At 51.0% G+C, this 69,595-nt stretch overlaps 3 protein-coding genes and 1 long non-coding RNA gene across 5 annotated transcripts in view; 3 read left to right on the forward strand and 1 right to left on the reverse strand.

The window, feature by feature from the left end:
- Window positions 1-874: 874 nt before the first annotated feature.
- On the reverse strand, window positions 875-3,104 carry LOC135285786 (uncharacterized). Its single transcript, XR_010350485.1, has 3 exons — window positions 2,712-3,104; window positions 2,371-2,430; window positions 875-2,167 (listed from the first exon to the last, which is right to left on the reverse strand). It is a non-coding gene; the product is annotated as an uncharacterized LOC135285786 (long non-coding RNA).
- Window positions 3,105-4,214: 1,110 nt separating this feature from the next.
- CLSPN (claspin) lies at window positions 4,215-18,949 on the forward strand. 2 transcript variants are annotated; one of them, XM_064398347.1, is made up of 25 exons: window positions 4,215-4,356; window positions 5,111-5,240; window positions 5,809-6,266; window positions 7,486-7,650; window positions 8,246-8,335; window positions 8,554-8,626; window positions 8,882-8,990; window positions 9,529-10,082; window positions 10,522-10,713; window positions 11,130-11,326; window positions 11,689-11,891; window positions 12,066-12,130; window positions 12,531-12,736; window positions 13,316-13,476; window positions 13,563-13,789; window positions 13,971-14,085; window positions 14,759-14,840; window positions 15,138-15,235; window positions 15,792-15,956; window positions 16,042-16,163; window positions 16,397-16,524; window positions 16,825-16,933; window positions 17,017-17,099; window positions 17,287-17,448; window positions 17,647-18,949. In XM_064398347.1, exons 1-25 carry the CDS (start codon window positions 4,318-4,320, stop codon window positions 17,758-17,760), a joined length of 4,047 nt encoding a protein of 1,348 aa, XP_064254417.1. In that variant the 5' UTR covers window positions 4,215-4,317; the 3' UTR covers window positions 17,761-18,949. The 2 variants fall into 2 exon arrangements, with proteins under 2 accessions (XP_064254417.1, XP_064254418.1); XM_064398348.1 differs by having other exon boundaries at window positions 13,974-14,085.
- A 15,872-nt stretch (window positions 18,950-34,821) lies between these two features.
- Window positions 34,822-38,343, forward strand: C24H1orf216 (chromosome 24 C1orf216 homolog). Its single transcript, XM_064398438.1, has 2 exons — window positions 34,822-34,943; window positions 36,063-38,343. The coding sequence occupies exon 2, from the start codon at window positions 36,079-36,081 to the stop codon at window positions 36,895-36,897; it is 819 nt and encodes a 272-aa protein (XP_064254508.1). The 5' UTR covers window positions 34,822-34,943; window positions 36,063-36,078; the 3' UTR covers window positions 36,898-38,343.
- A 28,479-nt stretch (window positions 38,344-66,822) lies between these two features.
- PSMB2 (proteasome 20S subunit beta 2) overlaps window positions 66,823-69,595 on the forward strand; it is a 10,996-nt gene continuing 8,223 nt past the window's right edge. Inside the window, exons 1-2 of the mRNA XM_064398334.1 lie at window positions 66,823-66,976; window positions 69,295-69,417. Of these exons, the coding sequence (XP_064254404.1) occupies window positions 66,886-66,976; window positions 69,295-69,417 (214 nt within the window). The 5' untranslated portion in view covers window positions 66,823-66,885. The remainder of the gene's footprint in view (window positions 66,977-69,294; window positions 69,418-69,595) is intronic.

The raw sequence follows: 69,595 nt of genomic DNA on the forward strand, positions 1-69,595 counted from the left end.
CTCCTCAACAGAGAGATGCTCCAGACCCCCATCATCTTTGTGGCCTCTGCTGGACCCCCTCCAGTATCTCCTTGTCTTTCTTGTCCTGAGGGGCCCAGAACTGGACACAGCTCTCCAGGTGTCCCTCACTAGGGCTGGCTGTCAGGATTCCCTCCCTGACCTGCTGGCTCTTCCCAGGGTGCAGCTCATGCATGTGGCCCTTCCAGAGCTGCCCCAGAAGAGGTGAGAGCTGCTGCCCCTCGGGCCCCAGGAAGGAGGGAACTGTCTGTCTGTACCTCCCCTGTTCTGTCCCAAAACTCAACACCTCTCTGCAGGTTTAATAATTAACCCAGAGCTCCAGCACGCCCCGTGCTGATGGTGCCTGCTGCCCACAGTGGTGCTGCTCCAGCTTCACCAGTGCTCCACCGCTCCCCAAAACCAGGGAATTCTCCTTGCTCAGTGGATGACACCCTGAATAACTCCCAGTACCAGCTAAACAGCCTCAGTGGGTTTAAAACACCTGACAAAACAGGATTTGTACAGTGAGGCACAGCAGTGAGCCTCTCAGGGTTGTGACCACCAGCCCCCGTGGGCACAGGGTGGCTGAGGATCCGTGAGGGCTGCACATCCACCAGTGGCTGGCACAATCTTGGGCATCACCCAGGAGCTGCCTGGGAAGCACCAGGGGTGGGAACCCACTGACCAGGGCGCTCAGCTCCTGGGGAGAACCTTGCCATGGCCATGTCCCCTTATCCTCACAGACAATAAATCTGTCCTCTGTTAAAGAGACAACGCTTCCAGCCATCTGCCATTAAATAAAGGGCCTGGGGACTTTTTGCCTTTTTAAGCAGTTTATGCTGTTTTAGCGAGCTGCTCCCTTGTGCACCTCCTGGGTTCTGTTTAACCAACAGCTCCCTGCTGACTCACCAGAAAATCAGGAGTCAAAACATTTTATAAATAATAAATGCTGAGGCCATTTTATTTGCCTTTTTTAACCTGTGGGGCTGATATTTTCCAAGTTGAAACATCAAAATCTATTTTAAAATGAAATTAAATCTGAGATTCTCATATAGATCTGAGATTCTCTCATAATTCCCTGACAGCAGCTGATGAACATCTGAGGAAAAAACCAGTTTTACCAGACCAGTAACAAACTCCACAGCATCTGGCAACATTTCCATGCTATTACTCATCATATCTACGTGTAAAAAACACGTATGTAGGGCTACACAAATAGTACTTAAAAAAAAAATTAAAGATCAATCTCTGTCTCAAGAGATCTGCAACACAAAGGCTCAGTCCTGTAAGATGTTGAGTGTGATAACTGAAGCCTTTACTCACTGCATTATAAATTCTATTAACTTGATAAATATTACACACATGGTGAGACAACCCCACTGCCACAGCAATCAGAACCCTATTTCTATGTTAACCCAGCCTTTTCTTGAAAACAGCCACATTTCCAGGGTCAAGACTGGATTTGGGAATGACAGATCAGAGTTATGACGGGATTATCTCTGAGGATTTCCTTTTAAACACCTCATCTGCTACAAGCTGGGGGAAGGAGTATGTTGTTTAGTAAAAAACAGATTCCTAAACTAGCTTTCATAATATAAATGAAAGTCTTAATATGGGGCTAGATCCAGTGCTAAAAGTCTGTGTGACATTTAGAACCTCCTTAATGGCAAACATTTTACCTGTTCCATGGCTGCCTCTGTGTGCCAGGTATGAGTAACAACCCAGAAATTCCCTAATAAGGCCAATCTTTTTGTCACCTTTTTCTTGTCAGCTGACTCTGACTCTCATCCTGACGCAGCCGTGAGAGCGCAGCCCTGAGGAGGTGTGTTTGTGCAGAGCCAGCATCTGTCCCTCTGTTACTAAACAATAATTATTAAATTAATTACTGGAGCTCCTGCAGCAGCTAGAGAAAGCAGAACTGTGGTGTTTGCAGTGGGTTTCATGGACATTTGCTTGTCTCACTTCCTTTGTTCTCAGGCTTGTTGGCTCCACGTGAACTGTCATGGTAGATCAGTCTGTCCTGCTCCCTGTCCCTGACAAAACCATAACAATAAAATACCCCAAAAACTGACCAAACACCCCAAAACACTTTTTATTTTTTCCTTGCCTTCAGTGATAGCAGATTCCCCCTGGTGGCTTGGAAGGAAATGTATTACTGTAGCAGTATGTCCTACAAAGTAATTGTAATTATAAAAAAAATGGCAAATACCCCCAATTGTAGATCAGAACAGGGTCCCTCACACTCTCCCCAGCTCAGGGCTCTCCCTCCCTTGCAAAAGAACTACAGAATAAACGTAACAAAAATGGATAAAGTAGAATATTTTCATACTTGGATTGATTCTGTACTAGAATATCCCTGTATGGGCCATTCACCTTGCACTTGGACTTGATGATCCTTATGGATCCCTTCCAACTTCGAATATTCTGTGAAATCTGTGAAGTATGAAGTGATTTGCATCTGTTAAGTAGTTCTTCATTGACTTATGTATTTTCAGTAAATGTTTCTGTCTTTAGAAGCCTTTCTTTTCTTCCGTTAAGGAACATTAAGCAGCAAGGTTAAGTAAAGAAGTTGTTAAATAACTACATAATGAGACTTGATGACTTATGAGAGGTAAAACTTAAATCTTTTGTACATAGAGGGAATATTCAGAAATTCAAGGAGAAATTGAAATTAATTGAAAGAATTCACCCAAAAGCTTTGAGCACCCATTCACCTAACATGATGGTTGGCTCAGAGTATGTCTGTACAGCAGCCAATGGAAAATGCATGTATTTTATTCTGTAAAGAGGACGCTGCTGACAGTAATAGCTGTGTGTATCCAATATCCATGAGCTCGACTCGTGTGCTCTCACCCACACGGTCACCCGGAGACATGACACGCAGCATATCCTGAAGATGAAAATGAAACATAGGCTCTGTTTAACCCATGAAAGGAAACAATGTGAAATGTTTTGGCAGCAGAGCCCCATCCCCACAATGGCGATAATGGAGAGAGCTGTAAATCCCTGGGCCCTTCACGGCCCCTCATGACTCCTCTCGGTCCCTCACGTCCCGCTCAGCCCCACATGCCCCCTCGCATCCCTTCTCAGGCAGTCTTGGCCCCTCACGGTCCCTTTCGGCCCCTCAGTCCCTCACAGTCCCTCACATCACTCTCGCTCCCCCTTGGTCCCTCACATCCCCTCATGTCCCCTCACATCCCCTCGTGTCCCCTCACATCCCCTCGTGTCCCCTCAGTCCCTCACATCCCCTCGTGTCCCCTCACATCCCCTCGTGTCCCCTCATGTCCCCTCACATCCCCTAGGTCCCTCACATCCCCTTGTGTCCCCTCATGTCCCCTCACATCCCCTCATGTCCCCTCACATCCCCTCGTGTCCCCTCACATCCCCTCATGTCCCCTCACATCCCCTCGGTCCCCTCACATCCCCTCGTGTCCCCTCATGTCCCCTCACATCCCCTCTTGTCCCCTCACATCCCCTCATGTCCCCTCACATCCCCTCGTGTCCCCTCATGTCCCCTCACATCCCCTCGGTCCCCTCACATCCCCTCGTGTCCCCTCATGTCCCCTCACATCCCCTCTTGTCCCCTCACATCCCCTCACATCCCCTCGTGTCCCCTCACATCCCCTCGTGTCCCCCATGTCCCCTCACATCCCCTCGGTCCCTCGTGTCCCCTCACATCCCCTTGTGTCCCCTTGTGTCCCCTCACATCCCCTCTTGTCCCCTCACATCCCCTCACATCCCCTCGTGTCCCCTCACATCCCCTCGTGTCCCCTCATGTCCCCTCGGTCCCTCGTGTCCCCTCACATCCCCTCACATCCCCTCGTGTCCCCTCACATCCCCTCGTGTCCCCTCACATCCCCTCGTGTCCCCTCATGTCCCCTCACATCCCCTCGTGTCCCCTCATGTCCCCTCGTGTCCCCTCACATCCCCTCGTGTCCCCTCATGTCCCCTCGTGTCCCCTCGGTCCCTCGTGTCCCCTCACATCCCCTCGTGTCCCGTCATGTCCCCTCACATCCCCTCGTGTCCCCTCACATCCCCTCCTGTCCCCCCTGTCCCCTCACGGCCCCGCCTCAGCCCGCGCGCGGGCAGCGCCCCCCGCCGCCAGGCGGCGCCATAGTGCGCGCGAGTGACCTGAGAGCGGGAGCCGCGATTGGTCTATGCAAGGGGCGTGGCTACGAGGAACCCCGCCCAACAAGGCGGTCAGGGGCGGGGCTCAGGGCGCCCATCTGGACAGCTATTGGGTGGTGCCGGGGCGGGGCGGGGCCAGGGCAGCGCGCGAAGGCTCGAAGCGGTCCCGGGCGGCGGGAGCGCGGGCGGGTCATGGCGGCGGTGCCGGTGACAACGGAGGCTTCCGTTGAGGTGAGTCCTGCCGCTGCCCTGCGTTCGGCATGGCCAGCTGCATGCTGACGGCGGAGGCGGCTCGCGGCTGCCTTGGGCCTTACGGCTCCTCGGGCTGTGGCGAGGTGGGAGGCCCGGGAGGGACAGTGAGGGAGATGGCGGTTCCAGTAACCGTTCCGGTACGGCGCCCGTTCAGGTAGCAGTGCCGGTGGCGGAGCCAGTAGCCACCAAGCCCCGCTGCCCGCCGCCCTTGGTCGCGGGCGGTTCCGCGCCCTCACTGGGCTCGCCCCTCCTGGCAGACTACAGCTCCCAGCATGCCCCGTGCCCGCCCTGCCGGCCGCGGGGCACGCTGGGAAGGCCGCGCTCGGCCGGTGTCCGCGGGCGCGGTGCATGCCGGGAGGGCTGCTGGGCCCGCGGTGCCGGGTCAGAATGAAGTTAATAAATAATAAAATTAATAAAATAACGAGTAAAAATCGTCCGGTCTGAATAGGATCACATCAGCCAATGTCGATTCTGTGCTTTTGCTATGTAAACTCCCACATATACTACCCTATATGTGAATAGCATTTATGTTGATAAATATTGTAAATATCAAAAATAATAATAATAAATATTACTAAATATGTAAATATAATAATTAAGATATAAGGAGAGTGCGTGTGTATTTCATTGTGTGTGAGAGATTAGCCATGGTTTTGGAATGAATTTGGATTCAGGACTACATAAACAATGTGTTACCCCATTAAGAAAAGAAAAATGAGATTTTGCTTTGTAGCTTCCACTGGAGGATCTGAACCCAGACCTGCAGAAACCCCTGGACAGCGACTCTGACAGCGGCCAGGGCAGCTGTGAGACAGCATCCCCAGGCCCCCTTGGCAAGAGCACAGCATCCTTCGAGGACAGAGGTCTGTCACATCCCCAGGAATTTATTTTCTCCAACACTGCGTTTTTTGTTTCATAAATATCTTTTAGGAGATTGTCACTGTTTGACCTATAAGAATCCAAATTTTTCTTGTTGCTGAGAATGTGGGCAGGCATCTTTAAACCTCTGAAGAGTCTTTTATGAGCTACAGAACGAAAAAGACTGAATGGGATGTGATTTAATTACTTATTCACTTTTTCCCTGTTTTGTTTAATCTGTGTAGTGTGATTTTTGTTACTATTTCAAGGCAAGACACTCAGTGAAGGGTTTTCAGCTTTGCCTTTTTTTTTAAAGGTTAAAGTCCTCTAACATCAATTTGGGTTAATTAAATGCTGTTCTCTGGGGAGAAGTGGATTTTGGAAAGTCGAGTTTGAAGCACGAAAGATTTTTCATGGAAGATTTTTCATGGAAGATTTTTCATGGAAGATTTTTCATGCTTCCATGAGAAGCTCATTTGCTGTGGATGGTGATATATGTCAAATTTAATGGATGTAAATTTGGTTGTTTGTTAATTAACTTGTGGCACTTTTAATTTTATTTTTTTTTGCCAGATTCAGAAGAAGAAATTTTTGTGCGTAAAAAAGCGAAAAACCAAAAGGTGCTTGAGGACAGTGAGAGCAAAGAGGAGGAGGATGGAGGCTCACCTGTGCAGGAGGATGCTTTGGCTGGAGACAAGGAGAATGGGGAGGAAAAGGAGAACGTTGCTGCTGAAAAGCAGAAATGCCAGCGGGTGTGCCCAGCTCTGCTGGCCAGCGGTGCCAGTGACACTGGTGACCCCCTGCAGCCGGAAAACCTCGGAGCGGGCAGGGCAGCTGGCTTGCCTGAGGGTGAGCTGCCAGAGGAGAGGCCCCTAAAATCTGGGAGAAAGCACAGCAAACATAAACATAAGCGTGATGTTGGAGAGGAGCCAGCAAAGGGAGCTGTAGCAAAATCCAGAAGGAGAAAGGAGAAGGAGAAAATAATGGAGTCCATCAAACAGCTGAGGAAAGAAAAGAAGCCTGTGGCAGAGGTGGGTGTTTTGGCAGAAATCCTCAGATAATTTCTCAACTAAACTAAATTTATTATTGCTTGTATATATTTTTTTATATATATATATAAAATATATATTATTAAATATATATAATTATTTTTACCTAAGCTAAATTTATTATTGCTTTTATGTATTTTAATAAATATTTTATATATAATTAAATATATATCAATATATATTATTAATGCATATATTGTATAATATATTATATAGATAATCTATATATAATATAATAATATACTATATAATAATATAGTATATTATAATAATATACTATATTATAATAATATAGTATAATACACTATAATATAATATACTATAATAATATATATAATATATATAATATATAATAATATATAATAAGAATATAAATTTTATATAAATATATAAAAATATATAGATATATATTAACAATATAATAATTATATATAAATATATAATATATAATAAATTATATAATAATATATATAATAATATACTATATATAATATAGTATAGTATAATAATATACTATATAATATAGTATATTATATATACTATATATATATAATATATTATTAAATAATGTGTTTAATGATATATTATATATAGTATATATAATATATAATAATACATTATATATACTATGTATATATAATATATTATTAAATATATATAATTATTTTTACCTAAGCTAAATTTATTATTGCTTGTATATATTTTAATAAATATTATATATAATTACATATGTATACTATATAGATATAATATATTATTAAATATATATAATGATTTTTACCTAAGCTAAATTTATTATTGCTTGTATATATTTTAATAAATATTATATATAATTAAATATGTATACTATATATATAATATATTATTAAATATATATAATTATTTTTACCTAAGCTAAATTTATTATTGCTTGTATATATTTATATATATATTAAATATATACAATATAATATTATATATTATCTTTTCTGTTGCAAAGCTTCAGTGTTGTGTCCACATTCCTGCAGCAGCTTTGGGATCCACAACATACAAGTCTTACCTGCACTGTCTGTACATTAATTTCAGTTAAATTGCATTAAATTTGCACTTTAAAGACCTACAAAACCTAACACTTGATGATTTAATGCCATTTTAAATTAATGTCAAAGAAGCAAAGGGACCTCCTGAAAGGAATCCCAGTAATTTATTCTTCTGGAAGCAGGTGGGTGGTGCTGAGAGGTTTCCCTTCAATGACAGTGGATGTCTCCTGGATGACAAGGACCTCTTTGATAATGGCTTGGAAGAGGAGAATGATCAACCCCTTGAGGATGAAGAGTCCCTAGAATCCATAAGAGCAGCTGTGAAAAACAAAATAAAAAAATACAAGGTAAGAGTTGGCTGTGATACCAAAATTATTGTAAATGTACTGTCTTTCAAACTGATAGAAAATAGGTTTAGATTAGGTAGTGGGAAGGAATTCTTCCCTGTGAGGGTGGGGAGACCCTGGCACAGGGTGCCCAGAAAAGCTGTGGCTGCTCCTGGATCCCTGGAAGTGCCCAAGGCCAGGCTGGACAGGGCTTGGAGCACCTGGGACAGTGGAAGAAGCTGGAATGGGATGAACTTTAAGGCTTTGTGCAACCCAAATCATTGCATGGTTACTGGATTTAGCAGAAATTTATACCTGAGCAGATTCTACAACTCTCTTGGCCCATGGTGGAGTTGTGCTGCTGTGGCAGGAGAGAGGAGAGCCTTCTGCATTTGTTTTTAAAGATGGGGGGATGTTGTCCTGGCAGGTTAAAAAGATAATTACTATGAAGTAGGAGCTTTGCAATCTGCCCTTTGTGGGGTTTGTGCTGGTTTATGAGTACACTTGCTGGCTCTGCTGACCAGTGCTAGTTCTGTACAGTCATTTGTGATGTGTTTGCCCTTGATAGTGCCAGATTATTGACAGAAATCATTGAATTTCTTCTTATGCCCCATAGAACAAAGAACGTTTTCCTGACAGTGAGGGCTACAAACACGTATTTGATGAGGAGGATGAGGAGCCCGTACTAAAGGAGCCAAAAAGGAAGGTGAAGTCTCCATCTTTTTAAAGCTCTGTATTCTTGTTTGTCATGACTAAAATGCTTTTGTGTGCACAGTTTGGTTGTGTGTGGTTTTTTTTTTTTTTTAATGGATGCTTTATTCTGACTCCTTGCTGATGGAAAGGGAAAAATAAGCTATTTAAGAAGTAGAGAAGGAGCCCCATGTTTGTTTCCTGACTTCCAAACCTTTCTTTTCTCCCCCTAAGGAGCGGAAAGCAGCTCGGTTAAGTAAAGAAGCCATTAAACAGCTACACAGTGAGACCCAACGACTTCTTAGAGGTAAAACTTCAATTCTTCGTATGTAAAGGGGTATGAACTGTTCAGAAATTCACAGGATAAATTGAAAGAATTTACCCAGAAGGTTAGAGCCTTCTTTGACCTAATGTGACTTATTGAGGGTTGAAGGGTGCAAGACCATTTTTACTGAAGGACCTGTTAAAGTTGTTTTTGTAACTAATGAAAATAAAGATACTGTTATCAAATAAAGAGCTCAGATGATGTTTTAAATCTTCTGTCGCTGTCTTTCTCTGGCAGAATCATCTCTGTCTCTCCCATATCACGTGCCTGAGGCCAAAAGTGTTCATGACTTCTTCAAGAGCAGACCTCGACCAGCGTGTCAAGGAAATGCCATGGCCCTGCTGAAGTAAGGCCCTAAACCTTCCTCATCCACTTTTTTCAAAAACTTTAAGCATCTCTAGCTTTACTTGGAGGAGAACCAGACTTTCTTAGGCTTCTTTAAATCCATAAAAGTAGGGAATTATAGGAGAATGTCGTTGCTAACATCAGGCAATGCTGCTCTCTGGACAGAATCATACTGTAGAAGTGATCAGGGCCAGGAGTAACTCATGTGAAAGAACTTGCTGATGCTGAGTTACTTTAATGGGATTTAGGCTGAACCCCAATATTTTACTTGGACTGTTTCTTCTCTGAGTAATGTGTAGTAAAATACTGAAGCTAAGTAGTCACAAAATCCTTCAGGAATTTCATGCTCTGATACTGTAACCAACACAAAGCTTTTACACTTCCTTAAGTTCTCACAAAGTTTTCCAGATTTGTCCTTCATCTCTTCTTACACATTAATGACAGTAATTAGGAAATGGTTTCTTCCTCTCAGTTTGTCCTCAGCCTTCTCTCCCTTTCACACTAACCATGGGTGGTATGTTTCTTTCTGCCTTTTTTAGGTCCTCTAAATACCAGCTGCCCCTAAATGAAGAATCTGCAACCATTGGGAGCTCGAGCAAGGATTCCAAAGATGGGCCAGTGGAAGGTGATCAATCAGCAGCTGCTGAACCAGAAATGAACCTGGGCAGAGATGTGGATGCTTCTGTGACTGAGCCTCTTGCTGCTGAAGGGAGGAACTTGCCAGAGGACTGTGCTGAGCAGCCCAGGCAGGACAGGGAGGATTCTCCTGCAGTTACAGGGACTGTAATTGATGATAACACAGAGGAACAGCAGCTCCCCAACTGCCTGAGCACTGAGTGTGATCAGCAAAAGGAGAATGAAATTCCTGCAGCATCTGGAGATGCCCTCGTGGAAAGAGGAGAAACAGCACCAGATGTACAAGGGGAAACAAACCCTCAACAAGTGGGGCCTGGGCTGGGGGCACAGCCTGAAAAAGTGAGGAAATCCAAGCTGGATAAACTTCGTGAACTGGGAATAGACCTGTCCATCCAGCCAAGAATCTGCTCTGACAATGAATCCTTCATAAACCTCGATGAAGCTGATTCAAATAAAGGTACCACTTGTGTTGTAGTCCTAAGCAGTGTGGAAAATTCAGAAATATTTAGGTGATAGAACAGTCAGGCACATTCACTTACATGTATGGAATCTTTGAGGTATGTTAACAGAAATTTAGAATTGCCTGGTGGATGGGAGGCTGGGCTGGAAGTGAATTGAGGTCTTGTGGACAAATGGTAGTCAATGGTAAGATAATTTAACATTAGCTAATATCAATGAAATACAAGCTGCAACAGAAATATTCTGTGGTGGTTTATTATTAATTGAATAAAATAGTTTTGCAAATATTTTAATATTCAAGATTTAGCTTTTAAATATCCTTTTTTAAACTTAGCTTTAAACTAAACGTTGGGGGCAAAAAATGCTCAAGACCTACTCTTTTAACAGTCAGTGCTTTTACATGCTATCACATTGATTTCATCAATTTGTATTTCAAGAACTAGAAGCCCTGAAAGCACGTTTCTTGAAGCACACTCTCCAGCCATCAAAATCCAAAGGGGAACGGGCCATAAATATGAACATTATCCGTAAGGAAACAACATCTGATGGGAAAGAGGAGCTGAGAGCAGACGTGGTGCCAGCAGTTTTGGCTGCAGAGAGCCTGGAGGAAGCAGTCCACACAAAGCCAGGTTGGTGGGGGAGAAGAAGAGACAAGGATTGAATTGGAAAACATTGTATTTTCCTCTCATGCTGTGTTTCTCAATGCTGCCCTACAAAATACAGGCGAAGGGATTTTCTTTGTAAGATTATTTGGTATGTTCCCCCTAGTGGATAGCCTTGTTTTATCAAAAGAATTCTTGGTAGACCACTGAAATAGCAGTGGCCAGTGTAGGACAGCCTCAGTCAGATCTTTGTGATTCATTCCTTAGATTTTTCATGCTTCCATGAGAAGCTGTGGCTGCCCCTGGATCCCTGGAAGTGTCCGAACACAGCTTGGACGGGGCTTGGAGCAACCTGGTCTCATGCAGAGTGTCCCTGGGTGGAAAGGGGTGAACTTAGAGGTCTCTTCCAACCCAAACCCTTCCCTGAATCTTTTCCTGTGCAGGTGAAAAGCTGCAGGCCCTGAAGGCCAAGCTGCAGGAGGCCATGAAGCTCCGCCGGAGCGAGGAGCGCCAGAAGCGCCAAGCGCTGTTTAGGCTGGACAATGAGGAGATGCTGGAGGAGGAGGAGGAGGAAGAAGAGATGACAGATGAGTCTGAGGAGGAGGAAAAAGAAGAAGAAGAAGAAGAAGGTGATCACGAGGTCTGTATGCAGCATTTTTCCATAACCTCATCAGCTTCTCCGTTCTGCTTCCCCTCCCCAGTGGAATGGGACTTTTGTACACTTCTGGTTGGGGGAATTGCTAAGAATTCTTTTTAGAAGCTAAAAAATTGCTATAGTTGGCACAATCAGCATTTGGCTTGTCTAACTTTGAATTAATGAGTGTTTCCTTCATTTGTCAGAACACTATAAAACCAAATTGAAATGTTTAAGGGGTTTTGATGCCCCTTTCCCTTTTCATAAATCCTTGGCTCGTTGCTGGCAGGGCCAAACAGGTCACCTGGGGAAGGGTTTGCCATGACAATAATCATTATATCTGTGCTGTGTTTGGGGATGTTTTTTAGAATTCAGAATTTCTGCTTGATGAAGCAGAGGAAGATAATGAAGATACAGAAGATAAACACACCGAAGATGGTGATAAAGAAACTGACAAAGAATCCATTGATGGAGAAAAGCTGGAGAAACCTGAACATGGTGATTCTGTTCTAAAACATCCTTCTACAGAGTCTACTTTGATGCTTTTTAAGGACAGCTCCTCAAAAATGGGGTAAATAATCCAAGCCACAGAAATTTGATCAGCATGTGATCAAAAAATCATCAGATTTTTTATTTAAAATGCCTTTTTAAGTATTTTTGTGATCCTTTGATTTTTTTTACAATTTGCAATTAACTAAATTTAAATCCTAAATTTATTAGCAAACATACCTTTTATGAATTGCAGATATTCTCTTCCTGATGAAAAACTGGAAATGGAAGAAACTGTAGACAAAGGACCCAACAAATTAGGTAAAATAGAATTATTGCCCTAGATAATTGTTGGGGTTTTGTTTTTTTACTTAGCATATGTAAAAGTTTCTGTTTAAGATTGATATTCAGTATTTCTGTTATTTCATCACCTGTATATACATACAGTATGATTTTAAAAGTTTAGATTGATGAAAAAATGGGTGGGCTTGAAAAAACTAGAGGGAAAAGTACTTTTCAAAATAATACTGGAAGAAATATGAAATTCAGAAGCCAATAAGATAAGTAAAAACATGCAATATGCTTCCTGTGCGAAGAAGGAAATCCAACATGACCACAAAATGAATTTTTAGCAAGGTATCAGTGCTGTAAAATATTATTTTGAGGTTTTGCTGGATTACACACACAAAGAAAGTTAAGCACTATTTTTTTTTATTTCCAGAGGACGATGATTCATTTTCTCTACCAGCCCTGCCCAAGGAGAACAGCCACAACAGCAGCTTTGAGTTCATTGGCTCCATGATCCCATCCTACCAGCCCTGTAACAAGCAGGCCTCGAGGGGAGGGAGCTTCTTCCCTGCAGCAGGGGGCTTCAGGTCACCCTCCCCAGGTTTCTTCAAAACAAGTTTTATCAGCTCTGCTTCCAAGGTGAGATTCTGAGGCCTGGTTGTGTCTTATACTAACACAGTGGGAAGTAAATAAATGTGCTTTATGCTGATGGTCAGAGCTATCAAAAGAATGAACCCAGATTAATGCTTTGGTGTCAGTAAAATTTCAGAAGAACAAACTGCCCCTTGGGTTTGTGTCCACATTGGAATGGATAAAAATGATATTATCAAATTTATATTCTAAAGCATCAAAGAAAAGATGCTATAATCTAGCTTTTATATATGTGCATCATAAATATGGTTTTTAAGAATGCTTACATGGGCTGCACAACCTCTGATGCCAGTGAACTCCTGTGCTGTAGTGGAGCAGCATGAGCATAATTTGATTCCTGCATGGTTTGGGTTGCAAGGAACCTCAGAGCTCATCCCATCCCACCCCCTGCCATGGGTAGGGACACCTTCCACTGTCCCAGGGTGTTCCAAGCCCCATCCAACCTGGCCAGGAACACTTTCAGGGCTGGGGCAGCCACAGCTTCTCTGGGAAGTCTGTTCCAGGCCCCCTTGCATTTCAATTTAAGCCTGCTAAACAACTTCTCTATTTTTGTATTCCCTTGATTAGAGCTCTGGAAAGACCTCTGAGCCTTCTCTTCCCATAGAAGATTCCCAGGACCTGTATAATGCTTCTCCTGAGCCCAAGAGTTTATTTCCAGGGGCTGGGGAGTCAAGGTTTCAGTTTTCCCTGGAAGATGACACTCAAAGCCAGCTGCTGGATGCAGATGGGTGAGTGATGGGTGTAAAGGATGGTGTTTAACAGAAACAGGATGTGCAGACCAGCAAGATTTTTCTAACCACAGCATTTCTTTCAGGTTCTTGAACGTTGGACAACACAGGAATAAATACCAGTCCTCAAAGCATCAGCTGCCACTGGCTAGCATGGATGAGAATGCCATGGATGCCAACATGGATGAGTTACTGGACCTGTGTTCTGGACAGTTCAGCAGCCAAGCTGAGCACGTGCCAAACACCAGCAGCACCAAAAAGCAAAACATGGAGGAGCTGCTCAATCTTTGTTCAGGGAAATTCGTGTCTCAGAGTATGTCCTGCATTCTCTTTTGAGCTTTGATTTAGAAATTTTTAGCAGAGGTGACTTCAAGTCTGGGTACTGATGCCACTGTGGAGTTTTGTCTTTGTTGGGAGCATATGCAGTTTTATTTCTGGGTGTTCCCTGACACTTTTAAGAGCAGAAATGAGTTACATCTTACTGTTTTCTGTAGCAGGTTCTCCAACATGGGCTTCTTCAGTGTCTTCCAAGGCAGAAAAATACAGTGACATAGAAGATCCAATGGCAGAGGCTCTGGAGCTCTGTTCAGGCTCCTTTCCCACAGACAGGTTAGCATTGCTCTTCTAAAATTTACAGAAGGTAATTCTGGCAACTTTTGTTTCACTCTTAGAAGTGTTTTCTTGTTTAACATCAATTTGCTGTCAGTGAAAGTGAGCTGTGTTTTGGAGGTGAAAGGGAGGAATATTGCAAATTGCTCAGCAATTACTCTCTAATTGGCAGCATAAACTGTTTCCCACAGCTACTGTGAAGGGAAATTCCTTGTCTAACACTGATAGTGAAAGAAACAGTGAAGAAGTTTAATTAAACTGAGAAAAGTTGATTAAAAGTGGGACTTTTTGGAGTCTGTTCTGGGCTGTTGCCATAACCAAATGTAAAAGTTGGATACTTGGAGTTTTTTATTGACTAAATTGGAGAGTGTATGGCTGCCTGACAAAAGGATAGTGAGGCTTAATAAAAGGGGATCCAAGAGGAATTTGAGAGGAGGAAAAAAAATCGGAAAAATTAGTGCTTGTCCCATGGTTTCTGCAAGTGAAGATCTGAAGTCTTAAAACATCAACTCAAATGGGGATTTGAGGCATTTATTGCTAAATGCTGCTGGCAGATTGTAGCTCTGAGCACTCACAGGGAATTGCTTTATTCAGCTGAGGTGGGTGTTGAAATGTTGCCTTGATTTACTGGAGGTAAGATGAAAATGCCTTTTCCCATTTATGTTTTCCTTAGGGAAGAGGAAGAAGGGGAGGAACAAGAAGAACTTGGTGGTTTTCAGCTTTTAACAGATGATGAGGCCTTTGCAAGTGAAGAGGTGTGAACTGATGGAGCTGCTGGATAAAATGGATAATTCCATTTATCTTCCTAGGTTTTTAATATATCCATCAATGCAAAGTACCACAACTTCCATAACAAGCTACTGAAACATTTTTCAGAGCAAACTTTGAATCACTTAAAAGATCTCTTTAATATAATGATACAGTGAAAAATGCAAATCCTCTGAAATATGCCTGGTTTCAGTGTCTTGTTAATTGAAGAACAGACAAATCTGTTGTTACAAAGCAATCCACTCTCAGAAATTCCTTCTTTCTGAAAACTTTCTCTTTGACAGGATGAAAAAGAGGATGAAGAGAGTGCTGCTGAAGAAGCAGAAAGGAGTGATGAAGAAGAAGAACTGCTGAGACATAGACCAGTCTCTAAGAAAAAACTGTAATTATTTTTTAAAAATCTTAATTACCAGAGAGAATAGAATATTAATAGCACTCTAAGTTTAGTTTGGAATCATTCCCTCTCTAGCAGATGTTTATATGGTCTGGTTTTTTACTTTGGAGCTATCATGTTACATGAATTTAGTGTGTCTCTTGTGGGTTATAGATGATTTCCATTATATATGGAAATCAAAAAGCCACAATAAAAGCAGTGCAACATTTTTTTGACCAAAAAAAGGGATGCAAGAATATTGTTGTCATTCTTCATGTCTTAAGATCTTATTTGTTCTAGCAACTAAAACACAGGGTTGACATTTATTGCCACCATCTCTGGAATCTGGGGGATGCCAATGATTTGGGGTAGTAAATGATGCCAGCTATGTGTGTAAATGTGCAGGAACTCGAGGCTTGTTCTTTCCAAAAATCACATGAGAAATTAGGATACATCCTTAGGAAATGTGTTCATTTTATGTCAAAAAATAAATCTTGCTTTCAGAAGGTTTGTGTGATGGCTGTTTTGCTCCCAAACTGAGCTCTTTTGACTTTTTTTTCCCTAGAAAACTGCAAGATTTCATGGAGGAGGAGGCAGAGCTCTCAGGGAGTGACGTGGGAAGTGAGGATGAGTACGATGGTGAAGACCTGAACGAATATGAAGAAGAAATTATCGACGAGGAGCTCCCAGACGAGGCGGAGTTAGGAAACCAAATACAGAAATTCCACATGTCAGTGCCATTCTCATTAGATTTTTTTGGTGTGTGAGGCCCTGGCTAGCCTGGACTAACCTGTCCCTGTCCCCTGTGCTGGCAGGAAGGCCATGCTGGACGATGACAAGCGCCAGCTCCGCCTCTGCCAGGAGAGGTACCTGCTGGATGGGGACCTGCACAGCGACGGCCCAGGCAGGACCAGGAGGTTCAGGTGGAAAAACATAGGTGAGCCATGATGCAGAGTTCATAGAAGGGGAGAAAGGTTGAAAACAGAGCTTGTGTGTGTGGGTGAAGTAGCACTTATAGTCCTCAATGAAGTATTTCAGGAATAAATTGGTGGGGGGATGATTCTGTTTTTTTTTGCCTTGTTTGTTTAATTGGTTTTGGGGGGTTTTTTGTTGTTTTTTCTAGCCTCCATTTTCAAAATTCATAGCTGACTGTCTTGTTTTGTTGCCCAGATTTTGCTTCACAGATGGACTTGTTTCAGAGAGATTCAGATAATGAGGAGGAGAATGAAGAGTTTGATGAGACAGAAGTGAAGTGGAGGAAGGAGAGATTTGAGCGAGAGCAGTGGCTCCGTGAGCAGGTGTGGTGAGCTGCTAGAAAGGCTTGCTCAGTCTCTGTATCATTACTGGATGGGAAATTGTTTATTCCTCAAGTTAAACTTCAGTGTTAAGTCAGATTTCTCAGCTGAATGTGATGCTGTTCATTATTAGAACAAGGATGGTGAAGTATCTAAGAAATTGCAATTAAAACATGGTTTTAACCTCTTACAGTAGAATGTAAATGAAAATTAATTCATATAAAGAAAATAATTACTTAAAATACTGAATGAAATGTCCATTTGTAATATGATTTTTTTTCAATGGTCTTCTCTCTGCTACAGAAGGAAAAAAATAAAGAGCAGGAGGAGGAGGAGGAAGAAGAAATTGGTGGAGACAGCGAATTCATGAAGCTGGCAAAAAAAGTGACTGCCAAGTCCCTGCAGAAGAAAGGTGAGTTTGCTTTTTATTGAAGTGACAAGAAAGAAGAGAGGGAAAGAGTTCAAAAACTGATCTTTCCCCCATGTCTCTGCCAGCCAGCCCAGCAGTGGTGGCACAAGGCACAGCTCTGTTACCCAGGAACCCGTTTGAAGCCTTCAGACCTGCCAGTGACATCCAGGTGGGTACCAATCCTCAAAAATGGCATTTCCCAACAGCCAAGTCAGCTGCCCCTGAACTGTGGGCTCTCCTGATTTGTGTTGTTGTGATGTGTGAGCAGAGAGTAGATTTTCTTTGCAGAGTAACTTATTAAGCAACCTGCCTTGTTTCCTGAGAATGGTTGAATGCAGCTTTTCTTTGCCTTTCAGATAAAAAATGGGTCACTCTTGAACAGACCTAAAGCTGTCCTTCAGAAGCTGGCAGCAATGTCAGATCTTAATCCAAATGCCCCTCGAAATTCAAGGAATTTTGTCTTTCATACACTTTCACCAGAGAAGAGTGAAGAGGCAAAGGAGAAATCAAAACCTCAGGTAAAGATTTGGGTAGCAGGTGCTGCCTGTTGTGGAGATTATTTGAATACACAGACACTGAAATCTGCCAAGCAGTTAAGAGCACTACTGTCTTAAATATTCCCTGTGTGCTCTCACACCAAATATTTCTCTTATAATTCAGAATTTAAACTTTTTTTTGTACATGTTGTATATTCTAATGTATTTGACTGCCTTTAGGTGAAGAAGAGAGGCCCTTCTGCACTGGTAACATCAGCAGCAAAGCGGCCCAGGGTAGAAAGCTCAGAGGAATCCAGTCAAAGCCGAAGCATTTTCCAGTACTTGGAGAGCTGAATATTCCTGTTTGGAGCCAGAGATTGTCTCCTCTTTGCCAGCTGCAGTTTATTTTGCCAATCTGCCAGAAATCACCAGACAAGGAAACAAATGGGTGCCACCTCCTTCACAAGCTCCAGTGATTTCCAGGCAGTGGTTTTGTGCTTTGTTTTTTCTCAGTCCTCTGTGGCAAATGGGAGCACAAAATCCATTCCTGGTTTGGAATTAAATGATGACTTGACCTTTCCCAAGAATTAAGGAACTTCCACTGCTGTGGGCTGTCCTCACTGGTGCTGCAGAGGTATCAGTTCCACCTGGAAATGCCATTGGTGTGACAAGGAAATACCTCAGGTAGCTGAAAGCACAATGAAGGAGGAATTGCTACAGCTCTGGGAGAGAATGAAGCAGTGTTGGCCATGGCAGGACACTTGTTTACACTTGCAGCACAAAGTTTGAGCTGTGGCTCCCTCCAGTGTCTTATTTTCTTTAATGTTGAGCATTTATTAAGCTTCTCCTCTTTAGAAGCTCTAATTTATCCTTGAAATGTTTACTCTGTGGGAAAGGTCCCAGTCTCTTCTGAGGCAATATGAAAAGGGTTTCTTTCCATTTTTTATTACTGTTGATGTCCTTAAACTTGCAGATGGATGTGTGTGTGGAGAGGGAAGAATGTGAGCAACGTGTGGGAGAGGAAGAGGTTTGGGGGGGTTTATTTGCATTGGTGGGGGAACTTGCTGGGGTTGCTTTGGTTTGCCCAACTTCAGGCTGTCTTTAACCATCCATTCTGTTGTTTTCATGGAAGCTGCACTCATCCAAGAGCAACCATCCATTGCTGAGCAGCCAGTAAGGAAAGGGCTGCTCTAGAATGAGGGAATTTATAAGGAGCTGTCATTCACAACTATTCTAAACAGTGTGAGAGAAACATGAGCCAGAGTATCCAGCATTCCTGATGTTTCTGATCACATCCTGAAGGTGTTGGAGAGCAGATAATGGTGCCACAGGGTCCTGCTCTGAAACTAAACCTCTCTGGGACTGGATGTCACACACCTGAGGTGCTGACACCATCGGAGAAATGTCTGAGCTGTAAATTTTGTAACATCTTGAGCACATGCCTGATGTGCTGTGTGTAAAATATTTTATTGTACAGTATGTTATAAAGAATTATGGTACTAATCAAAGTGCAACTTTACAATAAAACATGGTTTTAATTTTGGAGGCAGAATTAATTTATAGGATTTCTCTCATGTCTGGGTTTTTTTTTTCCTCCAATGTTTTCTATTTCTGTCTATGTCTGTTTTTTCATTGCTGCCTTTTTTTGTAGCCACAACTCAGTCCTTCACTAGGAACAGCTGCAATAATATTAGAATACAACAAAAACAACCCCTTGTGTTTATTGGAGTGTGGATTTTCAACTCCTCAAGTCTTCCACTTGGGTTTGCATAAAATTCTTGGCCTGAAGAATATGTTTTTTCCCTGCTTCGATACTTTTAGATTTTTTAGTTCCTAGACAAAACTTTCTTTATCCTTGTCTTAAGAAGTGTCCATTTCAGTTCAGTGCTGCAATTCTAATTAATTGGTGTACCTGGATTTGGGATTGGAGGTTTAGGGAAGAGGAATGACCTTTCCTTCTTCATTTCAGACTTTTCTTAAAGGACCAAGTAACTAAAAGATTTTTGAGCACCCACTTCAATCTTTATCAGTGTTTCACTGATATGAAAGTTGGACTAATTCAGCACAGCTTTGTTGGGTTAAAACATTCAGGCTCCAAATCTGGGCATTTTCCCAGAATTTTGCTCCTGCTCTGCCACTAGAGTGCAGCAAGAGAATGTGCTTGCTCTGGCACAGGGGCAAAGCAAAATCATTCAAGCTCAAACTGTGTCTTGACTCCAGGGGAAATTCTTGCACTTTTCCAAGCTCTGGCATTGCAAGGGATTAAATTTATAGAGACCTATAATTGCCACGTTTCTGCATTAGAAAGTGGTGGTTTGAAGAGCACCTTTAGAGGATTGGCTGGGTCCTGGTGCTTTCCTGGCTTCTCCTCAGCACATGCTACTAGCCACAATGATGGCTTTTATTTTGCTTTCCTTGTAGAATTTTCCTTTTAAAATACATTTTCCTTGTTCCAGAGCCAAAGGTAGGAAAATACCATTGGGCCTGAAAAGCTTGTAAATTGAAATACATGGAATGGGAAGGTTTCTGGCTGCATTTTCCTCACAACAACTTTGCAGTAGTTCAGGGTTTGTGAGTTGCTGCTGGAAGCTCTGCATTGCACCCTAAAAATTCCTTGCCTGGGAGCATATTTCATGCCAGGGAATGGGAGGAGGCCAGGGACAGGTTCTGTGGGAGCTAGAATATCAAGAGAAGGGTTGAGCCATGTGCTGAGATGCTGCTCTCATTGTCCCAGAGCTGGGGGCTTGGCCTGGCCCTCACCTGTGCTCCCACCCCTGCCCTGCCCTGCTCCCCTCCATCTCCTGGCTCCAGCTTTTCCAGGGCTGCCCTCTGCTCCTGTCTGCCACATTAACTCAGCTTTGCCTTCTCATTTTCAGGTATTGATTCAGCTCCCTCCTCCTGGCACGGATGTGAGGCTGCTCTGCTAACAGGGGCAAAATTCCTCCCTGTTGCTGCTGGAGGTGCCAAGGGTGGGCTGGGAGGGAGGGAATGGCTCAGGGTGGGGATGAGGGTCCTGCATCCAGGCTCAGCCTCAGCAGAAGCTGCTCTAAGGTTGGGCTCCATCCTGGAGGTCTTTTCCAACCTCAGTGATCCTGGGAATGGTGTCTGCAGGGCTGTCCTGGGCTGAGCTGATTCCACTGCTCCCACTTCCCTCCCTTTTTTCTGCCCAAAGTGTGCCTTGGGCTGACTCAGAGGAGTTACAGCTGAGTGTTGTGACTGGTGATGTTTGGGTGTGACTTTGGTGCAGAAGTGGCTGCAGCCTGAGATTTTTATCCGAGTTGGGTAGCTCTAATAATAACAACACCTCTCTGTGCCTCAGTTTCCCTTTCCCACACAGGGCACAGGAGGAATAAAACCCATGGCTCTGAGTTCCTGATCCTTGCCTGCACCACAGGAGCCTTGATAAGAGCAGTGCTGTTAATACACAACGTTACCTGCTGAGTCTGCAGAGAGAATGAGCTTTTGGGAACCCAAATGATAATGGCGAATTTTTAAAAAAGGACTTAAAAGCAGAGGGAGGAGCGGCCCTAGGTGTGTGGTGAAGGTTGGCATTGCAGACACGTTTATAATCCCAGCTCCCGCCGCTGCACGGCTCCTCGGGGCTCAAGGCACTCACTGAATTATGTTTTCTTTCCCTTTTTTGCCAGGAGACTGAAAAGGGGAGAGAAAAAAAACTATTTGTTTGTCTTGTCTAATTTAATTTATGTTATTTATCAAATAGACAGGTTATTTGGGAAACCAGATGGACCCAGGCTAAAATCATCTGTATTTCCAGCATGTGAAAAATTATGTTGGAGTGGACACATAAAAGGCAGCACGGAGCAGGTTTGGTGAGCACTCACCATGTGAGCTCTGCACCTCATCTGTCCTGGGCCTCTAATCAGTTGTCCCAGACCCATTATGAGGGTTAAAGGACAAAAAGACCCCGAGGCACTCAAGGGGGTGTCTTCCAGAGCAGCCATGTCACAATTATTTACCCTCCCTGGCTTTCACTCTGCTCACTGACTGGTGCATCCCTTCCCCAGGGATGGCTGGGGTGGGTTTTTGGGCCTAAATAAATGTTTTAGTTGGGTTTGGGAGCAGAGCAGGTGATGGGTTTTGGTGTCTGGGGTTTTTTTCTCCTTTGGGTTTTCTTGTCGGAAAAACAGGAGATGGAGAGCAGCATGCATGGCTGAAAGGGAATAGATAAAGCAAGAAATACAGAAATAAGAAAGAAATATAATAAAAGCAAGAGCCCTCTGTTACTGATGGGTTGGAGACCCTGATTGCTGCTGCATTCCCAAGAGCTGAGCCTGTCACTGACCCTGTCACTGTCCCTGGCAGCCAGGGCTGCTCCTGGCTCTGCAGAGTCCAGACAAGCTCATGCCTCAGAAAACAGCCCTGTGAGACCTGCAGGGTTTAGTGGGTGACCTGTAAAGCAAAAGTTCCATTCTGTATTAGATATTAGTCATTAATATTAATTCCAGCGCGGCACGTGCTCCGTGCAGACAGATGTTCAGTCCTTGGGGGTTGTTATTTTCTCCTGTATCATCCAGAAGCCCAATTTAGGGCTGACTCCAGCTCTGCTTCTCCAGGCAGCAGAGATCTAAACCAGCTGTAATTAAAGAAAACGACATAAAAGATTGCAGGGTGTGTGTGGGGGGGGAAAGGGAGATCAGCAAATCTTACAGCTGTGCAAGAGATTAATTTTATTTTTAGCTAATATTTCTCTCTGCTCCTCAGGGCTGTTTTCATGCAACACGCTCTGTGCTGCTTCCCTTGCAGTGGCCCATTGATTTTCAATATTTGATGGTGTTTGTGCACGTGGCTATGGGGGATCAGTATCTGAGGGGCACGTTCACCTGTGTCCTCACACCCCAAAAGCCACCTGTGGTATGCCAGCCCTCATCTTTGCCGCGGGGATGCTGCACAGAGCCCAGAGGTCCCACTCCATCCTGGCCTGGCTTTCTGTGGCTGCTGTGCCAGGCCAGGTTCAGCCCAGCTGGAGGGGGACACAGGCCAGCCCTGCAGCAGCTTCCTGCACTGCCCAGTTTCCAGCTGCCACTTCACAGACACTCATTTCTGTGCAGAAAAAATAATTAACCACCAAGGCTCTAATGCCAGCTCAGGATCCAGAGGTGGCCTTTCCACATTCCCATGAACTCCACATGAATTTGTGAATATTCCACATGAAGCCTGAAGGAAACCCTCAACCCTTCCCAAATAACACCAGATTAGAGAAAAAATGGCTTCTCCTTCCTTCCTCCTGCTCCCCAGTGAGCCTGGATGGGGCAGAGGGGCCTCATTGTGCCTGGGAATGCGAAGTTCAGGAGCTGCCACTTGAGTTGGCTTTTTCCCAGCCCTAGCTCCAGGCTGGCACTGTGCTGGAAAGGGACATTGCTGTGGCTCAGTGAGACACCCTGAGCCCCCTGGCTGGCAGAGCTGGGGTGCCTCAAGGTGCCTCAATGAGCCTCTCTCAGCAACCTCCCCGCCAGGGACCCACAGAGAGGTTTTGGCACCCAAGACATCTCCCATCCCATCCCCAATCCCATCCCAACCCCAGCTGGCATTCCCTGCAGGATGCCCATCCCAGTGCCAGCACAGACACTCCAGCCAAAGGCAATCCCAGCCCATCCAGCCACTGCTGTGAGAAGATAATTAAATCAACAGGCAATTAAAGCTCCCTGTGGTCCCCTTTTTGTGAGGTGAGGGCGATGCTGGCGCTGCAAATCTCCAAGTGAGGCCTCTGGGATGAGCTCACAGGCAGCACCGGGCTGGTTCTGGTGTGCTTTGCTCCACCTACAGCTTTGTGAGGGTGTGTGATCTTCAGAGCTGGGATGACGTGAGCCCCCGGGTATGATAACATCTCCTGAGCTGTGACTGCAACCACCCCAACCCACAGCGGTGCTCCGTCCATCCCTACACTGCAGAGGGAAAAGGAAGGAAGGCAGGGAGGGTTAGATGGCATCAGTGTGGCTGGCAAAGACCCCTGGGCACCTGCAGGGGCAAAGGCAGGGCTGGAGGAGCTGGGTTTGGTGCCCCTCAGCCAGCACCCAGCTCAAGCCCTGTGGGCTGGGATTTGTCCTGGTGTCTGGGCCTTGCCCGTGGCTCCTGTGAGTGACACTGCTGGGGTCTCCAGCTTGAACAGAAACTGGAGATGCCAAACCAAATCCCGTCGTGGTGCTGGTGATGCCCCCAGTGAGGTGAGGCTGGCAGGTGAGCCAGGCATTGGCTGCACTCCCTAAAGCCCTAAAGAGCTGTGCCACCGTGACCACGGGGTGTTGTTACAGCAAAATCCTCACACAAATTTTGCCAGGACCACTGCTGAGGGCATGGGGCTGATGGTGTCCCACTGCCTCGGGGTACCAGTGTGATCCCCAGCCATAGGGGACAGCCAGAGGGGGACACTGCCCTCTGCTCTGCCCGGTCCCCCGGGTCGGGGTCGGGGCTGGCTGAGCCGGTGTTGCCGGGAGCCACGCGCACATCCTGCAAGGGGAAGAGCCCTGCTCCCAACATCTGCTTGGCGTTTGTTTGTCTTTCATTCCCATTCCTGCCCTGCTCCCCCCCCTCTGCTTTCATCCCTCCATCTGCACAGGCCTAAAAATAGGGCCAGACTCGGTCTGTGCCTCATCAGCCTGTCGGGGATTTTGGTATGATCCCATTTCTGGCCTGGCAAGGTGGGGACAGGACCCACCGGTGTCCCTCAGATGCCAAGTGGCTGTTCAGAGGTCCCTGCACCCCTGACTCTTACCCTGGGCACTGCTCTCTGCTCCCAGCCCAAAATGCTCAACCCTGGGCACGGGGATCTCAGGCTGAGCCTCACGTCAGCCCCTGCACGGCCCCACTGCTGCACCCGGGCACGACACCAACTGCAAAGGTGACATTGTGGCACAGGAAGGGCAGAGGGGTGTCCCCAGCCCCCCAGCTCACATGCTCCCCAAAAGTGCCTGGGGTGGAGAAGTGGAGCCTCAGGGATGCCCTTGTCACCTGGCTGGGGCTGCAGCGGGACCTGGTGATGCCACCTGGGCTGCCCTGCTGTCCCCAAGGGCTGCCCCGGGGTCCCCAAGGGCTGCTCTGGGGTCCCCAAGGGCTGCTCGGGAGTTTCCATGCCTCCCGCTGCCCAGGCAGGCTCATCCCCTCATCCTCTCGGGAGTGTGGAGCAGGATGAGCATCAATTTGGCACGTCCTTGTGTCCCCCTGCCCGTTCCCCAAGTTGCTATGAATAAATCATTGTTTTATTAAAAGAGAAGCAGCTGCTTTTTTTCTTCCCCCTTTTTTTTTTCTTTTTCTCTCTTTTTTTTTTTTTTTTTTTTTATTTTGACACCCCATCCGTACCCACGGAGCCCTTTGGCACATGCTCGAACGCTGAAGCCCCATTGAGGGCCCCCGGAGCATAGCAATTGATACACAGAGATCCCCAAATCCTATTCAGACCCCGCTTTTCTGCACGAGCAGCCTCTAAACAGCTCATTCACTGCTCTTTTTGTCGCCGGGGTTAAGTGGTTAAGTGTGTGTGGATCCCATAAAAGGCCTTTACTCCATGAAAAGCTATATTTACATTGTAATCACCAAAGAACTGTTTAGGCAGTCAATAGCGGGGCAGCGGCGGCGGGGGCCCGGCGGCGTGTCCCCCACCTCTCCCGCTGAGCCCCCCGGAGCAGGACTTTTGTGGGATTACGTCCCCCCTCGCCAGCTGCCGGGGGCCGCCGCTCTTTGTCTGGGCTCGGGGCAGGGCCAGCCCGGCTCCTGCCGCAGCATCCCGCATCCCGCATCCCGCATCCCGCATCCTGCATCCCGCATCCCGCATCCCGCATCCTGCATCCCCCATCCCCCATCCCGCATCCCTCATCCCGCATCCCGCATCCCGCATCCCGCATCCTGCATCCCGCATCCCTCATCCCGCATCCCGCATCCTGCATCCCGCATCCCTCATCCCCCATCCCGCATCCCACATCCCTCATCCCCCATCCCGCATCCCGCATCCCTCATCCCGCATCCCGCATCCCTCATCCCGCATCCCTCATCCCGCATCCCGCATCCCTCATCCCGCATTCCTCATCCCGCATCCCTCATCCCGCATCCCTCATCCCTCATCCCGCATCCCTCATCCCGCATCCCTCATCCCTCATCCCACATCCCTCATCCCGCATCCCTCATCCCTCATCCCCCATCCCGCATCCCGCATCCCGCATCCCGCATCCCGCATCCCGCATCCCGCATCCCGCATCCCTCATCCCGCATCCCGGTGGCCCCGGCAGGGACAGAGCCCCGAGCCCCGCTCGGCACCGCGGGCCTGCAGTGATCCGGGATGGTGAATCCTGGGGAGCTGTGTGCTGGCTGCGCTGGTGGCAGGGTGTTTGGAAGCGCCTCGGTGAGCTCATCCCGTCATCACTGGAAGAATTAGGTGGGGTATCAGCACTCCAGAGGGTGCTGGCACTGCCCGGGCTCCACAGGGAATTGCCGGGGTCGGCTGTCACTTGTCTCTGCCCCAGCACGGGAAAAGGTTGTTCTGGGCAGGCCGCGCTCTCGAAGAAGGAGTCTGGACTCTTGCTTTTGGTCTTCAGTTGAGTTTATTGTTCCTTATCTACAAAGCTTTTCTGTCTGTCCAGCCGAGGTCTGATCAGCAAGACAGCCAAGGGCACTCTCTCCCGCCCACGGGGCGGTTGTCTCTTTTATAGTAAAAACTACATATTAGATATTTACCTTCTATTTCCAATACTTTTCACCCTTGTTGGCAAGTGTACCTTCACCATGAACCAATCCACACATGCCAACATCATCCTGAACATGGATGCCAAGGAGAGGAAAGAAGAAGGACAGGGCACACCCAAATCCCTCCATCTTGGGACTCCCGACCCCCATGTATAGAATTTCAAACCCCCCTGTACAACATACAAAACCCCCCTGTACAGTGCTCCAAAATTTTTTCCTTCACCCTGTGATTCCTACTACTGTGCCACTTAAACTTTTGTGGCCTGTAATTCTTCATATAAGGTTGGCAATTTACTCCATGAATTAAGATCAAATTTCCAGGTGTCTTTGGCTTCCTGCCAGGGTCTCCGAGCCCCTGCCAGGGCTTTGAGACATCCAGGGCATCCAGAGAGATGCTCTGGGTTCCAACAGGGAGTGGGCACGGCCCCAAGGCTGCCAGAGCTCCAGGAGGGTTTGGACAGCACTGCCAGGCACAGGGTGGCATTGTTGGGTGTCTGTGCAGGGCCAGGAGCTGGACTCCATGATCCTTGTGGATCCTTTCCAGCTCAGCATATTCCATGACTCTGTTCTGTGATTAACCAACCTCCTGGAGCCTCCCCGGTACCCCGTGAGTGAAGGGTGAGCTAAAGTTTTATCACTTTAACAAGATTAATTGAGCACAGCCAAGAATGGCAAAAGCAAAATTAATTCACGGAGAGCAAGGCAAGGGCTTCCCTTTCCACCAGCAGCAATTTCCATGTAATCAATTAGATGATGTTCCAACTGATATCCCTGCCAGGGAGTGTGCCTGCTCTGCCCACACGGCAGCAAATATTCACAACAGCAGCACCTGAGGAGCAAACATGGGAGAATCCCCCCATATTCCCCTGGAAACCCCTGTGATTTGTGCCCAGGAGGGATTAGCACTGGGACAGCCAGTGGGAATGGGAGGGTGCATCCCAGGAGGAGCTCAGACAGGGATGGAGGTGGGGATGAGGTCAGGAAGGAGGCTGGAGATGGAGAGAGTGATGGAGATGGAGATGGAGATGGAGATGGAGATGGAGATGGAGATGGAGATGGAGATGGAGATGGAGATGGAGATGGAGATAGATGGAGATGGAGATGGAGATGGGGATGGGGATGGAGATGGGGATGGAGATGGAGATGGGGATGGGGATGGGGATGGGGATGGAGATGGAGATGGAGATGGGGATGGAGATGGAGATGGGGATGGGGATGGAGATGAGATGGAGATGGAGATGGAGATGGAGATGGAGATGGAGATGGAGATGGAGATGGAGATGGAGATGGAGATGGAGATGAGAATAGAATGGAAGTGGGGATGAGGATGAGAATGAGGAAGGGGCTGCTCCTGCTGGACATGCCAGCAGAGTTCCCTGTTGAGGAGCAGTTCCAACCACGCTGGTCCCATCACAAACCACAGGGAGTGAGGTGGGCACAGCCCATGGGACATGGCCACCAGCCCCTGGGCTCTGGAGTGGTGATGGAACAGCTGCACTTGGTGGGGGCTCCCCTTCCCCTGCTGAGTTTGTCCTGTTTGCTCCTGAAAACCAGCAATGAGGATGTTTTCACAGTTCTCAGTTACACACTTCAGCTTTTCCTGGTGCCTCGTGTGAGGCTTTGTGATACAAGAAGTTTAGAATTCTTTTACTGCACCCTCCTGCCCAGTGGGGATTGGAATTGTGAGGCTGAATACACTGGTTAGGTAAAGAAGGTGGCTTTGCCAGTGGGCGAAACCCCCATGGATGGGGCTCCTGGCTCCAGCACAGCCTGAAGGATGGCATTCCCTGGACAGGAGCTGGCAGAAAGGTGCCCTGCATGCCCTTGTGCCATGCCCTGCACTGGCAGCTCTGTACTTCCAGCACTGCTCTGGTCCCTGCCCTGCCTTACCGAGCCATTCACATCATCCCAGAATTTTGTTTTCCCTCTGGTTTGGCTCCTGCCTGGATTTTTCAAAGGCTCTGGCCCTTCCTCCCCCGGCCGGCGCACATTGTTCGAATTAGTGCCTAAATGAAAGGATATTGTTGGTTCCTGTTGGGAGATAATAACCTCGGTAGCGGAGGGAATTTCACCCATGCAGAGAGAATTTGCTGGGCTGTTCCCCTCGCCGGGGTCCGTCTCGCTGGGCCGATGGCTGATGGGAATGGATCCGCCAGGAAGCGGGGGTTTATCTTGGCATGCTGCTCCCATTGCTGAAAACTCTGCTTTCTGACCTCAAAAATGTGCCACCGCTCCCCGCCTGGCACAGGGGCACCCGCGGCACAGCACAGCCGGGATCAGGGCTGGTGGCAGCAGTGGAAAAGTGCTCCTGTTCCCAAATTCTTATGGGATTTTGGTTTTCCCTCTTCCTTCCCATCCATCTGCCTTCTCCCGTGGCTTGAGGAGACATGAACCCCTTGCTGTGCCATGGAAGTGGAAGAAAGGGAAAGGACAATGTACCCAGACAATGGAAATCCCAGTGTTTCCATTTTTACTAAAGCACAGAGGATTTCAAGTATATGGGAAGCATCCTCGTCAGCCCAAAAGGCACCTCCTGCTCCAGTTCTCTGTGGTGGGGATGCCAAGTGCCTCCTGCAGCCTCAGTGGCCATCCCAGGATGCTGAGGCAGGTGCTGGTGGTGTGCAGGCCACAGGGGCACAGGGACAAGCACAGTGGCACCTGGATGATGCCAGGGCAGGAGGGGATGGGCTGTGGGACCCCCCCATGGTCCCCGCAGCCTGTGCTGAGCCATGTCCAGCCATCCCACCTGGCTTCAACCTGGACAGTCATTTCATTTTACACACCAAATTTTATTTTTTTTTTTAATAACCAGTTGTGCTCTGATTGAATTTTTAACAGATGTTTTGACTTGTTAGAGGTGAAGGAAAAATAACTCGAAGTGTTTCTTGAGTAGAGCTCGTTCAAAGTTCTCTAGTGGAGCTGTTTCCACACCAGAAAATCCTGACTATGTGCAATCAAACATTTAATTTCCATGGACACAATATCAGAGGATTCCTTCAGGTTAGAATCTGTTACAGTTATTAATCAAAGCGGCGCAGCTGAAATGAAACCTTTTATTGAATGTTGTGACAAAGGGATAAATTAAAGCATTTCTGGAATGTATCAGATTTGGGTCCAAGGCTGAAATTTCAAAATCCTGACGTTTTTTTTCTGCGTTATGAAGTCCAAATGTGGAGCCTTTCTGTGTCAGAGCAAGAGTGCAGCATTTGGGGGTGCCGGGAGCTGCGGGGCCGTCCCCGTTCCATGGGCAGGGAGGGAGGGGACACAGCACATGTCACACATCCCTCCCCGATTAGTGACACCAGCCCTCCCAGGGACACTGGCGAGGAGCCCGCGGGGATGCTCGGAGCAGCGCAGGGACGGTGGTCAAATAAAAAAATATATATATTTCAATGTACACTGAGATTTTCACCCCCGAATGCTTGCAGAGAGATAAATCCATCCCCGGGAGAGCTCTGCTGGAGCGGATTTTGCGGAGCCCAAGGCTCTGGGAGGTGACGCCGAGGGGCAAAGCCACCCAGAGGCACCGGCTGGGCCGTCCCTCCCCCTTCCTTCCATTTCCCAAACAATTTCCTAATCAGACCTTTCTGTCTGGAGTTTATTAGTGATTCACAGGCCAAGAGGAAATGGTGATTTTTGGGTCCTGGTCGGATGGAAGGGGTGGAGTCGGCAGCAATATTCCCTTTTTGTGGCTAAAAGCAGCGGATAAACCGCAGAGGAAACGCCAGCCCCGCTCCCCTGGCACGGCCCGGCTCCCTCGGCCAGGAGAAATCCATTTTTTGGGGGGTTTAGGAAAGTAGAGAGTAAGGAGGCTTCCTCCTCAGAATGAGTGCTTTGGAGAGGGGGTGACAGAGCTGCCTGTCCCAACATCCCCATCACTGGTGGCAGGGTCACACCTCCGCTGGGTTCCCCAACCCCACAGCCCCTTCCTCCTCCTCCTCCTCCTCCCGGTGCTACCCAAGGGCTGATCCCTGGGGCTGGGAGCTGCTGCAGTGAGCAGGCTCTGACCTCCGTGGGATTCTCAGCTCCTCTGAAATCCAATCTGGCTGCAGATCCCTGGCATTTTCCACCAAATACAGTGCAAGTGCCACTGCTTTGGATTCTGATCGAAGAGGAATTCGAGTTCAGGACTGGGCAGGGGCTGGGGCTGTGTGCAAGGGAATGGGGTCACCTGCATCCAGCCCCCTCTGCCCCTTCCCCAAGGGGTGCTTTCCCCAGAAAATCCTGTGGGAAATGCAGACCATGGGATTCTGTGTGTAAAGCAGCAGAGAGCTGGGGCTGCGGATGAGGATGAGGATGGAGCAAGGCCAGGGACGGGGCTGGGCTGGCAGTGATGCTTCCTCCCTCCAGACCAGTGGCTTTTCAGGCCCCTCTTCAGAGAGGAACACCAGCACTTGTTCAGCCTGGGGTTGCTTTTCTTTTCCTCAGCCTAAAAAAATCAAGAGTCTATGAAAATAAGAGTGTTATTTTTAAATTTTGTGAGGCCAAGAGGACAAACCTGTTGATAGGAGGGGCATTCCTCCTCCTCTTCCTCTCTCCACCTGCAGGACCTGCCACTGCTCCCAACACAAGTTTTTCCAGCCCCAGCTCTGCAGCCTCAGGGCAGTGTGGTGGTCCCAGTGGCTCCTGCTCCCACTGGCAATGTTGGACCTCAGTCCTCTCAGTCCTTGTGAAGCCCCTCACAGCCAGGGACATCCATGGCCACATTGCCCAGAGACATCACCCATGGCTGTGGCCCAGTGCTCAGCCCCAGATTCAGCAGCTGTGGGAGAGCTGCTTCCCCAGGACCCCCTCAGTCCCCCCCCTTGTATTTACCCGAATGTGTTTACAATTACAGGGATGCCAGGGGAGGCAGAGCGCCGTGGCCAGCGAGTCAGCGTCGGGGCAGCGCGGGCTGGAGGTCAGCACACTGTTTACTTTAATTTCTCTGAGAGCTTTTTGGGAGATTTCCCTCCTCCATTATTAAACTCAGATGAGCCGCTGGGGAGGTTAGGTTGCATGTGGTTCAGGGCACTTTTTTCTTTTGTAATTTTTTTTTTCATATTTGCAATGTTTCACCCTTAACTCTTTCAGGACAAGCTGCCCATCTCAGCACTGGGATACCAAGAGGAGCCCATGAGTGGGATGGTGGCTCCTGGGTGAGCTGGGACCTGGAGTGCTCAAGGCTTGAAGATACCATCATGAGTCTAACAGAGCATCACTGAGAGGTTTAGGTTGGATATCAGGAAAAAGTTCTATCCCCAGAAGGTGCTGGAGCACTGAAGAGGCTGCCCAGGGAATGGTCACAGCCCTAAGGCTGCCAGAGCTCCAGGAGCATTTGCACAACGCTCTCAGGGACAGGGTGGGGTGCTCAGGGTGTTTCTGTGCAGAACCTGAGCAGCAGCAGCAGCAGCAGCACTCACCTTGAGCAGGAGCAAGGCCGTGCATCCCCAGCTCATTTTGCAGCGGGTGGCTCCAAACTCTGCTGCCTCCTCCCCAGCAGAGGGGTTGGGACCAGCCAGGGCTGTGACACGGGGCTGATGCCCTGTGGGCACGGGGCCAGGTGCCAGGGCTCCTCCTGGGACCAGTTTGGCTCAAAGCCCCTGGCACTGCACAGTGAGCAGGACACAGAGCAGGTGAGGAGCAGGCAGCAGGATGAGCACAGGGGTGGGAGCTGGGCCCTGGGGTTGGAGGATGAATTCCACCATGGCCAGTGCCAGGCTGCCAACTCTGGCACGTCCCTGTGATGGCAGCAGGTCCCTGCTGGTGCAAGGTCACAGAGACCTCCCCCAGCCAGGACAGGGAAGGGCACGGCATCTGGGAGCACTGGGAATGGGGCACTGGAAATGGGGCACTGGGAATGGGGCACTGGGAATGGGGCACTGGGAGCACCTGGAGTGGCACTGGGAATGGGGCACTGGAAATGGGGCACTGGGAATGGCACTGGGAGCACTGGGAATGGGGCACTGGAAATGGGGCACTGGGAGCACTGGAAGTGGCATTAGTAGTATTACTGGGAATGGGGCACTGGGAATGGCACTGGGAGCACTGGGAATGCTGGGAATGGCACTGGGAGTGGCACTGGGAATGGCACTGGGAGTGGCACTGGGAATGGCACTGGGAGCACTGGGAATGCTGGGAATGGCACTGGGAATGGCCCTGGTGGGGTAATTGGTGCCAGTGCCTCCTGGAGAAGCTCCAGCAGATCACCCCAGCACCCTTGTCCCTTCCAAGCCCAGGATCCCCAGCTCCAAAACCCCAGCACATCAAGTCCTGTGCTCAGCCTTCTTAAATTATTTTTAATTTCCTGGAGGGAGAGCTTTTAATTTATTTCTGGAACAAAGCGGTGGAAGGGGAGGGGAAGATGACTCTGAAGTCCATCACTAAGCCCCCTCCACTTCCAAACATTCCCTTTCCCACTGTCCTGAAAGGACCAGCCCAGCCCTCCCTGGGTCACCACGTCCCCTGTGTCCTGTGCCCCAAGCTGGGGTTCCCTGCTCTGGGGTTCCCACAGGGTCCCCACAGGCAGGTCCTTGCAGGGAGGGACAGCTGGGCCTGGGGGACACTGGCTCGCAGAGGAATGGAACTGTTTTCACAGGAAGCAGCAAATCCTGCTGGTCTCCACCAGACACAGACAATCCCAGAGCTGGGCTGAGCCTGAGCTGCACCAGTGCAAAATCCCAGTGAGACAGACCCCTAAAAGCACTGCTTCTGCATCCCTCCCTGAACCCAGAGCTTCCCTGGCTCCCACCGTGGCTGGCACTTGGGGGAGGAACCCCAAACCCCCAAACCAGGGGAGGCAGAGCCAGAGCAGCAGGTTTGCAGCACTCTGGCACCCTGAGGGATATGTGCATCCCGTGGGCATTCCTGGGGTGGGGACAAGCAAAGCTGAGAGAGGAGCAAACCCTGTTCTGCCCTGGAGCCAAACTCCAGTGCCACTCATGGCTTTCTGTGCTGTTGAAACCTAAACCAGAGATGGAAAAGGCCTGTTTGGGATGTGCCTCATGGTACACCGAGGGAGAAGGTCCCTGAATGGATCAAAATTCCCTCTGTGCTCTCAGGGATGAAAATTTCACTCAGTTTCAGTTCAGGCCATGGTGGGAGTGAAGCCCAGAGCAGCACAAAGCAAAGGTTTGATGGCAAAGGCCGAGCTGAGCCCACTGTGTGCCCAAACTCCTCTTTCTGTCCTGCCCATTCCAGATGCCTGAGTCAGCCCCTGCCTTTCCTGTGTGACAGGAAGGGTTTGTTCCTTTAATCCCAGGCTTCCCCTGGTGCTGCAGCCCAAGTGTCCCACTTACAGCTCTTGGTCCTGCCCCTCTGACTGCTCCTCCATGGAGCTGCTGAAGCCTTTGGAGCAGCCAGGAGCAGGAGAGGCTGTCAAGGCAGATGAGAAATTAAACCAAATTATTTAGCACTCACATATTCCATTGCTCCAAACCCTCACCATGTCATGGGGGAACATCTCCTCCCTACATCCCACCTCCAATTCAGAGCTTTCAAAAGGATCTTTGTCCATCCTGAAAGCACCTCCATCGCTCCTTCCTCCCCCTCGGGGCAGGTGAGAGGTTTTGGGAGGTTTTGGGAGGGTTTGGGCTGTGGAAGGTGCTCTGCTCGTGCCGTGTCTATCCCAGAGCTCGCACAGGATGCCAGGGAAGGTCACATCGGGTGATCCGGCAGGAGATGGGACCATCCCCGCCCGGGGCAGCTCTGTGGGTCATTGAGGGACATGTGGCTGCCCCCACAGCAGCTCCCAGCCCCACAAAGCTCCTTTATCTCCCGAGACGTTCCCGGTGCTTCATGTGACCCCAGCGCCGGGGGGGGCTCGTGGGAACCGTTTGATGTTCCCGAGCCTTTTCCTTTCCCAGTGCGGGCACCCCGGCTCCGGGCGAGGGGAATAAAGAACCCACTGAGCACTCAGCTCCGTCCCCATCGCCACGGGGACCTGCTGAGGCTCACGGGACCCGCGGGCCGGTGGGAAGGAGCCCGAGTGTCCTAATCCATCCACCCCGCCCATGTTGGGGAGCTCCCACCAGCACCCACCCAGTGCCGGGGGGTCCAGCACCTTCTGGGTGGGAGATTTCCCCTTTCCCGTGCAGGAAACGGTGGAAGTTTCTGGAGGGATGCTGCGGGTGAACAGGGATATCCCATAGGGATACACACAGTCAGGGCAGGCGGCAGCGGGGGGCACCGGGCAGGACCGGGCGGCCCCGAGAGCCCGGTCACCCCCCCGAGCATCCTCGTTCTCCCCGAGCATCCCTGTCCCCCCCCCAAACATCCCTGTTCCCCCCCAGCATCCCTGTTTCCCCAGAGCATCCCTGTTTCCCCCAGCATCCCTGTTCCCCCCCAGCATCCCTCTTCCCACCTCCAGCATCCCTGTCCTCCCAAGCATCCCTGTCCCCCCTCAGCATTCCAGCCCCCCCATCATCCCTGTTTCCTCCAGCATCCCCACCCCCCCTATCACCCCCATCCCCCTGATTATCCCTGTCCCCCCCTCATCATCCCTGTCCCCCCCATCATCCTCATCCCCCCAGCATTCCTGTACCCCCTCAGCACCCCCTTCCCCCATCATCCCTGTGCCCCCAGCATCCCCGTCCCCCCATCATCCCCATTCCCTCCATCATCCCCCCAGCACCCCTGCTTCCCCCCCATCATCTCCATCCCCCCCATCATCCCTGTCCCCCCGATCATCCCGGTCCCCCCGTCACCCCGCTCCCCCGGCAGCCCCGCGGCGCTGTCGGAAGTGCTCCCGTGTCACCTCCCCACGCGGGGCCGCTTCCGCTCCCGCTCCACCCGCGGCGGCGGCGGCGCACGGAGCCCGGGCCGGGGCCAGAACCGGGGCCGGAACCGGAGCAGGGCTGACCGGGGCGGTGAGTGCCGGGGCCGGGCGGGCGGCGGGAGCGGAGCGGGGGTCGCGGGGGCCGGGTGCGGGTTCAGGGGGGCTCTGCGGGGCAGCGGGACCCTCCATCGGGGCTGGGCTCCCGGAGGCTCCTGGGGGGCTCCGGGGGGCTCTGCGGGCAGGGATGCTCCCCGGCTCGGCTCGGCTCGGCTCGGCATGCCCCGGCGGAGCAGCCCGGCCCCGCGCCCATGGGTGCGGCTCCTCTGCGGGGTGCAGCGGCGTTACGGGGGTGTCACCCAGCCCCGGTGTCACTGCGGGGGCTGCGGGGCGGGGGTCCCGCGGTTCCGGGGCTCTGGCAGCGCCCTGGGCTCCCGCACCCCTCCCGGTGCCCCGCTGCTGGCCGGGGTCACACCGGGACACCCGGTGGGTTCCCTGCTGCCATTCCCGTGAGGATTCCTGGTGGGAGAGGGCTTGGAGAGCGCCTCTCTGCCGGGGACCCGGCAAGGAAGGCTGGGATGACCTTCCCTTTTCTGGGCCAGGCTGTTGCCAGTGCTGCAGAGGAGAAGGCCAGTGGGGTCACCAGTGTGATGCAGGGCTGGTGACAGGGGCTCTGCAGAGGAGCCCGGGCAGTCTCAGCTGCTGAAAGACATTTATTGCTGCTGGGAAAGCAGCTCCTTCCAAGCACACCTTTACCAGCATGGGATTAATTGCATCAGCCACGGCCCAAATGCTGCAGCAGCTGCGTGTCTGAGCCCCCTGCTGCCCTTTGGCATCACCCGAGGGATGCTGCAGGAGCACGGGCTTGGACTGGAGCTCTCAGGGAAGACAGCTGGGGTAGGAAGTGGCTCCTTGAGCTTCTGCCTCAGGTGGGAAGATGCCCAGCATGGGTGGCACACCTGCCTATGGCAAGGGGTGGGACTAAATGAGCTTTAACATCTCTTCCAACCCAATCCATTCCACGATGTTGCATGGGGCCATGCTGAGAGCAGCAGTCAGACACCCAGGAATACTGACCCCATGGTAGGTCCAGTGCCTTTAAAGAGGTAAATAAAGCAATGGGTGTGTGTTTTCCCCCCCTGTAGCTGCCCCGAGCTCTGGTTGTGCCAGCCCCGGTGCCCACAGGCGGGTCACGGCTCTGTCTCTCTTGCAGGCAGGACACCGGCGGCATGTTTGCTGTCTGCCCGGCAAACGCCCCATTCCGGCAGGGCCGGGGGGGCCCGGCGCTGGGCACGGCCCTGCCGGGGGCGGGACATGGGCCGGACTCCAACTCCAACTTCGTGGGAGAGGTGTGTGACAGCAACGAGAACTGGAGCCAGGCAGCGCCGGGCTCCGCGCCGGAGGAGGGCTCCAGCCGGAGCGAAAACACCACAAATCCGTCTGATAATCTGCTGTTATTAATGCACAGACAGATGGCCCAGGGCCGGCTTAGGGACACCCCCCCGGGCCTGGGCGACACCCACCCCGGGCAGGGGGTGCGCAGCCCCCCCGAGGGAGCCGAGGTCGGCGGGGCAGGGAGACAAAACGCCGCCGAGGAGGCGGCCGGGGGGTGTGTGAAGCCCCCCAGCTCCCCCGCGGAGGACAACGGCTACGCCAGCAGCTCCCTGAGCATCGACAGCCCCGACAGCACCTGCAGCACCCCCTGGGACCCTCCTGCCCCTGCCCCCCGAGCCCAGAGCCCCCCTGAGGCAGGGCTGGCTGAGCCTGAGCTGGGCACGCTCTTCCCGGCGCTGGCGGAGGCCGTGCAGCACCTGCAGGACAAGGAGCGCTTCAAGGAGCAGGAGAAGGAGAAGCACCACGTCCAGCTGGTGATGTACCGGCGCCTGGCCCTGCTGCGCTGGATCCACGGCCTGCAGCAGAAGGTTGTGGACCAGCAGAACCGGCTGCAGGAGAGTTTCGACACCATCCTGGATAACCGCAAGGAGCTGATCCGCTGCATGCAGCAGGGCCCCGCCTGCATTGCTGCTGCGGCTGCTCCTGGCCCCTGAGGTGCCACCAGCCCAGCCCAGCCCTCTGGATGGTGTGGTGTTGGCATCTCCATCCTGTGCCAAGCACCCACCGGGGCCCTGGGTGCCCACCCTGCCCTTCCCATCTGTCTGCAACGCAGCCAAGAGTCCCCGAAGAGTTCATCTCCATCATCCTCTGCACTGGAATTTGTTTTGGTCCTGCTCAGGTCTGGGCTGGGTTCACCTCAGGACTGTGGGGTTTGCTGAGCCCGAGGTGACGGGGCTCATCTTTAAACCTGACCCAGTCTATTGTTGAGCCTGGCTTAGCCACACCAGTGCTGGGATGGCCGTGCTGGAGCAGTGAGGGTCCCAGGGCAGTGAAGCTTCTAAACTTCCCTGGGCAAAGCACTTCCAGCATGTGCTGCATCCCCACATCCCACCTGCACTAGTGAGTCCTGCAGCCACAGCCCAGCCCCTGGTAAACATTGCTTGTTGGTGAGAGTGAGGTGTCCTGGGCTGTAAAAGAGAAAAAAAAAATCTGAAAAGTGACCTCAGAATGCTGGGAAGTAAATTTAAGTCAAATGATCCAAGACAATGTATGTTTTTAATGTCAGTATTAGAGAAAAATTAATTTAGGTTTATGTGTGTGTGCATGTCTGTCTGCTGTGGGCAATGCTCTCACTCAGTGCATGATCCCAAAGCTGCTCATGACCTTGTGGTGTTGGTGTTTATATTAATTTATCATTTGGGAGCAAAAAGTTGTTTGTTTTTTTTTTTTTGAATCTGTATTTTATCCAGTGAAAGCTGTACACAGAACCCAAAGAGCAATTGTGTTACCTGGAGATGGAAAAGGAGCTGCTGTGTGTGTTTGCTGTGCTTTGCTGTGCATCCCTAGGACACACATTCCATCTGAGTGCTGGTGTGCAGGAGCAGCAGTGGGCACTGGGGGCTCAGCCAGAGGGGTCTGCACTCCCTGTCCTGCCCTGGTTGCCACTGATTCCATTTCTCATCTGCAAAGGAGGGCGATGAGGGATTCCAGAGATCCCTCCCAGCCAAGCTGCTGCCTGCCAGCAGAGGAGCCACTTCACCAGGAGCCCAGGGAGCAGCAGGACCTGCAGCCTGGTCAGATCCTGGCACCCTCCGGATGCTCCTGGACTGTGGATGAACAACTTGGCCAAGGCCAGCAGTGCCCCAGGGGCAGCAGCAGCCTCCTCCTGCCCCACACGGGGCACAGCCAGGCTCTGCACCCCGGGGTGAAGTGGGGAGATCCACAAAAACCCTCTTCCAGAAAGGACATTTTGGTGGCAAGGGGTGCACTCAGCTCTCAGCAACCTGTGCCAGTGCTGGAGGATTCTGGCAGCTTCCAGCAAGGCCCGTGCTGCCCTCACCTCCCTTGTGCCCGCTCGTGTCCAGCGCCTGCTCCTCCGTCGTGTCCGGACCTGTGATCGTGGGCATGTTGCACATCTTAATAAAAGCCTTGGAGCTGAAGGAGCTGAGTTTTCCATGGATTTGTTCCTTTCTTTCCCTTCCCAAGGCTGTGGGGCTGGGAGCAGCCCCCTCATGCTCGGAGGGTGTGCAGGTGGAGCTTGGGCAGGTGGAGGGCACAGGCGTTGGCACCCTCCTCCCTCCTGCATCCCTGGGCATGCTGCCCTGCTGGGCACAGCGCTGTGCCAGCGCTGGCAGCTCATCCAGGCTCAATTTTTGGGTTTTTTTGTTTGTTTTTTTTTTTAAACCCCGGTGCGTGTTGCTCCTCCCCTCTCTCCCGAGGGGCAGCTGGGTGCGGTGTGAGTGCAGGATTCACCTTCTGCCCCAGGGGAGCGCCTGGAACCGGGGGGACCGCATTCCCGGATTCCTGGCACCCTGCCCTGCGGCCCTGCTCCTGGGGAGGGCTGGGGGCAGCTCCGGGTGATGGGGGTGGCAGATAACAACACCTGAGCGCTGACCCAAAGGTGACTTTGCCTCGGGCTTCACAGAGATTAACCAGAGATGAAAAACCCAGGCTGTAGCAGCCCTTTGAACCCTCTGTCACCTTTCCCCCCACCCCTTCCTGCTTCTCCCTTTCCAGCCTGAGAGTCTGTGGGAATCCAGGGATGCAATTCAGGGATCCATGTACAGACACAGCAAGGCATGAAGGGCAGAGTGGCCACATTTTTCCATCCTCATGCATGCCTGGAGGTTTGTCCAAGCCCTCGGGGGTTCCACAGGATGTGGGGTGCTCCTCTCTGAGCCCATTTCTCATGGAGCCCGTGCTCCCTCAGGTTTGGGGGAACATGAGCCCTCCCAGCCCCGCAGTGAGACTGAGAGATTCTCTGTTTATCTTGGTCAAATGCTTTACACAAATAATTATTTCCAAGGTAAATATTGTGAAAATCCAGATTATTTGCTCAAGAAATGAAAGAATAACTGAGGGAGCACATCAAAGAGGTGGATCTGCTCTGGCAACAAGAGGCTTCCTCCCTGGTTATTGGGAGCCTGATGCTCCTGCCCCAGGACCTGGCTGGAGATGGCCAGAACTGATTTGCAAAATCAACTTCAGACAGAGCTTTTCCACCCCCAGCTCCCGTGCCCCAAATGAGATTTGGGAGTTCATTAAAAACCCGACCAATTGCGGGGGGAAAAACAATAAAGACACAAAACGCTGCAGGCTTGAGCCCAGGCCAGCTTGGAGGGGGCAGGGTCCTATCCCCCAAGGAAAATCTGACCCTGCAGGGGCTGGATCCCACCCCCCCAAGGAAAATCTGACCCTGCAGGGGCCGGGTCTCACCCCCAGGACACCCTGACCCTGCATGCCCTGCTCAGCCCCTCTGGGGGCAGCTCGGGTGGGATGGGTGCCCCAGCACGGGGCTGGGACAGGGATGTGACCCAGCACTCCCTGCCAGGGCTTTCCCCATCCTCAGGGACTGCCAAACCTCCCTAAAGGGGCTGAATTCTCACCTCACAGAGGGGTTAACTGGGCTCTCCTGCCCCAAGCACCCCCAGGTCGGTGGGAATGGCAGCAGCAGGGTCTGGATCCAGCCACAGCTCTGGAGCCACGTTGGGGCTCCCCCAGCACGGGGGGATCTGAGCCATGGACCCCACAGCATCCACGTCTGAATTCCCATGCCTGACCCACGGCCCTTCTGGTTTTAAGGCCTCCTCTGAAAGTTTATTATTACTATTACATCAAATCCCTGTGACGCTGGGCCAGTTTTACTGCACAAAGCAGGGTTTGGCAAGCGTTGCCTTGCTTTGAAAGTTAAAATAATGGCATTCAACCAAAATCAAGTATTTATGAAGCTTTGGAGGGAAATATTTTACCTTGTAATTGGAATCCACTCTAAACCTTTCCAGTATTTTATGGGCTTAAAAAAAGACTTTAAAAATAAAATCGAGTGATGTGATAACTGATGCAATGAAAGTACAAAAGAAAATTAATCATCTCAGGCCATTATCCAGAGATCCAGGCTGGGACACACTTAAAGCATCCCAGGATCCCTTGTTTATTGTGTCTCAGACTTCCAGATCCCTCATGTTTGGTTTGCAGTGGGAAAAGGGCTTTCCCTGCTCTCAGCTGGGAAGGTGAGCACAGCCACAGCTGCTCCCCTCACCCCAAATGTCACATCCAGGCAGCACCCAGTGTGCTGAGGGGTGCCACCCCCCTGGGCACCCCGTGTGCCACTGTCACCATCCTTCCCAGGCTGCTCCCTGGGGCACGGAGGAGTGAGGCTGCCCGGAGAGATGAGCTCAGCCCTTACAGGATCCATGTGTGCCACCGTGCTGGGAGCACCTGGGAGGTCCAGGAGGGTGCTGGGGAGCAGGGGGACTCTCCACAGAGGGATCCTCCTTTTTCCTGCAGCCCTGGGCAAGTGGCACTGACCAGTGGGAGCTGCAGGGCTGGAGGCAAATCCTGGGAGTTCACGTGTGGGCCTGAGCCTTGGTGCATCCCTCCTGTTCCAGCAGCATCCACTGGGACAGAACCACCAAACACAGGATTTTTCAGGCTATTCTCACTCCCTGATGCTTTATATTTCATTTTAACTGCCTCGCACTGGCAGAATAAATACAGAAGAAATTCAGTCACCTCCTGCTTGAAACAGAGCAGAGCAGCACCAGTTCCAAGAGCTCAGGGTGGACAAGGTGGGAGGCAGGGTTTGGAATACCAGGATCTTCCCCCCACCTTGCACTGATGAGGGAGGGAAATATTTTACCTTGTAATTGGAATCCACTCTAACCCTTTCCAGTATTTTATGAGCTTAAAAAAAAAAAAGACTTTAAAAATAAAATCGAATGATGTGATAGCTGATGAAATGAAAGTACAAAAGAAAAGGACACATTGCAAACCCTGATGCCCTTCCAGGGTATTTCTAAAACCTTGGAATGTGTTAAAATCCGGGCACCATCCCAGCCTGATCACTAAAAAATGAACCTGGAGTACCACAGGCAGAACTGGACCATGCTGGGGTGTGAGCATCCTCACCGTGGCTGGTTCTTTTTCCAGGACCCTTTTTCCTGCTCGTCCTTTCCAGTTGGGATGGGCGGGACCCCGAGTGCCCGGCTCTGCCGCGGTATCTGATGGAAACGCAGTTTGAGCCTCCCTTCTTTAATGATTCCCTTTGAAATGTTGTTGCTTCCGCACATCCCCCTTCGGGGTAGAATATTAAGCAAGAGCAACTCGGCTGGAAATTCAGATTGTTTTTGTGTCTGTTTTCATTTACATTTTAATGACAGAGGAATTGTAGCAATCGAAGCAATCAGGCTGTTTGCAGCAGGGCCAGGAAAAGGGGCAAAAAAATCACCTGCCACCACCTCACCTTTGCCCTCTGTAAACAGCACCAGGAGCTAGGAATTACCAGCTTTTGGCATGAAGGGGCTCTTTTCCCCTTTTTCCTTCTCAGGCAGGTGGGATTTAAGGCAGAAATGGGCTCTTGGACCCCTGCAGGGCTTTGCCCAGGTGCAGCACAGGAGCACTGGGAGTTTGGGACTGGGGAAGGGGATGTGGTGTGAAGGAGTGAGCTCATGGGTGCTGTCCATTTGGGATGGCTGGGTGCTGAGGCCAGGGCTGCTGGTGCTGCTCCAGGAGCTCACTGCACCTGCAGGAGGAGGGGAAAGGGGGTCCCAGACATCACCCTCTGCTTTGGACAGAGGTGGGGCAGGTGAGAGCAGAGCCCTGTGCCAGGAACCAGCACCTCAGAGCCCAGGAACCAGCTCAGTGCCTCACCAGCAGCTCTTCAGATGAGGGATGGGGACCCAGGCCTCCCTGAGAAAACAGCTGGGAGTAAAGATCACTGGAAGAGAGGCAATAAACTCCCGGTTATTCTTCTGCCGGGGAGGCCAATCGAGCTGCAAAGAGTGCCCCAAGGCCAGCCGTACATCATTATTTCCTCCCGTGTGATGTAGTGGCTGTCTCGCTGGAGGGAATGCCTTCCTGGTTCCCAGCACCAGCCCTGGAATATCTGGAGCCCTGGAAGCATCGGGTTGAATCCCAAAAGCCCCAGTGCTGCATTTTATTCCTTCAAGATGATAATAATCCGAGTGCCACACGCACAGGGCCTGTCCGTGAGTGTTTGATTGAGGGCTGAAAACAAAGGTTCTTGCTGCCCAGCCAACAAACCCCTGTGCAGCCCCAGGGGCTCTCTGGGGGGCTGCTGGCTCCTCCTGGCCACGATGGGGGGACACCATTCCCCACGGGCTGCTGCATTTGGGGTGGGGCTGGGGGCTGCCAAAGTCCAGCTCTGTGACACAGGTGGGACTGCAGTGTCACCACTGCCAACCTCTGCAGACAGGAACCCCTGGGGTGCAGGCTGGGCCCAGCTTTCAGCCTCTGGGGTGGCCAGACTGGTCTCCAAGCTCTCTGTGGACCACTGGAAGTGGACAAAAGCTCAGGCTGGTGTGGCAGAGTGAGGCTCCCAGCTTGTCTGTGCTTAGACTTAAACCAAAGTGCCTGGCTTGGCTGCTTTCACAGACTCTATCTATGTTTTCCATCTTGGAATCTCCATTTTCTTCTGTCCTGGCTTCATTTCTCTGCTCTGGACAGGGCTGGAGGGGGAAGGCAGCTTCCAGCTCCCAGTCACGGATGGAGGCTGCATTTCACACCAACAACAAAGAAATGCATCTGGGTTTTTAAAGTCCATTTAGGGCTTGGCTCCTTGTGTTTTCTGTTCCCAAAGCCTCCTTCCCCAAGTCTCCAGCCCTGCCCTGCCAGTGGCACCATCTGTATTTTCACGTTTGGGCTGTGCCAGGACCCGAGTGCTGGATCCAAACACCACCCGACCCTTTCATCTCCTGAGCTGTGGCACCCTCGGTTTCTCAAGCCATCCAAAACTTCCCAGGGTGAGGAGCCCCAAGCTGACTTTCTGTCTCCTTTGTTTGCTCCAGGAGGACGTGGAGCTGGGGCACACACACCCCAGCAAACCCGCCGAAACCCGGGAGAAATGCAAACTTTTTAAAAATTCATGAAAACCACGGAACACAAAGCCGAATTAGGAGAGCCAGTAGTGCTGGGCTGAGTCTGTTTGGTGTTGATACTGCGCAGAATTAAGTCAGACTGGTCTTTCTTGTGGCCAGAGGGTAGGAAAGGGGCTCCCAGTGGAGAGGACCCAGGCCGGCGCGGGCGATGCTGAGCGGGGATTGATAACCCGGCGCGGGGGGCCGCGGCTCCCACGGATGCTGCTCCGGGCCCAAAAGCTGCATTTATCCCAGCGATAGCAGCCGAGCCAGAGCTGCAGGCCTTGGGGGCGAAAAAGGCTTAAAAACCCATCCTTCATTCATCAGGCAGCTGAGACGGAGAGGGGGAGGAGGGGGAGACAAAAATGATGGAGAACGAATTAAGGATTGGAGGAAACACGGAGGGGGAGCTGCTGTGCCCTGGACAAGGGCTCAGCCCTGCCCGGACCCTTGCCCACAAAGCCAGGAATGGGCAGGAACCTGCATAGAGGGGTGCCCAGGAGGGCATCAGGGCATGAATCCCTGATGCTGACCTGAGGTGTCCCTTCCTGATCCCTAAATAACACCCCTCTCCAATCCTGGAGCCACCCACTGCAGAGGCTGGTGGGTGGGAGGCAGCAATGGGTGCTGAATCCCTTTCCAGCATCTCCCCCTCGTGCCCTGGCAATTCTGGGGGGCCACTGGGAATTTTGCAGACAGGAGAAGGTTCATCAGTCACTTCTCAGGAGCAAATAACACAATGTGACAGCGAGGGGCTGCGAGGGGCTGCAGAGAGCCCTGCATTGAGGGAAACCCACCATGCACAGAGAATGTGCCCAGCAGCGTGGGCAGGGACCTGCCAGGGCAGGGATCAGTGTGGGCAGGCAGCAGAGAGGCAAGGGGGGGCTGGAGATGCCCATGGCTGCAATATGCACCCCAAAAAACCTGCTGAGGGAGATTTCTGCTCTGCCCCCAGCTCCTTGGGACATGCAGGCAGCTCGACATGGAAAACTTTCCAAAGGACTTGGTTTGGTTGCACGCTGGAAGAAAACCAAGTTTTAAAACCTTGAACAGTTGATGAAGCAGTTCTTGTTCCCCAGCCAGCCCCAGTTCTGCACTCATCCACTGCAGGGCCAGAAGGAGCCATGACACGAATAAAATCTGACATTTCACCCAGCCTGGGCCAAGGAAACTCACCCAGAACCTTCTCCACCAGCCCCACAGCTCCTGACAGCAGCGTGGCGGCTGGGAAAGCATCTGTCACCTCTGTGGCACCAAACGAGGCCGTGGGCACTGCAATTAACTCCCCACACCCTCAGTGTGGGGACACCCATGGCAGGTCTGAGAGCAGATGCCAAATCCCCCTCTCCACTCACCTTTATGGACAACTAAAGTACATTTGGGGACGTGCCCTCTCTGGGTGCTGGGAATGAGCTGTTTGCACCCCGTGGGGTCACCTGATGGCCACACTGGTCAGCCAGGCCAGGAGCAGAAATGCCACCACCCAACATCTCCTTGTTGAGGAAGGAGCCTCCTGCCACCTTACTCAGCGGGGTCCAAAGCGCCAGGATTGCACTGTGGAAATAATTCAAATTAGGCATGCGTGTAATTACCGATATTTTATCCAAACAGGAGGAGCTGGAACATCCCTGGGTATCTGGGGAATCATCTCATGAGATGCAAAGCAGGAAACGATGTGGTGGATGGGGCACAGGCTGCTGCAGACCCTGCCCAGGGCTGCCTGGTGGGACAGGGGGACAATAAATGTCCTGAGGGCATGCCACCAGTGTGGGCATCCCAGCCAAGCCCCTCCTCTGCCACCCCTTCCACCATACATCATGGTGGGACAACCATGCAGACAGCAGATATCCATCTCCAAGCATCCTGAATGCTTGGAATGGCAAGCTCTTGTCCCATCCTGCTCATTGCCAGCTCTTCCCAAGCCCTGTCAGAGGAAGCTGCATCCCTGCTGCTGCTGCCATGACACAGCCTGCACCTTCCTCGAGGTGGACAAGGCTGTGGCAGCTCCCAGCTGTGGGACCTGGCAGAGGGAGAAGTTCTGTCCAGTGATCTCTAGGGACTGGGAGCCACCAGGAGAGGTGTGGATTGAAACCAGCCAAGCTCCTCCAGGCCAGCCCTGCTCTGGTTCAGCTCTGACCAAGTTTGCCATGCCCTGGATTTAGTTGTTTGGGTTTTTTTGTTGTTGGTTTTTTTTTTTTTTTTGGTTTTTTTTTTGGTTTTTTTTTGCTTGGAACAAGCCCAATGCGCCAAGTCTTGCATGATTTTCTGCCTCCAGCTCCAGACTTTCCAGAAACTCAACCTCTAGGCTTGTGCCAGACGCCTGCTGCTGGCTCCTGGTGCTGCCAAAACTGCCCTGGAGGCTGCTCAGGAGTGGCCAGCTCAAAGGACAGGCACGAGCCTTCCCCGGGGCTCGGCAGCAGCGCCGTGGCTCAGGACAAGGTGGGGATGGAGCCGGGGCAGGGGCTCATCCCTCTGCTGCTGGGAGCGTGTCAGAGCAGGTTCCTGCAGCAAAGGTGAAATTTGCAGGGAGCTCCTCTGAAATGAAAGCAGCCTCTGGAGCAACCTTTCCTCAGGAATTACCCTGCTGATTAATCTCTCCCGAAGTCACTGGTGATAAATGGAGCGATTAAATGACTGACCTGACTGTGGGGCTGGGGTTTTTGGGGGTGGGCAGGAGGGATGCTCCCCCCAACACCATTTGGGCTCTTTACAGAGCTGACACTCCTAAATCCGTATCGCCAGAGCAGCCCTGGGTGGCTCTTGCCGTGGGGACTGTGCTGGGACAAGGCCACCAATGACCACCCAGGTGTGTCCCTGCTCAGAGGGGACTGTGCAAATTGGGGAGAGGGTGTGGAGGCCAGAGTGACCCGGGGGGCCGGGGCAGAGGGCCGGGGGTGCTGCTGCTCTCAGCTGCTTTTGGTGGTCCCCGCGTGTACCAGGGGCTAATACGTGTGAAAAGCAGATTTATTTTTGCCTAAGTTTCATATTCTTCACGCTCCACGGCGGGAGACAAAGGATCAGCTCTTCAATGGAGTCCTAAGAATAAACCCTAAACCTCATCAAATCCAATCCGGCAATAAAAATTGCCCGAACAAAAGGCCAGGGGACGGAGGGTGGCGGCGGGGCCGTTTCCCCACGATAACAAGTTTTCACAAGACTGTTTATCCGCACAATTTGGAACGACACTTAAAATCTCTAATCCCAACAGGCATGAAAGTGCTTGTCCCGAGCAAGCAGGTGGATTGTCCCGGAGCCGCGTTGCCAGCGCGGCTCGGTGGCCGCGGCGGTGCCCGTGGGGGTCACGGGGAATGTGCTGAGACGGGGCAGCTGCAGCCTGAATGCCTCCCTTCAACCTCAAAGCCCCGGCCCCTCTCCCCCGCGCCCCTCTCCATCCCCACCCCCTATTCAAGGCGCTTTTAAAAGGCAGCAAAATGGTTACAAGGTTTAAGGCAGAGGCGAGCAAAACGCCGCACAAAGGGAGGACAAAGGCGGCCGGTCCCTAATCCAGCATCGCCCGTGGCAATGCGGCGCCGAGCGGGGCTGCGCGGATTAAACCCGCTGCCAGCCTGGGGTTTAGCGGCAGGGCTGGGGGTGCCGAGGGCTGTCCCCCCTTCCAGAGCCCTCCGGGGCATCCGTCCCTCCAGGGCTGGCAGTGGAGGCAGAGCGGTTCAGCCTCATCCCAGGATGAGGGGATGGGATGTTGGGAGCTCATTGATGGTGGGCTCAGAAGAGACGCTGAGGGTGGAGCACGAGCCTCCGTGTCCCCTGTGGCATCTCCAGCCCAAAGAAAGCCTTTATTCCTCCTGTCCTTAGACAAAATTCCAGGAAGTGTTCATAGCAAATGACAGCTCCTAAGCTGCCCAGCCTGAGGCCTTCCAAGGCTGTGCCATGAGTCACTGGACCAGCTGCCTGCTGCCTCCAAGCTCCCTGCTCAGCTCCGTGCCAGGAGCAGGTGCCCACATTCCCAATATAAGGATCTCTACAGGGGGAATGTCCCTTCTGGGGCAGGGATGGGGACCTGGACCACCACAAGCCCCCATATAAAAGCAGCAGTCTTACAACCACCAGGACTGGTGGCTGAGGATGCCCACACCCCAAATGCCCGGTGGCATCCAGGACAGTCTTGGCTCATGGCACATGCTGCCCATCCTCAATTTAAGGAAAACTCCCTCCTCTGGGCCTGACGTTCCCCCAGCACCCAGAAAAGGAGCTGTCTCCCCCATAGCATAAATTTTCTCCTCTGTCTAAAGCTGGTCTTGAAATTAAGGCAATTATTTTCACAGTCTCTGTCTTATGAGTGTGAGCCTGGCTCAGCAGACGGCTGCTAATCCCTTTAGCACTCCAGAGCCATCACCCAGACAGCAACAGGGCTCGGGATGCACCCAAAGTGACATCCCTTTCACACGTGGAAGCGAGCAGAGACGCAGGGCAGGGTCCTGTCTGGGCAGCAGAGAGGGGTGGGACCCCGCGGGCGCTGGGGACGTGTCACGGTGGCAGCCACAGGTCCTGGCAGCTCAGGGTGAGTGAGTGTCAGCACAATGCCACCGAGCCGTGCCTGCGGGTGACGATGGTGGCACCCCTGGTTGGCACCCCTGACAATGGTGGCACCCCTGATTGGCACCCCTGACACTGGTGACACCCCTGATTGGCACCCCTGGCAATGGTGGCACCCCTGACTGGCACCCCTGACAATGGTGGCACCCCTGACTGGCACCCCTGCCCTGCTTCCCACCCCCACCATGCCCAGGCTGCTGTTGGGCACAGCCTGGCTGAGGGCAGAATTGCTGGGCTCAGGTTTGGGAGATGCCCTGGGTGCTCCCGAGGTGGGTGGGATGTCCCACGGGGGGCTGGGACACCCCAGGGGAAGGACACTAGAGGACAGGTGAGGGGTGTGCTGCATGCCCTGCCCCAGGGCTCAGGAGTGCTGCAGCCCTTGCTGGATGCTCTGAGGCTCCTGCTCGCTGCAAAGAGGCTTTTAATTACTGTCAGTGCCCGAGTCCTGCAGCAAACTGCTCCTTCCTCTCCCCAAAGATGGGCCAGGGGCAGGTCAGGGCTTTGGGCCATTTTCAGGCACAGATTTGTGATCCAAAGGGAAGGACAGAAATCCCAGGAGTACAACGTGCACAGTGCAGACTCAATCCCTGCCCAGAGCTGCCCAAGGCATTGCTGGTAAGGAAATCCTCAGAGAGAAAATCTCTTCTCTCCACAATTATGGCCACGGGAGCTGTGTTTGGACACACTCAGTCGGCACAAGGCCGCCCTTTCCTTCCTTAAGCAATCTGCCTTTAGAACATCTATGAAACCACAGAAAAAGCAACTCCCTATTTGGCCAGGTCGAGTATTCTTTCCTCCCCAAGTTCCTGGCAAAAAGGAGGCACTTGAATAAAGTTGAAAAAAATAAACACAAGACAGTGAGGTTGTGCTTTAAATTAGCATTAATTTACAAAGCCCAGACAGACCCGCTAAGCAAATTGTGCCCATTAATGTATTAACAACAGATTTTCCCTACTGCTCCTTTGGGTCCAGAGCCTGAACAGGGGCTGGTGATTAAGGCTTTTTTAATTCTAAGAGCCTCAATGACCGAGCTGGACCCGCGTGTGCCCACGGCTGGGAGGGTGTCAGGGTGACCTCAATAAAGTAGGTGACCACGGCACCTCTAATCCCCTCTTTTAATTGATTACTCTCACCGAGCCCCCGAGGCCATGAGAATGGGGGACCCACCCTCTATAGATTAGCACCCTTTAGTTTACAGATCAGCCACTTTTTCAGTCCTTTGCCCTGCAGCAATGCATGAAAATAACACTAATCTCATTAAGGACAGAAGGGAGCCCTTCAAAGTTTATTAATAATGGGAGCAGACAGGGAGAGAGTCAGGCTCTGGGTCAGATTTCAAAGCCGGGGAAGTGGCAGGAGCTTTCCAAGGGCCTGGTTCTGCCAGGCAGGGGGGTTTTGCCATATTTCCAGGCGGGTGTAGAGGTGCTGGTGGTGGCTCTGAGGAGCACTGAGCACCTGGGACCCTCCAGGTATGGCTGGGAAGGGATGGGCAGTGCCCGCCCCTGGTTTGGCTGATGGGAGCTGCTCCAAGCTCTGCTCCACTGCACGGGACTCTCTTCCCTACAGCCCCCAGATGAAGAACTTCTTCAATGATGGCAAGACCTCATCACCTTGAAAGAGACCTGGCAAACAAGATGTTAAGCTTTAAACAGCAGAATGCAGAGGGTGACATTAAAAAGGAAAATCATATTTTCAAGGCCAAAGCAGCACCCTAGCCCTGGTGCTGGTGAGAGCTGATGGCTGTGGGGTTTGTGCCCTGCAGTAGGGCACAGGCTGCCCATTTCTGCTGTCTGGGGGAAGCGTGTCTTGAAGGGCCACTGGAACCTGAAGCTGGGCTTGTTTCACCTTCCTCTTCCTCACTATGGATGAGAGAAAAAAACACATTTCAGCTCAGAGGTCTGGGGCTCTATAAATGCCACGAGCAGGCTGTCAGAGGTTATGAGAGATCGCCCAATTTCTCCCAAGCTGCCTGAATCCCTCAGGAAAGTGCATGAATTTTTAAAGCACATTCCATGTGCAGTGTCCCCAGCACTTTTGGGGATGAACCTTGATTTTCTCCCTGGCTTCAAACAGGAGGTGATGGCACAAAAGCTTTGGCAGAAGTGGGACCTCGGTGCTGCCACACCTGAACTCCACCTGGTGATTTCCCAAGCATCCTGAGGGATTGGGGTGTTGGGACATTGACCCCTCCTGCGGAATGCCGTAAATCCCAGAGGATCTGCAGAGCTCTAGGGAGACACCTCACCCGTGAGAGGGCTGAACCCTGAGCAGCACATCCCTCCCAACACATGGGGGGATCCCATGGCTCAGCAGCTTGGGGTGGAACTGAACTGGCATCCTTTCTTCACCTGGAAGTGAGGAGAGCAACAGCCCATGGACCACATGTCATGAGCTGCCCCAAATCCATGGGCTTCAACCACCAACACCCCAACAGGGCTGGATTTTGGGATGGGTGTCTGGCCTGTAACACCAAGGGTTTAAGGGGGGCTCGGCAAAAGGATGAGCCAGATCAAGAGGAGGGAGGGTCCCAGGCTGCAATCCCTCCAGGCCTAACCTAATCACCATCGCTCTGCATTATTACCCTGCCTAACGTGGCATGCTTTTAAATAAAATATGCAAAGATTTCTCAAATTATTTCCCCGGGGCAAGTGCGTTTTCTATCTTTGCTCGTGCATGTTAATCTGAAAAATGCAAATTCCACACACACCCCCATCTGTTGGGGCTCGGCCATTTATTAACTTCTTTTTTTTAATGCAAACTGTTTCTTTCTTTTATATATATATATATATATGAAAAAGCAATGAGTTTTGTTATCTCTGCCCCTATTTTATTTCATTTAGAGAAAACAGGTTTTAATGGGTAAAAAAAATTAATGATAATAAAAAAGTGGCCCTGAGGTGCTGAGAATTACAACTCACTCAGCACTGGAGTTTTAATTGGAGATTGGTGTTGGGTAGGATTAGGGCAGCTAGAAGGCTGGGCCTGTTTTAAGAAGAAATGCTGATGTTCAGGGGACAAGATTTGCTTATTTATTTATCCAGGAAGACTTTGATATTCAGGCCTGAGCCAACAGCACATCTTGAGAGAGTGACAGCTTCCCTGTGGCTGCCTGGACTTCGGTGCACTTCCCTGGGCTGCAGGGCTGTCCCTGTCCCCATCCTCTCCTGCCAGGGGTGACAGCCCCAGACTCCCCAGAGCAGCACGTGGGCAATGCCCTCATCTCTGTTGTTAGGGCTCCTTTGCAAAATCATTAAAAACATCAAGAAAAAAGAAACAACAGAAAGAAAAAACAGGGGAAAGGAGGACCCCAGTGCCGTGTTTTCCCTGACAAGAAGCCGATGTGACAGAGCTCGGCGTGCTGAGCATAATTGGCAGGCTCTGCCCAGGAGAGGCCCACGGACAAACTTGCTCCAGGACGTGAGGATGCCCTGTCCCTGAGTCCCCGAGGGTCCCAGGCGGGGGGCGAACGGGGACCGCGCTCCGGCACGGCCGCCGTGGGGAACGTCAGCCTTCACCTGGGTAATGAGACAAAACCCAGGGAAAACACACATGAAAAGGAAGGGAAAGAGAAACTCTTAGGAAATAAGATCAAAGTCCTGCCTTCAAAAACGTTGTCCTGCAGCTACGAAGAAACCCAGATCGCCCTAATTGCGGCAGCCGCGCGCAGCGCTTGGCACAGTGCTGGGGTGGGGGACGGGCTGGGGGGGACCCGGAGGTCCCAGCACCCAGCTGGGAGGGGCAGGAACACAATGGGGATTTGCTGCCCTTGCTGGCTTTATTTTTGGAGTACTCCTGTCCCTGATCCTGCAGGTCCATGTCGCTCAGCAGTGATGTCTGAATGAGAGCCGTGGTGTGGCTCCTCATGAAGGAGCAGAGGGAAGCTGCTGGCTTGGGACACATCACACATTGCACTTAATACAATTGTATTAAATAAAATGGTATTAATATTTATTGTGTAAATACAGTATTTTATTAATATTGTTCCCACCAGACATTGGAAAGAGAAATGTTGGATAAACTGATGGCCAACTGCTTGGACACAGAGTGTTGGTTTATGCAGGGCAAATGGTTACAGAAAAGGAGCTGCACTGGAGAAGAAATGTCTCTGTTTTGGAAAACTGCAAAGAAACTCTGGAACTGAGGCTCTCCCAGAGCAACTTCTGGAAGATGCAATGGAGCAGAGTCATGGACTGTTGGGGGCCAAGGGAAGCCCAGGTGTGCTGGGTGTTCTGGGCTGCTGTCCTGGGCTGGCCCTTGCCAACCCCCATTTATTGCCATGTCCTGGGCACAGAGTGGCTCTGGAGGCAGACACTGCTGCCTTTCTGTGGGGCTGGTGCAGGGATGGATGAGCCAGCAGCTTTGCCTTCTGTCACCCCTTTTCAGCAGTTTCTCCCCATCCTTCTCTCCACCATGGTCCCACAGCACCCGGGCAGCCGAGGGGACATGGGGGGCTGGGAGTCACAGCCCCAACCCAGCCTGACCCCTGTAATGGGTGCACAGCACCCGGGTCCCCACCACGATGCAGGGAAGCAGCTGGCTGGCCCTTTAAAGCCTTTTTTCCCCCCTCTCTTGTTAAAAGATGTCTGGGAGGGGAGCTGCCAATCTGAAAAATGATCCTTCCTTTTTTCCATTTTCTTCCTTCTCTCCTTCTAGCTCATGCTCATCTGTTCAGGTGAACCGCAGGCACATTCATTAAATCTCTGTCTTTGACACCTCAGCTGCTTTGGAGCCCTGGGCTGCTCTTTCTCTTTTCTTTCCATGTTTTTTTTCCTGTTCCCCATCTCCGAGCCCGCCTGATCAGCACACCAAGGCAGCTGCAGAATCGTTAACGAAGCACTGAGGTGCTGAGTGGCCGCTTTTGGGGAGGGTGCTGGGAGCACCCACTGTCCCTGCTGGTGGACAGGGAGCACCAGGGCACTGTGAGGTGCCACTGCTGGCACTGGGGTGGCACAGAGGGACGTGAGCATGGTGACAGCACAGCCTGCACCCAGCCAGCGCCCCAGGGCTGCGGCCGGCAGCCAAGGGCTTGGCTCGCTTCACTGTCCTCAGTCCCACTAAATCCCCTGTTAGTCCATGCAGGAATGCCTTCCCTGCTCCCCAGCCCCCTGGATTCCCCAAATCTTCCCAGGGCTCACCCTCATGCACCCATTCCTTGCCTTTCCCATAAGTCCCATCCTGACCAGGAGGCACCGATGGCTCATCTTGCCCCAGATTTGCTGCTTGGCCAAGAAGGACTGAGCCCTTCTCCAGCAGCTGCCTCTGGATCAGCTTCTGATGCTGAGTGGGGCTGGAGGAAAGAGATAACTCGCCCAGCTGCCGCCAGGAAGGATTTGGCCTCGGCTGTGCTGGCCCCTGGCCGGGTACCTGCTGGCTGCTCCCAGCCCTGGAAGCCCCAGCACCGAGCAGTGAAGGGAGTGGGGGATGAGGTGCTCTCCATGGCCCCTGCCCGTGGGATCAGGACAGAGGGACAGCAGCAGAAAGGATCCCTTTGGTAGAGGCAGAGCCCTGGCAATGAAGAGGAGGGCAGAAGGACGGGGGCTGGACCCAGCACCTCAGGAAGGGACGTGTCCCAATCCCAGCTCTGGGATGCAGAATGTGCATCCAGGGCAGGGCAGCGTGTCCTGCAGGAAGGGACAGCCCGACGGCAGTGTGTCCTGCAGGAAGGGACAGCCCGACGGCAGTGTGTCCTGCAGGAAGGGACAGCCCGACGGCAGTGTGTCCTGCAGGAAGGGACAGCCTGACGGCAGTGTGTCCTGCAGGAAGGGACAGCCTGACGGCAGTGTGTCCTGCAGGAAGGGACAGCCTGATGGCAGCGTGTCCTGCAGGGACAGCCCGACGGCAGTGTGTCCTGCAGGAAGGGACAGCCCGACGGCAGTGTGTCCTGCAGGAAGGGACAGCCTGGTGTGGAGAGCGGGGCCGAGCAGCGAGTGGCTCCAGGAGGCTCAGCGGGACCGGGACTGTAAAGCTGCGAATTCCTGCGGAGTTTTGTTAGCGGGATCGGCGCACAGCCTGGTGCCCTGCTCCGAATTAATTATCCGCTGACACGATTTCGCTTCTTTCCCTTTGTGTTATTTTAATTAACAGAGATCTCCTCCAAGCAAGCCAGCTGTCATGTAAATTGTAAAACTGTCAGCATGTACAGGAACTTAACAGGGACTGGAAGAAAGCCTTGCACAAAGGGATGTGCTACTTTCCCTTTTTGGTTTTCCTTCTCTCTTTTTTTTAATCTGGCACATTTGTAAAGTTAAAAAAAAAGTGTGAAGACTAGGGTGGGGCAACAGATGGAGAAAGCCCAGCTTTTACTTGAGATCCATTTCTTGAGGCAGAGGTGCAAGACAGAGGTGTTCTTAAGTACTTTGAATCAGGATTGTTTCCTTGTACATCCATGCAGCCTGGGCATTCCTCCCAGTTCCCCTCCCCTCCATCCACACAGGCTGCAGGTGGAATGAAACTTATCCTAGGAAGGAGCCAGCACTAAGATGGGGAAAAGGAGACATCCATGGCTTTGATATAATTAATCTGGTCTCTGTCCATTGTGGATCTCACTGCGTTCATCCTGAGTTTGATGAATCCCTGTGTGCTGACAGGCAGCTGCAAGGCTGGCTCCAGCTCTACTCCTGCATCACCTAGGCTTGAGACTTTTAACTATGAGCTGAAATCAGCCAGTTCTTCCCAAGATCAGACTCTGCAAACAAGCAAAACCGTGTTAATGGGCCCCATATGTCTTTGGTTAAAAGCTGCTCCAGCAGCAAGAGCAGCAGATGCAGAACGGAGCCCGCGGAGCCGGAGCAACGGCGGGAGTTCATGCGAGGATACTCCGTGGACATCCCATCTCCCCCAAACGCCAGCAGAAGCCTGTGGTAACCCTGCAGCAATCAATTAATAAATGTTTAGGCAAGTCGATGAAGGTTAGCAAGGCCCCAGCTCCACGGGAAGCTCAGGGAGGACAGTGGGAAGTGGAGGTGCTCTGGAGGAGTGGATGGCAGCAGGACACCAAGGGTGAGATGTGCCAGGGCAGCCAGGGGTCCTGCTGGGACCTCACAAGGCTGTGGGACAGAAGGGATGCTCACCAAACCTGCAGAGGCACCCCCATTTCTGTAAGAAATTATATGCTTTTCTCCCTGCCTGATTTTTGGGAGAAGATCAACAGCCTGGGAAGGGCCTGGATTTTCTACAGTGTGATTTTCAGTGCATGTCTCATCCTTACAATCTACAGACTTGGGCTGGATGAGGACTGAGCTACTTAATTCCATTTCTTCCCTTCCTCACCACAAATGGCTTTTGTTACCCTTTAAGCACAAAGCAAAAAGATTCCAAACCACATTCCGATAAAGAAGGATGGATTTTCTTTCCCAGCAGCAGCCAGGGATGAAAGCCTGGAGACAGCTGAGCAAGCTACAGCATCGCAGCCCAAATGCTGAGCTTATCCAACGAGCACAGCCGGGCTGAGAGGGCTCCAGCCTGAGCTGAGGGCTCCACAATGAGGCCAGGGGCTGGGATATGCCAGTCGCATATGGAGGTTCCCTCTCAGCCCCGTTTGCATGCCAGGCATGCTGCTTGTCCACTGAAACAAATGACCTTGAGCAGCGCTGCGGGTCAATAAAATAATTTGCTAACTGATCCATCTTCTGTGGCAAACAGATGAATCAACTGCAGCTCCCTGGGCTGTTTTATGTACGGATGGGAGAGCCGTGAAGTTAAAATAACGTGTGTGGCCACATCCATCTCCGTGCAATGAAAGGATGGCTCTGAGTGAATAAAGCTGTGTATTTGTAGATGGGGAAAAACCATCTCTGCATGTCCTGACACTTGACTTGGTGAGGTGGGTGCTGTTCCCCAGAGCAATGTGGCCCAGGCCATACTCTCCCTTAGTGGGGCGTTGTGTCCCCTTGCTCCTGCTTTCCACACATCTCCTCCAGCAGCTCTGTGCCCTGATGAGTTCCTGATGGCCCCTCCTGGGCTTCAGCTCCCAGACAACCCTCGGCCATCCTGTCCTTGCTGCCACCTCATTTCTCCACAAGGAATGGCAAAGACTCCAGTTCCAACCATTAAGGGGACTCACAGCTGGGAGCTGGAGCACAGTGGGAGGCACACTTGGTTTTTACCAATCTCCAGTGCAGCAAAGCACTAAAAGCAATTAAGAAATGACCATTTCCACCCTGGCAACACAACCTGCAGCAGCACTGGCAGAGGGTGGGCAGGAGCTGGAGCCACCGGGGCTGGTGCGCACGGCTGGGCTGCATCTGTTGGAGAGAGCAGCAATCCAGGGCATTCAGAGGGAGCAGAAAGGCCCCGAGGCAGCCTGTGCTCACTGAGCCCCTAATCACAGCGAGGTGATTAATGCCCTTCTGCTCCCGTGCGCCGCTGCTCCGCTCCGTGCTCCCCTCGGCAGGTCCCACACCGGAGCACCAGGCTCTGCAGGGATGGTGCTCAGCTCTCCTGCTAGGAAAGCAGGGATGGAGCTGGGAGTGGTGGAAAAGGGAGGGAAGAGCAAAACCAAGGGTTCACCTTCGGCCATGCTAGTTTGTGAATTAATATCTGTTCTCGAGAGAGGGTTTTTATCACCTTTTCTCCCAGAGCTTCACAGCACTGTGTCTGTCAAGGGCCAGCATATTTCAGGAATCCCAGGGCTGAGACTCAGACCTGGTTCCTGCCTCATGCAGCCTCGGACAGGCTGGAACTGGCCCATATCCACCTCTTTGTAGATGAATCTGCTGAGTGCTTTGCTGTTGGTTTTAGGCTGGTGCAATGAAAGCAGAGTCTGGCAGCAGGAGACAGCCCAGATTTAAGCTCAGAGCCTCCCCAGGGAGTGGGACCTGAGGCAGAGGTTGTTGGGGTTAAAAATTCCCTGTGCCCTGCTGCTCCAAATGCTTATTTTCCAAATTCTTTATTAAAATTTCTGGCAAAACCACAATTTTGTAGGAGGTTCCTGCAGTCCTTGCAAGCAGGAGGAGGCTACTGGTGAGTTTCTCATGCCAGACACAAGCCTGGTGCCCAAACTCCTCCTCTGACAGCTGGAGCACAGAGCTGGAAGCAGAAGGGGGGAGTCCTGGAGCCCAGCACTTGCTGATCTCAACACTGCATTCTGCTGCAGGATGGGAGATGCAGGTGGAATGTGTCCCCATCTTCTGTCCCATTGTGGGGTGGGTTACCTGGCCATGCTCCTCTGGCTTCTCCCCACGGATTAACAGGGTTAGGCACAGCTCAGCCAGGTTAGGCACAGTTCAGCCAGGTTAGGCACAGTTCAGCCAGGTTAGGAACAGCTCAGCAGCAGCAAATGTCAGTGAGCAGGAACAAGCAGCAGTGCTCATTCCCAGGAGGAGAGAGGTCACGGTTTGCCTGTCCCAGAGGTTAACAAACCCTGCGCAGCCACCCTGAGGGCACAGGAGCTGCTGTAGCTGAACACCAGAGATAAAAGAGCTGCTCAGAGGAGTCAGAAAAATGGGGTCCCTTCCACAGGGCCACAGGAAACACCTCGTGCCCCAGCAGCGTCACACCGTGCTCCTCTTCCTTGGCCACGTACCGGGCAAAGCTCGCTGCGCGCCGGGATCGCTGCAGGGCACTTCCTGCGAGCCATTAAAGCACGGTGGGTAATTAATACCTTCCATGCATGAGGAAAAATGAAAGGCAGGTGGGAGGAGGAGGGGAGCAGGGAGGAGGCAGCTCCATTTTGAAGGCTGTCGGGGTGGTTTTCCCTTGGTGAGCGGTTATTATTTGGAGGCTCCTGCGCGCTGCAGAGTTCACACCTCTCAGACATTATTCACAGCCTGGTTCCAGCCAGCATCACGATGCTGTCAGACTGTGCAGGATCCATGCTGCCTGCTGGAGCAGCTCTCTTCCTCCTCATCCCTTGGGACCACTGTAGGATGAGCTGAGGCTGCCCCACACTCCAGGCTCAGCACCCAGCCAGCTTCTCCATAGCTGAGAGTTACAGGAAAGGCCCCTTGGTGCCAAAGAAAGCTCCATTTCAGCACCTTAAATACAGTTTCTTAACTAACAAAATGTTTATTTTCTGAATAATAATAATAATAATAATAATAATAATAAAAAGAATTCCAGCCTTGGGGCATGTGGTGGGATGGCTGCAAGCTCATTGGAGCGTGTGTCCATTACCGTCCGCGCTCCAGACCCCGGCGCTTTATTCCGGGAGAGTGACTGACAGACCCTGATCGATGCTGATTTGGGTCTTAAACAAACACACTGGCCCTGGTTTGCTGAGAAGAGAGAGGTGTCGGCATCTGGCTGACAGGCAGAGAGAGGCAAACTTTGCCAAATGGGAATTTCTTAGCAATATTTCTCTTTTTTGAAATTTATTTCCCTTCTTTCAGCACTATGCCATGGGAGCCGGGCAGAAGCTGTGATGCAGCAGTCAGGAAGGTTTCTTAACAGAGTTATTTTGCTTTTTACTTCTTTAACTTAACATAGAAAGAAAGAAAGAAAATAGAGCTCAAACATTCAAACAGAATTGTGCTGCTAAGAGCCACCGGATCTCGCTGGTGCCTGATCAGACCATCAAGCAGGGAAAGGTGCTTCACTGCCGACAGCTGCTGTCAACAGAACAGCCCTTTGATAATTTGCTGAGCTGTGGCAATTCACATCTGCAAGAGCTGCAGAGCTCCAAGGAACCCCGAGCTTCTTGGAAATGTTTTTCACCAGCATCATGTAGGTCTTAAAATTACTGGAAATGGCACTTGAGAGTTGAGTGACTCAGGCTGCTACAGTTTGGAAAATACCACTCAGGTCATTTTTTTCGCCCTTTGAGCACGATTTTGTCAAATCCAACACTTCCCTAATGCCCATTTCTCCTTTACTGCTATGTCAGGCATCAATATTGAAACAGCAGCAGATAAAGTTTGCTGCTGCAACACCCCAAACACTTGTGTGCACCCATGTTCTGGTGGTGACCCTGTTATCTCCTCATCTCTGACCCTTTGTGCCAGCAGATTCCAGCCTGGGCAGAAATGAAGGTCACAAGTTACTGAGCCAATCTGGGAAAGAAATTCCAGGAGAGCAGATCGGGATTGTTTTAATTAAAGGAAAGAGGCAGGGGAAGGGGGGCAGAGCAACAATCGAGCAATCAAACAACATTTTTCCCTCGTGAAGATGAATGGTTTGAGGTAGGATTAAGACGGCTGAAATTGTCTTTTTAAAGGAATGTAAAAATGTGGATGTTGGATGATTGACAAATAAAGGGCACTTTCCTTTAATTTAAATATGTTCCTAGTTTGTGCAGAATATGTTAATTTATACATTGCCTAAATAGCCAGTAGCTATTGTCTGTAAAACCACATCAGATCAGGGCAGCAGGGCAGTTAATGTACTGGCTGGATGTTATGGCTGGTCAGTGAAGCGATCCGAGCTTCCTTCCACTGGCTCCCAACCCCTAAATGGAATAGCTGAGCTGTAAAAAACTGCCAGGGGCATAAACTGAAGTTCATTCTGTCAGCCTTCAATAGGACAAGGCTCTCCTTCCCACAAGGACCCGTCCATACCCCCAGCCCCAGCCCAGCTCCTGCTCCTCTGTGACCCCTTCCACTGCAGAGCCCTCCAAGCCCCTGTGCTCTCCACAGGGATGATTTCTTGGGGAACATACAGCCCACCCCAGGAGCTGCCCACAGCTTTAAAGCACCTTCCCCTGACCCTGTGCTCCCCCGTGCCTCAGTTTCCCTGGCTGCAGGCTCTCCCAGATCCTCCAGCCCAGCTCTCCTGGGGCTTTGGTCACATCTCCTGACTCCCAAGGTCCCACAGCAGTTCTTAGCCTCTCCAAAAAGTCCTGCTCTGCTCCTGCCACACCACGACCTGCCCTGGGATTCTCAGCTGGGCCTCCTGAGCAGCCGTGGGACCCCAGCTGGATTTTTAACCCTGACATTTGTCAGCCTCTGCTCCAAACAGGTCCGGACTGTGATCCATCCATGCCTGACCTGCCTCTTCCTCTGCCTTCATGTGTAGCCATGACTTGGTCTGGTCTCTGGAGCAATTTTTAATGCAGAGAGGCTTCTAATTAACAGGATTCTGAAGTTAATTAAAACAATCTCATTTAGATCTCTCCATGAGTGCTCACAAGGGCAATGCTGCTTCCCCGGGCTCCTTGGGAGCCTCTGCTCACCTCACAAATCACACCCCAGGGGCTGTTGTGTCTCCAGGAAAGGGTCTGGGGTGTCACTTAAAGGCTGCCAGGTCCTGGAACACGTTTGTCCAAAGGACCAAAGGACTAGCATGGAAGTCCAGACTCCAGGGCCATGCTCCAGCCTTCCTGGGTCCTCCATTCCCCTCTGGGACAAAGCTGCTGTCTCCACAGGTGACTTCTAAGGAGAAACCCTTGTCTCCCATGTCAACCCAAAACCAGCAACGTTATGGACCCATCTTGTTCAAGAAAGGTCCATCCTCTGCATTCCCACTGCATTCCCAAAGATCAGTCTGGATTAAGTTTAGAGTGATACGATAAGTAGTAATAATACTGCTGCCTTGCCCCTAATTATTTTCAATATAATTACGTACCCTCAAGAAACCTTTTAAATAGCACACTCTCCTCAGTGCTCCGGTCCAAGGGATTCATTTGTCTCAGGAAAGAAATGTTCTTGGGGCTGAACCCTTCATTAGTCTTTCCTGCTGAAGTCAGTGGGGTATGTGTGTCCCACTGGAGGATCTGGGGCTGTGCCTGCCTGGGCAGTGCCCACCACAGAAGATTTTACAAGCCCCTTGGAATTTGGTTTCTTGGCAGCCTAAAGCATTTGGCAGGGAAAAAAAGCCTGGAAGTCTTCTGGAAAGTATTAGTGAAAGACTCAGAGTTGTCTTTTATCAGCTTCTTACACTTCCTTCTCTTGTGTTTTAATCCCACACAAGTGCTGCAGCTTTGGTGTGTGAAGGAAAAAGAGGGAAAACACTCAAAGTCTGGGATCATACTGTGTAAGCAGGTGCAAATCGAAAGTGCATAACCTTCAAATCACTGTGGTGCCCCGCCCCACCTGGAGATCAAAACAGGGAAGGAGCAGCAAGGCCAGTGTGTTTGGAAGGAAGGAATTAAATGCATACATTGAATTATTTATACAATATATTTTCGGGTGCTCCATTGTTTTTCTGAGCAAATTGACTTTTCATTCAGAGTGTGCTCAGGTGGGATCTTGTCTGTGGCACCCACATGGAATTTCCCGCAGAAAAAGATGCCCTGGACTGGATTCTCCACTGTCCCAGTTACCTGCTGCCCTCCTGTCCCAGGGCTGGCAGCACATTCAGGGTCTGGGATTCCTGTGCATGCCCCCAGATGTGGGATGGGATTTCCACACATGCCCCCAGCCCCAGGACAGAATCCCAGCCCAAATCTATTCTGATGCGTTCCCACTTTCTATGTTAAACCCTAGGGATGATCAAAGCAGGGCTCAGTTTGGGGGTTTTCAGCCATTCACAATCTTTTAATGATGAAAAACCTATATAAATGGATACTTTCCTATGATCCTGTGTTATTTACACGGTGGCACAGTGGCTGTGAGTCCACTTCAGTTTTCATCCAGCAGAGACTCTTTTGTGCCTTATAGGGTGTCCTGAGCACTCCCCTGGATTTAGGGGTTATTCCTGGTGGATGAAGCATCTGTGTAAATCAACACCTGCTTGACCCCTAGACCAAGGAACAGGACCCGTGGCATTCCCAGTCTGCACCCCTGAAATCCTCTGGAAAAGGGAGGACTCTTACTGGGAAGCGAGAGCCCAGCCCATCCCTCTCTGTGCATTCCCACACCTGCATTCCAGACTGTCCCTTCCATGCACCAGTGTCTGAAAACCACGGAGGGCTTTCCAAGGAAATTTCCTCGCTGAAATAGTTAATGAGGACTGATCCCATCCCCCAGCTTTCTCCCCCCAGCTCGCCACCCCTCTGAAAAAAAAAAATCAGAATAATAATTAAAAGATGCCTAGAAACGCTCTTGGAAGAGCATAAATTCTGAAGATGAAAGTAAATGATTAAAATAATTAAATACTTCAAGTTGACAAGCAGAAGCAGAATCTTGCCAACGGACATTTGTCGGTAATTAGTTAATTAATCCTAACACAAATTATAAGCCATAACAAACCAGTCAGGCTGAACACAGCCGGCTGTTCGGAATTAAACTTAGAAAAAGAGGGAGTGAGAGAAAGAAGAAAGAAAAGTTTGGAGATTCTTGCAGATCTGAAGGAAGATGCTGTGCAGGAGCTGGTGGCCTTCTGGGAAGGGCAGCAAGGACAGGGGCAGGAGCTGGGGCAGAACAGGGCTCTGTTCCCACCTGGCAGGAGCACAGCAGAGCAGGATGCATGGAACAGGCAGTACAGAGCTGGATTTGGGATTTCCACCCTTTTTCTGAGAGTAAATTCAGCACAAAAGCTGGGACTCTGTTTCCCACTCTGCCACTGGTACCAGTGTTCACTTGAGAACATCCTTGCCATGGGAATGAGCTGGTCTGGGCAGGTCTTTCAGGTCCACAGGCAAGTGGTGGCATCAATCCAGGCATTTCTGGAAGATGAGCAGGCCAGCTCTGTGAAGGGCTCAGTCCTGGAGTGCTGGCAGGGCAGCTGTTTCGCAGCTGCCCATTAACACCCTGAACGTGTTTCTAAGATGGGCTGGAAAAGCAGGGTCAGTGCTTGGGAGCTGGGTCCTGCCAGGAAAATTCGGTGCAAATGACACCAGGACACGTGTGTGGTCAGCAGGGACCCGGCATGAGCCTGGTGCCATCCAAGTCGCTGGGAAGCTGGGGAGACAGAGCCTTTGTGCAATGGGAAGAGGTTAATGAGCTGTGGGCTGGTTTCTCACCTCCGGTCACCTTGGCTCAGGTCCAATTTTCAGCCCTAGATTAAGTGAGGTTGGTGATCTACAGGCACAACACGGTGACTGACAGCTCATCTGCGGCTGCACTGCTGTGTTCACACGTCCAGCCAGGGCTGGGGAGGCACCGAAGGGCCAGGCTTTGCCCTTCCTCCAGCAAAAAAAGCTCTGGAGCAGCCAGAGTTGGTGTTCTGACAGGAGAGGACCTGCACATCCCCAGCACGGGGCCACTGCTGGGTGACAGACTGGGCCAAATGACAGCTGGCAATGCAGCTTAAGTGAGAAATGGGACATACAGGTTGCAAATGGGCTTTTAACAGCACGGGAAAGAAGGCACGAAATGTTTTGAAAGAATAAACAGCTACCAGGGAAGTGTGACCATCCCACAGATCCCACACTGTCGGAGGAGTTGCCAGTGACTGATGTGCCATGTCTGGGCACGTATCATGTGAGGGGAAGTACGAACATGTGAGCACACATGACCATCTCCTGATGCGATTTACAAGCAGAGGAGAAAGAAATCACTTACAAGACAATGAGAATTAACACTGAAGAAATGCAAGGCCCGTCTCTTTTGGCCCAAACTCCCTGAGTTGCCTGCACAGTGGGTTCCTATTTTCCATCAAACCCAGAGCTCTGCTGAAGAGAGTTTCATCCGCATGTGCGTGAGCATGTGTACGCGTGTGTTCTAAGTGTTTTGCATTATGTGAGCTCTGACCTTCAGAGGGGAACAGAAGGAATATTTTCCCCCCTGAGGCTAGAGTTGTCAGTGAAATGTCTGTCTTCCTTAATAATTTCAATCCGGGTGACAGGGGACAGGGCATTTTGCTCTGAACGAACGTACTGTAAAAACTGTCAGATAGAATTTGTCTCAAGAAGCAACATTTCTATCCATTCGGGGTCATAATTACAGGCATCTTATGACCTGTGGAGCAGCACATTTTTCTCAACTGAAAAAAAAAAGGAGTCCTAAAATAGGTGGTTTAGTCTTCTGCAGAGCTTTGGATTGAACCTAAATGGAATCTAACAAACAACGGTGATCTGCAGCAGAATGCTTTCTTCGTGTTTGCTGGCTGCTTTTTAAAATGCAGAACAAACTGTGCACTGAAGTGACGTAGCAGAAAAGAGGGACAGAAATTGCCACTCACTGGGCTGGAGTAATGGCCTATTTCTGCTATATCCTGTCTCCTAACTGCCTGCCTCTCAGAATTTCCTCCACACTGACACTAGCCAGCGTCTTGTTAATGAACTGAATAAGTAACTAAATGGGTGATTAACCAAATGAGCATGACGATAATTTGATTGCGCTTTCCCCACCTTTAAAGCACAGGAAATAGTAAGAAAAGAAATAATTCAGTGACCAGCAGGAATTCAAACAGTACAGAGCTAGAGGAACTGGGGGAAGCTTTGACTAGATGTGGCTGTCAATAAATCCCCCACAGCACTGAAGAAATCTCTGGCTAAATGTTTAGATTTCTTGATTTGTGCTTCCACACAGGAGAAAAAAACCTATTCATTGGTTTGAAACAGCTTTTACTTTTATGGTTTGATTTTATAATTAGCAACAATCATGACATTGATCATCTGCTGTTATGTGCAGTTATGAGTCACACACAGCTCAATGCTGGACGTCATTTTGGGGTCACCAGCCTGGGTTTGTGTAGCAGAGCCTGCAGTGCCTGCTGCTTTCCCCTCCACTGAGGTCTGCATGCCAGGAGAGCCAGGCTCAGGATTTGAATCCCACTGACAACCACCTCCATCCAGGCAGTGTCTAACACTGTCAAAATAAACACGTGAAAGAGATTCTGTAGCTTTGCTCACTAAAAATTCACCAAGAGCTGCTCTCTAGGCATTGTGGTGGGAAGGACAAAGCCAGACTTGGCACCAGGATTGCCACAGGCTGGGCATGGGATGAACAAGGCAAGGCTTGTCCCTGCCCGTCCCTGAGGGGAATCTGTTAGAAGACACCATGTTTAGGCCTACAGAAAGTCAGTTCCGGGAGCTCTGTGGAGCCCAGACAGGGAGATTAGGAGCAAAGCCCCGTGTAAGCCTTGCAGGGTTCATGGTGGGGTTGGTGATCCGAACCGCCCGCTCCGGCAGCTGGAGAGAAGCTCAGTGAATCAAGACATTTCTATTCCCATCCACTCCCTTACCCTGCCCTGTGATCTCCTAAATCACTTCTCCTCTCTGCACCTTCATTTCCTGCACCTGAAACAGCAGGAACATGCGGATTCTTTTCTTCTCTGGCAAGCAGGAGCTCCTGCAGGATTCCAGTAACTGTAACATCATCTTTAAACATCACATTGAGATACTGCTCAAACAGCCCCTGGAATGACAAATCCCTCCCATCCCACCATCCTGGGTCACACCACAGCCCCACACTGGTCATATGAGATGGAGACTGAGCAGAAAGCAGAGCCCAGATCCCTCAGGACAGCGTTTCCCAGCCCAAGGCAGCAGCAATGCACCCAGGAGGGCTCAGCACCTGGAAGGAGACCAGGATATTGGGATCACTAACTGGGAGAGAGAGGGATTGTCCTTTGGCTGTGGGGAACCAAATTCGATGGTTTTGGGGCACACGGACACTGCCCATCCCCTGTGCTGGCACTGCTGGGCTGCACGTCAGATCCTGGGGCAGTTCTGGGCCCTTCATCGAGGGGCTGGAGCGTGTCCAGAGAAGGGAACAGAGCTGGGGAAGGGGCTGGAGCACCAGGAATGGCTGAGGGAGCTGGAGGGGCTCAGCCTGGTGAAAAGGAGCCGCGGGTGGGACCTTGTGGCTCTGCACAAACTCCCCGACAGGCAGGTGGGTGAGGTGAGGCCATCTCTCCTACTGTGGGAAGGGTGAGCTCAGGGAAGGACAAGAGGAATTGGCCTCAGGCTGGGACAGAGGAGATTCACATCAGATATTGGAAAAAATGTTCGCTGTTTGCATGGCCAGACATTGGAGGTGGTGGAGTCGCTGTCCTGGAGGTGTCCCAGAGGAGCTGGGGGATGTGGCTCCAGAGGCAGCGCTGGTTGAGGGACTGAATGATCTTAGATCCAACCTGGATGATTCCGTGAAAACCTTACGTGGATGCAGAACCTGGGGACATGGTTTAGTGGAGGGCACGGTGACAGCGCTGGGCTGAGGGTGACCTTGGAGGTCTTTTCCAACCTCAGTGCCTCATCCCGCCACGCTGTGTCTCTGGGAACTTTCCCACACTTAACCATCCCGTTATTCCAAAGGGATGGAACCCAAAGCCCTCAAATGCGAGGTCACCCCATCCTTTTATTCCTTTTATTCCAAAGGGATGGAACTCGACCCCCTCAGATTTGAAGTCACCCTGTCCTTTTCCACCTTGAACCATCCCGTGATTCCAAAGGGATGGAGCTCGACCCCTCAGATTCGAGGCCACCCCATTCTTATATTCCAAGGGGATGGAACTCGACCCCCCTCAGATTTGAGGCTACCTTCCTTTTCCACCTTTACCATTCCGTTATTCCAAAGCAATGGAACCCAAAGCCCTCAGATTCGAGGCCACCTCATCCTTTTCCACCTTTAACCAACCCTGCAATTCCAAAGGGATGGAGCTCAACTCCCTCAGATTTGAGGCTACCTCGTCCTCTTCCACCTTGAACCATCCCGTGATTCCAAAAGGATGGAGCTCAACTCCCTCAGATTTGAGGCTACCTTGTCCTCTTCCACCTTGAACCATCCCGTGATTCCAAAAGGATGGAGCTCAACTCCCTCAGATTTGAGGCTACCTTGTCCTTCTCCACCTTTAACCATCCCAAGATTCCAAAGGGATGGAACTCGACCCCCTCAGATTCGAGGCCACCCCGTCCTTTTCCACATTTAATCATCTCTTTATTCCAAAGGGATGGAACTCGACCCCCTCAGATTAGAGGCCACCCCATCATTCCAAAGTGATGGAACTCAACCCCCTTAGATTCGAGGTCACCCCATCCTTTTCCACCTTGAACCATCCCGTGATTCCAAAAGGATGGAACTCAACTCCCTCAGATTCGAGGCCATCCCGTTCTTTTCCACCTTTAACCACCCCGATATTCCAAAGGGATGGAACTCAAAGCCCTCAGATTCGAGGCCACCCCGTCCTTTCCCACCTTTAACCACCCCTTTATTCCAAAAGGACAGAACCCGACCCCTCACGCTCCCGCCCCCCCCGCTCCCCTCAGGGCTCCGCGGCCGCGCGCGGCTCTCGCGAGCGGTGACGCCATCGGCGCGCGCGGGCGCGCAGGCGCGGCGGGCGCGCTGTGTCACGGCCATGGAGTACCTCATCGGCATCCAGGGCCCCGACTACGTCCTGGTGGCCGCGGACACCGTGGCGGCCACCAGCATCATCCAGATGAAGCACGGTGAGACCCCGCGAGGCGCCGGGGCGCCGCGCTGGGCCGTGGCCCGGGAGGGTGCCGTGGTGTGCGCGGCTGGGGCGCGGCGGGCCCGCGGCTCGGGCTGAGGGGAGGCTGAGCACGGCGGGCAGATTCTCGGTGTGTGGGCGCTGCAGGGCCCCTCAGCGAGCTGTGGGGGCTGTAGGAAGTGCCAGGCGGCCTCTGGAGCGGGGAGACAAAGCGGGGCTGAAGTCGCCGCTTGCTGCGGGTAAAGTCCCCGGTCGTGGCCGGGTGTGAGCGCTCTGTGTTGGGTTCTGAGCTTAATTTACCTGTTCAGGCCTGTGATCCCAATCCTCGCTCTGAACAGCAATGTAAAAGTGTTTAAAACCCGTACAGGGATAACGATGTGTGGCAGGAGGTGCTCACTTTGCCTAATTCAGTGGTAAAACGTAATTAATGGGAGAAAAGGCATTATGGGGACTAAAGGTATCAGTGAAATTCGCAGCACAAGGAGCAGGAGCCAGACTGAAACATGGCTTTGGTTTCTTTGTCAGGTAAAACATCTAGGGTGTCACCAAGTCTCTCTAAAAAAATTATTTAAATTCTCTAAAATCAATTTTTTTTTCCTGTTAGGCTGAAGCTTGTTGCATTCTAAAGACTGTGCTTTAGTAGCTCTTTTTAAAAAAAGTTGTAGAGCAGAAGATTGCTAGATCCATAGAAATGAATATAAATAAATCTATATAAAAATGTTATAGCACTGCTTTTACATCAAATGTTTCACTTCAAGTCTGTGATAGCCAGTTGGAGCAGTGTTAGAGGCTGTGGTACATACAAAATAAAAATTTAATCACTTTAAATAATGTTTTTTAAGTTAATACTGGTTCCAAATAGGGTTTTTTCACAACCTTTAAGAAATATGTACTTTGAACATAGGATTTAGTTGGTTTTGCTGGAGGGGGGAACCCATAAATTTCAGGTCTATATTTAGACTATTTATTTGTAAATCAGTTTCAGCCTGGAGAAGTTTTGAGGTGACCTAATTGCCCTTCCAGTACCTGAAGGGAACCTGCAGGAAAGATGGAGAGGGACAATTTACAAGGGCCTGGAGTGACAGGACACAGGGAATGGCTTCCCAGTGCCAGAGGGCAGGGATGGATGGGATTTTGGGCAGGAATTGTTCCCTGGCAGGGCGGGCAGGCCCTGGCACAGGTGCCCAGAGCAGCTGTGGCTCCCTGGCAGTGCCCAGGGCCAGGCTGGCTGTGGGGCAGTGGAAGGTGTCCCTGCCCATGGAAGGGGATGGGCTGAAAGCTCCTTTCCAACCCAAACCACTCTGGGATTGCAGGGCTGGGCAGTGGCAGTGGCTTTCCCAGACAGCAGCTCCAGTGCTGAGATGACTTTTGACATCATTTTAGAGGATTGTGACACTTGGTGCCTGCCTTGCAGCAGGGATTGTTCAGCACCACTCAGTGAGCTCAGAGGGGGAGGCTTGGTGTTTGTGCAAGGATTTCCCTTCACTCCAGCAGCTGCTCAGTGTCTGCCTGGGCTATCCAAGTGCCAGCTACCTGCTCTGGTGACAGGAGGCTCTGTGAGCTCAGGATTGTCCTCAGCACTGTCGTTGCAACAGCTTGGATCCCCTCAACACAAACTCAAAACTGTTTTAAATTGCACTTACGTCTAAAAATATGGATTACTGATCCTTCATTTCCTGCTTATAGGTCAGCTTCATTGTGATTTATAATCTTTAATTTTCATTCTCTTTGGTGGTTTGGTTTTTTCCTCAAAAAATAACAAGGAAAAGAAATGTTTCTGGAAAAGCTTCCTTCACATAAGCTTCTGGTTTTTGGGACTACAGGATATGAGTAAAAGGGCATCATTTGACATGGATTTTTTTTCTTGATTTCCTAAGATTGCTTTTGCTCACTGTGTTGATATTTCAGCTTTATATAAATTACTTGCTTCTGTGGCAGAATATTTGAATAAAGTTTAATAGTCACTGAGCAAAATCCTTACTCCTGAAGGAAGCAAACCCTTATGCTTTGAACACAATATTCTGTGTGAAGCTTTATTCTTTCCTACCTTGCTTCTAAGGTAGGAAACGCTTTCTATTTCTGGAATGCCTCCCTCCTGAAGGGCTTTGTTTCTCTTTAACAGTTCTTGTGTTCTGTGTCACCAGCTGTGAGACACCAAATGTCAGTCTGTGTTCAGAAAGGCTTTTTTTCATGGTCATGATGCAGTTATCCACATCTCTTTCTTGCTTCTGTAAAGTCCTGATGTGTCATGATATTGGCAAAATAATTTATTCTTCCTGGTGACCATGGCTCTCAATGTTATTTTTCTTTGCCTAGACCATGACAAAATGTTTAAGATGAGTGAAAAGATCTTACTGCTGTGTGTGGGGGAGCCTGGAGACACGGTGCAGTTTGCAGAATACATCCAGAAAAATGTTCAGCTCTACAAAATGAGAAATGGTGAGTGAAGCAGGACAGGCCCTGGGGTTGGGAGCAGAGCTAAGGTGGTTTCCAGGTGAATGTTGGTGGAGAGGGCTGTTCTCAAACCTTCTGCAAAGATTTCTGCATTTTTAGTGTTCAGCAAAGGTGACAATTCAGGCAGGATGCAGAATTAGAACCTGGATTGTACAGTATAAAT

Source organism: Passer domesticus, chromosome 24, assembly GCF_036417665.1.
Source record: "Passer domesticus isolate bPasDom1 chromosome 24, bPasDom1.hap1, whole genome shotgun sequence".
NCBI classification, from domain to species: Eukaryota; Metazoa; Chordata; class Aves; order Passeriformes; family Passeridae; genus Passer; species Passer domesticus.

What these genes read in the sequence shown, in the direction of transcription:
- C24H1orf216 (XM_064398438.1), top strand. Translation starts at nt 36,079, where the DNA reads ATGTTTGCTGTCTGCCCGGCAAACGCCCCATTCCGGCAGGGCCGGGGG.
- CLSPN (XM_064398347.1), top strand. Translation starts at nt 4,318, where the DNA reads ATGGCGGCGGTGCCGGTGACAACGGAGGCTTCCGTTGAG. An exon ending in AGCAGTCCACACAAAGCCAG is followed by an intron (nt 10,714 to 11,129) that starts GTTGGTGGGGGA and finishes TTTCCTGTGCAG; the next exon opens with GTGAAAAGCTGCAGGCCCTG. An exon ending in CAGCTGCTGGATGCAGATGG is followed by an intron (nt 13,477 to 13,562) that starts GTGAGTGATGGG and finishes CATTTCTTTCAG; the next exon opens with GTTCTTGAACGTTGGACAAC.